This window comes from Carcharodon carcharias, chromosome 23 (genome assembly GCF_017639515.1).
Source record: "Carcharodon carcharias isolate sCarCar2 chromosome 23, sCarCar2.pri, whole genome shotgun sequence".
Lineage (NCBI taxonomy): Eukaryota > Metazoa > Chordata > Chondrichthyes > Lamniformes > Lamnidae > Carcharodon > Carcharodon carcharias.
The window spans coordinates 4,673,655-4,745,054 of record NC_054489.1 but is presented as its reverse complement, the minus strand read 5'-3'; the positions used below and the strand labels follow the sequence as shown (position 1 = coordinate 4,745,054).

The following is a 71,400-nucleotide window of genomic DNA, read 5'->3' as shown; positions in this document are numbered from 1 at the left end:
AAATTCATCTGGGACCTTGACGCAAAAGGGGGCGATATCAGATCGGCCGCTCGTTACTCTGTCAATGAAACTAAATATCAGGCGCTGCGTAGAACGGGCGATTAATCCGTCCGATATCGCCCGTTTTGTACCACCACCCGAGATAAAATTTTACCCCAAATGTCCATTATGGAAAGTATCAGAGCCATGTGTGATCCTGGCCTCTCTCTCTATACACTTTACAGCGAGTGACTTGCATCAAAACAAGGAGGGGAGCCCTGAAACTAAATATCGTGCCCATGAGATCGGGACCGACTGGGACCCAACCCCCCTTTTGTGATCTGAGTATTCGCGATGCCTGGGACATTGCAGGGAAATATCAGAATTTGTACGTCAGAATCTGCATCTTCACGGCACAAGATCCAAACTGAAGATTGGAAGTGAGAGATCCTCCCGAAAGCAAACTGGAGGTGATTCAGACCCAGAATCCTGACTTTGTGACAGTGCAGAATCCCTCTAAACTGGGAGCATGAAGGAAACGTCACCCTTGCAATGTCTTTGTAATGGAAGGGCGTTTAAACAACACATTTGTTCACCTTTGGCTAGTGCTTCAGATTAAATGGAATGGCAGAGTCGCCTGGGGTGATGAATTCCCACCCACTGCCTGGTCTGGGAGGGATTCTAACCAGAAGATACTGGGTTCAGTTAGCGGATCTCATTGGGAGCAAGACCTCCGTGCTCGTGGGTTAGAGAATGAAAAAGATCAGCCTGGATTCTGAAAGGTCGGGATTGGGAAAATCAGAAGGAATCCTGAGCCCCCATTTCAAATGAGCATCCCTCCCCGGGTTACCTTTCCGTGGAGGGTTGTGGCGCTGGCGTCGCTCCGCTGTTCGTGCATTGGCGCAATCAACGTCCACTGGTTTGTCTCAGGTTCGTACCTCTCGGCGGTATTCAGCCGGACGTAGCCGTCAAACCCCCCCATGGCGTAAATGAAGCTGTCTAGGACCGTCACGCTGACATAACAGCGCCGGGAATGCATGGGAGCCACTTGCTGCCACGTTTTCTTGACCGGGTCAAAGCGCTTGACGCTGTTGAAATAATCGACACTGTCGAAGCCGCCGATGATGTACACGAAGCCATTGAGGTAGGCGGCTCCATGGTAAGCCCTGGGGCTCTCTTCCTCACAGGTCACGTTGACCCATCGATCTGCTCGGGCGTCATAAGCCTCGATGGCGTTGGTCGGGCTGCCCCCGCTCCAGCCGCCGATTGCGAAGAGGATGGAGTAGGGGAGACGAGGTCTGGTCAAGGGGTTGCGGAAATCCGAGTTCGACGGTCCATTCATGTTGAGGTCGTACATGGCCTTGAGCGCGTTAATAATGATAGGTTTACAATCATCGTTGTCCTTCACATAGTCATTGTTCTTGACGTTGTTCATGAAATATTCAGCGTTCATTAAAGCCAGTCTCACCTGAAAGGGAGAAAAGTTAATAAACCATCAGTTCCAAGAGGACGACTAGAGCGCTTTGGGACGGTCCTTAAGGCACCATAAAAATGCGAGTATTTCTACCTATTGCCCAGTTTTGATATCTCTGACGTGAAAAGGAGTAAAAATGACACATGCACCGTCCAATAAGGAGGAAAGATCGGAAAGGGTTCAGTCCGGTTTCATCTCCGCTCTGTCAGTTTGAGGTCTCAGCCATGGAGGCAGTTTGGAAGGTAAAACTGTTCTCACTGACCCCCGGGCTACAGGCGGGGGGGGGGGGGGGGGGGGGGTAAAACCAGTCTGCTCAACGAGGCCTGTGAGAGAGCACACCTCAGCTTGGCTCATTTACCTCCTCCAGCACTCACCCACCTAGGCTCAGCCACAAGGAATGACCATCTGGGTGACGTACCATACCCCAGCCGGAGTCACACCTTGGCCACAGAAGGGGAGGAAAACAGGGGGGGAAATGGGTAGACAGATCAAAGATTATAGTGACTGGGTAAATGACGCATTGAGATGGTGACTGGCACATTCAAAGGTTTCGGCCTGGGTGATGAGGGAGCTTTCGGGCAGTGACCGTAAAAACTCATTGGGGAAAGGCCACCCACAATCTAACGTCCTCCCTCCACAATACACCAAGGGGCTGGAAACCGTACAAAACTCCTCAGGCTGTTTGCGCCAGAGAATATTTGACATGAAATGTAAACATAAATTGTAAACATAACCTCTAATTGTAAGAGTTTTGAATGCCACATACAGTACTGTATTGAAATAAATTGGTGTATTGCACTTTATATAATGTCAAACTTGAACTGTTATGTTACTATTGCAAACTTTTACAAAATGATGTAATAATAAAGATTCTTCCATCCATTTATTATCAATCTACAGAGCAAACGGAGTGCAGCTGACTAACTGAGTGAAGACTTGGAGGTTGGTGAGAGGAAAACTAAGTGTTAATCTTGTTCTTAAACTTTGCTTTTATGTGTATAGTACTGGTCTCCTTATTTAAAGAAAGATGTAAATGTGTTGGAAGCAGTTCAGAGAAGGTTTACTAGACTAATACCTGGAATGGGTGGACAGGCTGGACAGTTTAGGCTTGTATCCACTGGAATTTAGAAGAGTAAGATGTGACTTAGTTGAAACCTTTAATATCCTGAAGGGTCTTGACAGGTTGGCTGTGGAGAGGATATTTCCTCTTGTGGGAGAATCCAGAACTAGGGGTCACTGTTTAAAAATAAGGGGTTGTTCATTTAAGACAGAGATGAGGAGAATTTTTTTCTCTCAAAGTATTAAGTCTTTGTAACTCTCTTCCTCAAAAGGCAGCGGAAGCAAAGTCTTTGAACATTTTTAAGGCAGAGCCAGATAGATTCTTGATTAACATGGGGCTGAAAAGTTGTTGGGGGTAGGCAGGAATGTGGAGTTGAGGTTACAATCAGATCAGCCATGATCATCTTGTATGGCAGAGTAGCCTCGAGGGGCCAAGTGGCCTTACTCCTGATCCTAATTCATATGTTCATACTTTTATGTTCATAAAAGAGTCACAATAATATTAATAACATTAATTAAGTGGTTAATAGGCTCCTGCTCCAATATTCAGCACTCAAGGTTGGTTCCTCCAAGTGCTGAATTCCTCATCCTATCATTGCCAGGTACTTCCTCATGAGGAAGACAGCTATAGATCCTCGAGAAGAGGGACCCCTTCAACCCTCTTCACTGGGGAATGGCTTGTATTGTGGGTTGGTTGAGCAGGGGGGTTGGGAGAGTGATGGGGGGGGGCGGGTGGTGGGGGGGAGGGATTCCAAACAGGCCAAGATGGTGAATGTAAAATAACAACCTTTTTTTTTAAAGACCACAAAATCTCAAAGCTAAATGTGATATTTGTATTGTATATTATATTTGTATTGTATATTACCATCTAAATCAACCAACTTTCCCAATTATTGCCAGCTTTCTGCTGTGGACCACTGCTTAGCAACAATTGGATTGAAATCGCCCCATTGCAGGACTGACAGAGCCAGCAAGACAGAAAAGTAATTCTCCCAGTTTTGATAGGATTCAAACTCAGGTGTGAGATGAAGGGACAATATGTTAATCCATAGCTTCAGCCAGTCTCTCTTTTACAAGAAAAATATTTAATTGATACAAATGAAGATACATTTAGCTCCTAATGTACCTTGGGCAGCAGTATGACAATGCACTTTTTCCTGATGTCTGGGTCTTGGGCAATCCACTTGAGAATGGCATCAAATACTACATCTTCTTGTTTCACATTCAACTCATCCTTCTCAATGATGTCTCTGAGCTCAAAGGCTGACAGCTCTAGGAACTCCTCACTCACCTTCACTATCTCCTCAAAATGGTGCAGGATATACATGTAGGCTTTGTGTCGGAGCTCTGGGCAGAAGTAGTAGTCTGCAAATTTGCAGATCCCAATGCAGTTTTCCAGGCATAACTGAGATTCAAGGAATTCACAACAAGCTCTGACAATTCCCAGGACGTTGAACTGATCTGCAGCAGCCAGGAGTCTCTCAACATTCTCCACAGTGACTGGTACAGTCCGAGTGTATGCATATTCTATAATGAGCTTCATCATGTCGGGGGATACCCCTGGGATGTTGTACACCTTCTTCTCTATGCTGTTCCAGCCACTAGTAAATAGAGCCCTGCAAAGCAAAGGGTGGCGAAATCTTAGGATAAGTAAAAGTACAATTCCACCTAACCATTTCACCTCTCTTACTATGGAGCTGTTCTGTACTAATCCACCTGTGGGTACTTTGGCACAAGCGTGCTTAAAATAAGAAAGGCTAAAAACTAATCAATGCAAGAGGATTTAAATCCACAATAAATCTCCAATGATGTTCCTCCTGCTCAGGAATAATTTGGCTGTGATGCCTTCCTTGAATGAATAGCTTGTAGGCATTCTATTTTCTCCCACTTTCTAGCTGTTGCAAGGTTCTATTAGAACCAGCTACTCTTCATTACCCCACCAACAATTTGCATTTAGTAAAACATCCCAGGGTCCTTCACAAGAGCATTATCAAACAAAATGTGACACAGAGACACATACAGATATTGAGAGGTGACCAAAGGTAGGTTTTAAGGAGGATCATAAAGGAACAAAGGGTGGTTTTGAGAGGTAAATCCAAAACTTAGGACCTAGTGAGCAGAAGACATGGCCACCACTGGTGGGTTGAAGAAATAAAAACAAAAAAAATGTCAGAAATACTGAGCAGCTCAGGCAGTATCTGTGGGGAGAAAAATGGAATAATAGATCCGTCTGTGATAAAAGGTCACTGGCCTGAAACGTTAACTCTGTTTCTCGCTCCACAGATACTGCCTGACCTGCTGAGTATTTCCAGCATTTTATGTTTTTATTTCAGATTTCCAGCATCTACATTATTTTATTTTTTTATTAGTGGGTTGAAGGAAATTGATGATGTAAGAGAGGCCAGAATTGGAGAATGCAAAGTTCTCAGAAGGTTGTAGATTGGAAGAGGTTACAGAGATAAGAAGGGGCAAGGTCATGGAGGAGTTTGAACACAAAGATTAGAATTTCAAAATTGAGCACAGGGGTGATGGTTGAACAGGACTTAGTGCAAGTTAGGATACAGGCAGCAGAAGAGGGGGGATGGGTGGTGGTGGGGGGGGGAGGGGGTGGGGGGGATGATGGAAGGCCAGTTTGAACAACATGGGAATAGTTGAGTCTGGAAGTATTAGGAGTACGATGGGGGTTTCAACAACAGATAGGCTGAAGCAGGGACAATATGACGGAGTTGGGAATGGGTGGTCATGGCAATGGAGCGAATATGGGGGCAGGAAGCTCAGCTCAAGGTCAAGGCTGCAAACTAACCATGACTTTGGTCTTGCAAATGTTTAATTGGAGGGAATTTCTGCACAAACAACACTGGATGCTGGACAAGAGCAGTTGTGGTAAATCTAGGATCGAGAGGTGGATAGTGAGGTACAGCTGGGCGTTCACAGTGGAACCTGCTGTGCCTTTGGGGGTGATGTTGCTGATGGGAAGCATGTGAACAGCAGGGAGCTGAGGATAAATCCTTGAGGGATAACAGAGGGAAGGTGTAGGAGTTGGAGTGGAAGGAGAATCTCTGGCTGCGGCTGGATTGATAACAATCTTGCAGTGGGTTTTGTCAATATCCAACTCTTATTGTCTTGAAAGGGAATATTATGGTCTTGCTGTGAAATGTTATCAAGTTATGTATTCAGATTAACACCGTGTCAGATGGACCCTACTGCAATCCCGTTGCTTTAAAAAATGCATTTTATCATGTGGATGAATTCTGAATATCACTTTACAATTTGAATTAGTTGAGTTTGAGTTTATATTTTTGGGTGAATTACCTCGAAACGCTTCTTTTCAGCATCGTTACTTTCTGGGCTAAAGCACACACTAAGTGGAATGGGATAAGGAGGAAGCCTATTTGCTCCAGTTACTGACCGAAAGTAGGAGCTGCAGCTGCATAAGATGTTCTTGTGGGCGTTGAAGTCGATGCCGTTCACCCTGATAACCACGTCGCAAAGTTTCCCCTCAAGTCGAAGCTCATTGAAGATGGTACAAGCCATAGCGCTCATCTTCCTCTCCATGGTGCTCTGCCTTAACTGCCGGGTTGAGGTTGAGGGTTCCTCCATACTGAAGCCTTCACAGTAGAAGCGAAGAGAACTTTTCCCAATGAGTTTGGGTGGATGTGGTCAGTGTGTGAGCTGCGGTTGTCACGATTTATGTTTTTAGCGGCGCTGCTCAGGGTTCCAGAACACACCCAATTGTAACATCACTAAGGAGAAGGTCCCCAGCGGATCTGGTGGACTTCCATTTGGTGACATGGACAATCAAAGGCCCTTGCCTTAGTTTAATGAGTGATCATTCAGCATCTACCGGGCCGCGAGTCAGTACTGTAACCCGCTTACATTCTCCGACAGAGCCCGCCAACTAACCCTTTACTCCTATCAACTTACATGGTGGATTTATGGGCATCATTGGTCTGTGTGTAACCTTGTTATTGACTGTTCTCATAACGTAAACATTGAAAGTGTACGTTTTAAAATGACATAACAAAGACAATATTTGCAATTTACAGGCTGTCGGGTTAACTAACTTCAAATCGTGTAAAAAAGCAGAAAGGGAGAGGGAATCCGCCCATTCACAAATACCAAGAGGCAGAGAATTCTCCCCGAGATAAACTTTCTACCAGATTCTAACCGGACTGTAGATTTCTGGAACTCCACTCATCGACGTTTATTAACAGGGCGAATGGAATAAAGGGATCGGTGAAACATTGATAAAAGCTACCTTATCTGTCTAAATGACAGAAAACGTAGTGGTGGAGGCTTCTTTTTTGGACTGGAGGAGGATACACAATGGGGTTCCCCAGGGATTGGTACCAGAATTGCTGCTTTCTTTGATAAATGGACCTCGGTGTGCAGGGCACAATTTCAAAATTTGCAGATGTCACAAAACTTGGAACTATTGTGAACTGTGAGGAGGATAGTGAGAGATTTCAAGAGGACACGAACAGGCTGGTAACGGGCGGACAAGTACCATGAAATTTAATGCAGAGAAATGTGAAGTGATTCATTTAGGTCGAGAGTAGGAGGAAAGGGAATATTAAATAAAGGAATAAAATGAGTAGAGGGACTTAGAATATTAATCATAGCACGGTAGGCGGAGAGAGTGGTTAATGAAGCATAAGGGATGTTGGGCTTTATAAATAGAATACAAAAACAAGGAAGTTACAGTAAAATACTGGTTCTCATAGAGTTATATAGCACAGAAACAGGTCCTTCGGCCCATCGTGTCCATGCCGGCCATCAAGCACCTATCTATTCTAATCTCATTTTCCAGCACTTGGCCCGTAGCGCTGTGTGCTATGGCGTTTCAAGTACTTATCTAAATACTTCTTAACTATTGCGAGGGTTCCTGCCTCTACCATCCCCTCAGGCCGTGTGTTCAAGATTCCAACCACACTCTGGGTGAAATTTTTTTTTCTTAAATCCCCTCTAAATCTCCTGCCTCTTACCTTAAATCTATGGTCCCTGGTTATTGACACCTCCACTAAGGGGAAAAGTTTCTTCCTATCTACCCTATCTATGTTCCTCATAATTTTGTATACTTCTATCAGGTCCCCCCCTCAGCCTTCTCTGCTCTAAGGAAAACAACTCAAAGTCTATCCAGTCTCTCTTCATAGCTGAAATGCTCCAGCCCAGGCAACATCCTGGTGAATCTCCTCTGCACCCTCTCCAGTGCAATCACATCCTCCCTTTTGCGTGGTGACTAGAAATGCACACAGTGCTGCAGCTGTGACCTAACTAGTGTTTTATACAGCTTCAATATAACCTCAGTTCTGTTGAAGGGTCATGAGGACTCGAAACGTCAACTCTTTTCTTCTCCACCAATGCTGCCAGACCTGCTGAGTTTTTCCAGATAATTCTGTTTTTGTTTTGGATTTCCAGCATACGCAGTCTTTTGTTTTTATCCAGTATAACCTGGCAGTGTTAATCCTCCCAAAATGCATCACAGTTCTCAGGATTAAATTCCATTTACCACTGCTCTGCCCATCTTACCCACCCATCTATATAATCCTGTAATCTAAGGCTTTCCTCCTCACTATTTATGGCACCACCAACTTTTGTGTCATCTGCAAACTTACTGATCATACCTCCTATATTCATGGCTAAATCATTAATGTACACTACAAACAGCAAGGGTCCAGCACCGATCCCTGAGGTACATCACTCATCACAGGCTTCCAATCGCAAAACCAACCTTCAACCACCATCCAAATCTGGGCATCATGCTTTAAAAGGGATGTGAAGACATTGGAGAGGGTGCAGAAAATAACTTATGGGAATGGTTCTGGGGATGAGGGACTTCCATTATGTGGATAGTTTGGAGAAGCTGGGGCTGTTCTCTTTAGAGAAAAGAAGGTTGAAAAGAAATCTTATAGCAGTGTTCAAAATCATGAAGGGTCTGGCAGAGTAGATATGGAGAAATTGTTCCCTTTGGTGGAAGGATCGAGAACCAGTTTAAGGTGTCTGAGATGGAAGTGATCAGGAAGAAAGAGATATCTAGAATATTGTAGAAGAGCAGCTTAAAGTGAGAAGCATCAGTAGTGGAGAGTATGGTTTTGGCTGCCTCAATTATGCTCTGACTATATAAGGTGTCATATGCCCTACTCTGTACAACATGGCCTGGTTTAATACACACATACTACATTGTACTCAATTATGTTATGTATTGAGCAAGTTATATGAGAGTGTGGTGGAGGCAGGTTCAATTTTGGTTTTCAAAAGAGAATTGGATAATTCTTAGAAGAGAAAAAATTGCAGGGCTATGGGGAGAAACCAGATAAGTGGGACTAGCTGGGTACATATTACAGAGAACCAGCACAGACACCCAGGCCAAATGGCCTCCTTCTATGCTGTAACCAATCTATGATTCTATGAATGCCCTTCTTAAGGATCAGCAAAGGAATAAAAATGATAAATTTCAATCGGTCAATGTAATACATGGAATATATATAAAACATGTTTGTTCTCTATATACTAAATACGTTTAACTCCACAGTGTATCATGTGCGTAGTACACCATGGCGTTGTGCAGAGTATAGTATAAAATGATGTAAAGCATGAAGTCTAACTTAAGTCTGAGTAAAATTGAGGTAGCCATCACCATACTCTGATGCTCCTGACTTCAAGCTGCTCTTCTACAATATTCTTAGTATCTCCTTGCTCATAACTATTTCCTACCCTTAAATTTCATTTTTCAATGAACTCCAAATTTCATCTGTGGAGAGGAAGACAGACTTAACATTCTTCAGAGCTAAAGAGAAGTAGAAATGTGATGACATTTATACTGTTTAAGGGGGGTGGAGCAGGTGAAGCTGAGTTGTTGGAGCTTGCGTTCCTTAGCACTAGAGAGAAAGCGAAAACGTTTCTTGTTGAGGCATCCAACCCCAACATTGTCATCAAACCCGCTGACAAGGGTGGTGCTGTTGTTGTCTGGCGCACTGACCTCTACCTCGTGAAGGCTGAGCGTCAACTCGCAGACACTTCCTCCTACCTCTCCCTGGACCATGACCCCACCACTAAACATCAAGCCATTGTTTCCAGGACTGTCACTGACCTTATCTCCTCTGGAGATCTTCCTCCCACAGCTTCCAACTTGATAGTCGCCCAACCTTGGACAGCCCACTTCTACCTCCTACCCAAAATCCATAAACAGAACTGTCCCGGTAGACTGATCGTGTCAGCTTGCTCCTGCCCCATGGAACTCATTTCTCGTTATCTTGACTCCCTTCTCTCTCCCCTTGTCCAGTCCCTTCCCATCTACATCCGTGATTCCTCTGACACCTTACGTCACATCAACAATTTCCAGTTCCCTGGCCCCAACTGCTTCCTCTTCACGATGGATGCCCAATCCCTCTACATCTCCATCCCCCACCAGGATGGTCTGAGGGCCCTTAGCTTCTTCCTCGAACAGAGGCCCGAACAATCCCCATGCACCACTACTCTCCTCCATCTGGCTGAACTTGTTCTCACACTGAACAATTTCTCCTTCAACTCCTCTCACTTCCTCCAAATAAAAGGTGTGGCTATGGGTACCCACATGGGCCCCAGCTATGCCTGTCTCTTTATGGGGTATGTGGAACATTCCTTGTTCCAGTCCTACTCCGGCCCCCTTCCACAACTCTTTCTCCGGTACATCCGGTACTTTGGTGCTGCTTCAAGCTCTCGTCGGGACTTGGGAAAAATTTATTAATTTTGCTTCCAATCTCCATCCCTCCATCATTTTCACATGGTCCATCTCTGACACTTCCCTTCCCTTCCTTGACCTCTCTGTCTCAATCTCTGGTGATAGACTGTCCACCAATATCCATTACAAGCCTACCGACTCTCACAGCTACCTTGACTACAGCTCCTCACACCCCGCTTCCTGTAGGGAATCCATCCCATTCTCTCTGTTCCTTCGCCTCTGTCGCATCTGTTCTGATGATGCTACCTTCAAAAACAGTTCCTCTGACATGTCCTCCTTCTTCCTTAACCGAGGTTTTCCACCCAGGGTCGTTGACAGGGCCCTCAACTGTGTCCGGCCCATCTCCCGCGCATCCGCCCTCATGCCTTCTCCTCCCTCCCAGAAACATGATAGGGTCCCCCTTGTCCTCACTTATTACCCCACCAGCCTCCGCATTCAAAGGATCATCCTCCGCCATTTCCGCCAACTCCAGCATGATGCCACCACCAAACACATCTTCCCTTCACCCCCCGGTGGCATTCTGTAGGGATCATTCCCTCTGGCACACCTTGATCCACTCCTCCATCACCCCCTACTCCTCAAGCCCTACCTATGGCACCTCCCCATGCCCACACAAAAGATGCAACATCTGCCCCTTCACTTCCTCTCTCCTCACTGACGAAGAGCCCAAACAGTCCTTTCAAGTGAAGCAGCATTTCACTTGCATTTCCACCAACTTAGTCTACTGCATTCGTTGCTCCCAATGTGGTCTCCACTACATTGGAGAGACCAAACATAAACTGGGCGATCGCTTTGCAGAACACCTGCGGTCTGTCCGAAAGAATGACCCAAACCTCCCTGTCGCTTGCCATTTTAACACTCCACCCTGCTCTCTTGCCCACATGTCTGTCCTTGGCTTGCTGCATTGTTCCAGTGAAGCCCAATGCAAACTGGAGGAACAGCACCTCATCTTCCGACTAGGCACTTTACAGCCTTCCAGACTGAATATTGAATTCAACAACTTTAGATCTTGAACTCCCTCCTCCATCCCCACCCCCTTTCTGTTTCTTCCCCCTTCCTTTTGTTCTTTCCAATAATTTATATAGATTTTTCTTTTCCCACCTATTTCCATTATTTTTAAATCTTTTATGCCCCCCTCCAACCCCACTAGAGCTGTACCTTGAGTGCCGTACCATCCATTCTTAATTAGCACATTTGTTTAGATAATATCACCACCTTCAACACCTGTGTTCTTTTGTCTGTGACATCTTTTGATGATCTGCTCCTATCACTGCTTGCTTGTCCCTACAACCAGACCCCCCCTCCACTCCTCTCCCCCCACCCAACCCCCCACCGCCCGCCCCATAAACCAGCTTATATTTCACCCCTCTCCTTGGATTCACCTAGTTCTGTTGAAGGGTCATGAGGACTCGAAACGTCAACTCCTTTCTTCTCCGCCGATGCTATCAGACCTGCTGAGTTTTTCCAGGTAATTCTGTTTTTGTAAGAGGATAGGAATCGTGCGACGAGTAACCCACCTCCTGACTCCCCAACACCTGTCCATCATCTGTAAGGCACAAGTCTGGAGTGTGATGGTATACACCCCACTTGCCTGGATGAATACAGCTCCCACAACATTCAAGAAGCTTGACATCCTCCAGGACAAAGCAGCCCGCTTGATTGCCACCACATCCACAAACATTCACTCCCTCCTCCATCAACGCACAGTAGCAGTAGTGTATACCATCTACATGAAGCACTGCAGGAATTTACCAAGGCTCCTTCTGCAGCACCTTCCAAGCCCACAATCAATACCATCTAGGAGGACAAGGGCAGTGGGCACATGGGAACACCACCACCTGGAATCTCCCCTCCAAGTCACTGACCATCCTGACTTGGAAATATATCGCTGTTCCTTCACTGTCGCTGGGTCAAAATCCTGGAACTCCCTTCCTATCAGCGCTGTGGGTGTACCTACTTCACATGGACTGCAGTGGTTCAAGAAAGCGGCTCACCACTATATTCTCAAGGGCAATTAGGGATGGGCAATAAATGCCGGCCCAGCCAGCGAAGCCCACATCCCATGAATGAATAAAAAAAAGTCTGTCAGGAAATTTTGATGTGCAGCTGCGGATTCAAATATAGTGAAAATATTATCTATGTATCAGAAATATGCAAGGGGTAGGAGGTTAGGTGTCATTCCCTCATTGATCCCATCTAGACCCAACTCTCACAAACATCCTTGTCAATTGTTGTTCACTATATTTCATGCAAACTTACTTAATGCTGCCAGTTTCATCCTGAAAAGTGCCCAGTCTACCTCAGATTACACTGGAAGCATAAGGTGTCTCAAAAAATTGAGCAACAGGTGAAAGTAGTCATTGCACACTGTTACTATGGAGAAGCAACATAAATGGTATTCTCTACTAACAGGATGCTGCCCAAAAGACTTTCTGCCTATCACACAAATGAGTAATGTGGTATATGAATTTCAGTGTCGGTGTGATGCCAGGTTTGTAGGCCGTAGATCCCAATGACATGTGGATCGTATCAAACAACATGTCCCTTTGGCTGTTCACAACAGGCAAAGCACTGACCATACCCAACCAGCCGGTGCTTGTAACACTCAAAATAAAGTGTCCAACATTAGATGTTATTCTGCGATTGGACAATTGCTAAACCATCCTGATTGGTTTTCAGAGTGATTCTCAGCACAATTTAAGATTATCACTCAAGCTCGCAGTGTGGCTGGCCTGCACATCCCAGAAGCCACATATATTCACACACAGGGTCCTGTCCTTTGCAGACAGAAGGAGCATGTCCACGCATTGCGTCTTTTCCAACTAAACAAAAGCTTGAGGGACAGCCATTCCCTGGTTCATTCCCCATGGCAACACCTTGACCAATCAGAGTCAACCTGCCTTGTTTGAATTTGAAACAAAGCTTGGCAGCTAACCGTTCTCCATTTGCCATGACAACGCCTCCACCAATCAGAGTCCACTTGCCAGCCAATCAGCACTCTCTTCTCATGCAGTATAAACTGTTGTCCCTTTACTGTTAGCTTATTTTGCGTAACTGTCCTGAGCAGTGCAAGTTGAGAAGCTTTGATAGCATCTCTCTATTTTCAGCAGTATCCTAATGGTTTGACTACGCTGTTGGAGAATAAATGTCTTCCCATCACAACCTATCACTTTATGCAGGGACCTTTCCATTCTTTCTGTCCATCTCTTTATAGTATACTAACTCCCCAGAATTAATGTTTATTTCTGATGGTCTTATGCAATGCCATAAGGACCACCAAATGTTTTGAGACTTCTGCCTTGATGAATGCCCTTATTCCTGTATGTAGGAAATTCAAGTGTGCAGGAAAGGGGAACTAATTGTACTCCATTTCAAGGCCGGGGCATGATCACACATTACCAAAATTATTTTTGGATATTTCCCACAGACCAACTGTTATGAATTAGAACCCCCCCAACAATTTTAAGTGAATTCTTCACATGGACATGAGATCTATGCTCGGTCCCCTATTATTTGTCATTTATATAAATGACATAGATGACTATGTGGGGGGTAGGATTAGTAAGTTTGTGGATGACACAAAGATTGGCCGGGTGGTTAACAGTGAGGTTGAGTGTCTTGGGCTACAGGAAGATATAGACATGACGGTAAAATGGGCAGATAAGAGCAGATAGAATTTAACCCTGAAAAGTGTGAGGTGATACACTTTGGAAGGAGTAATTTGACAAGGAAGTATTCAATGAACGGCATGACACTAGGAAGTTCTGAGGAACAAAGGGACCTTGGCGTGTGTGTCCATAGATCTCTGAAGGCAGAGGGGCATGTTAGTGGGGTGGTGAAAAAGGCATATGGGACACTTGTCTTTATCAATCAAGGCATAGATTACAAAAGTAGGGAGGTCATGTTGGAGTTGTATAGAGCCTTGGTGAGGCCACAGCTGGAGTACTGAGTGTAGTTCTGATTGCCGCATTATAGGAAGTTTGTGATTGCACTGGAGGGGGTGCAGAGGAGATTCACCAGAATGTTGCCTGGGATGAAACATTTAAGTTATGAAGAGAGGTTGGATAGACTTGGGTTGTTTTCATTGGAGCAGAGAAGACTGAGGGGCGACCTGATCGAAGTGTACAAGATTATGAGGGGCATGGACAGGGTGGATAGGGAGCAGCTGTTCCCCTTAGTTGAAGGGTCAGTCACAAGGGGGCATAAGTTCAAGGTGAGGGGCAGGAGGTTTAGGGGGGATGTGAGGAAAAACAGTTTTACCCAGAGGGTGGTGACGGTCTGGAATGCACTGCCTGGGAGGGTGGTGGAGGCGGGTTGCCTCACATCCTTTAAAAAATACCTGGATGAGCACTTGGCACATCATAACATTCAAGGCTATGGGCCAAGTGCTGGTAAATGGGATTAGGTAGGTAGGTCAGGTGTTTCTCACGTGTCGGTGCAGACTCGATGGGCCGAAGGGCCTCTTCTGCACTGTGTGATTCTGTGACTGCCCATTGCCAGAGCAGATGTTAATTTACAATTTGGTTGGTCAACTAAGATCTTGTGAAGCGCCTAATCAATTAACGTGTGATTTCTTTCACAAATCCGAGCTGCAGTGTTCATCACGACAATGTTCATATTTTTGTACATGTCTCTAATTTTATTATTGGCAAATTCTGCCTGCTCCTCCATCCACATCCCTCCATTATCAGTTAGGAACTTAGCCAGTGCCCAGTCTGGTCCCTTTCCATTTTTCCATGATTTTATCCACAATCATTCTTTTGCCTTGACCATGTATTACCGTGGACAGACTGAATCTTGTTGCCATTTTCATAAAATGAAAATGTTTCTGTCCTTGTCCCACACCTTTAATGAAATAGTAGCTATGGATTTAAAATCTCGTGCTAATGGGAGGCTTACAATGAGCTGTTATGGTGTCCTCTGATACTTTATTCATATACCATATTTTTCATTATTTCTTCAATAAGCTTTGTGTACCCCTGCATCCTTTAGTAGGATTTTTTAACTGTGACAAAAGGAGTGAGCAAATTGTCAATGTAACTTTAAGACTATTTGCTTTTTGTTCCTCAAATTCTTATCCCCTGATGCTGTTAACACTTCTTTAACATTCTGATTAGAAATGCTAGGCTTTGTTAAAGGGATGCATTTCACCTGGGATCAGGAAAGCCAGGTAGCAAGAGCGCTGGGATTTGTCCAGATCTCAGGTTTCCCACTGGTGCAAGGTGCCATCGACTGCATTCATGTGATGCTCAGATCTCCAAGGCAACAAGCAGTTAACTATGTCAACTGCAACGGCTTCCATTCACTGAATGTTCAGCTGGTGGTGCAACCACCACAAACACACCCTGCAGACCTGCATATGATTCCCAGGGAATGTCCACAATTCTACATTCTCAGTTGGCGCAGATCCCTGACATCTTCCTGGGTCCACAGAGGCTGCAGGAATTGTTCCTCAGGGACAAGGGCTACCCGCAGAGGATGTGTCTGATGATGCCTGTGCAGTGGCCTCAGCCTGCAGCAGAGAGAAGGTACAATGAGGCTCATGCTACAACTCGCACCTTGGTAGAGCAAACCATCGGAATATTGAAAATGAGGCTCCAGTGCCTGGACCAGTCTGGTGGGGCCCTGCAATATAGTCCACAGTGGGTGTCATGCATTGTCATCGTCTATTACACCCTTTACAACCTGGTGCTGCAACAGGGAGAGCGGCTGGCTGACACGGAAGTGGAGGAGCTGCACGTCTCCTCTGATGAGGAGGACGTTGACAGGGATAAGGGCAAGGAGGTCCTCAAAGGCGAGAATGACAGGGACGAGGCCATTGCACTGGCCAGATGAGGCCACCACACTTAGAAGGCCCTCATAGCTGCTAGACTCGTGGAGGATGATAATGACATGCAGTGAGGAGACACCATAGATCCTCACATTGCATCTGTGAATGTTGGACTCCTGTCTGGCTGATTGCAGTGCACATACTCTCTGTGGTATGGCTCCTGTCATGGAGACGCAGTGGATGCCTATAGCCCCTACATTCCAGGAGGATGATGATGACATGCAGTGGAGACACTCCATAAATCCTCACATGGCTAATGTGAATGTCTGACTCCTATCTGTCTGATGGCAGCTCGCTTGTGTTCCGTGAACAGGGTCACATGATGGAGATGCAGCAGGGAAACCTTAACATCTCCTGATCCTATGGCACCCTCCAGGACTACGCTAATGAGATTGGGGGGGGCCAGCCACACCCCAGAAAGTGCTGAGAGCGAGAGAGAGAAAGGTGGAACTCTGTGCTGCCAGCCCAGGACATTCTGGCAGCAATGATAAGCCCCATCGAGATGCAGGCGTGACTGATGTGTCCAGTGACAGTGAATGTGCGCCATCAGTGTGCTGGGAAGGTTGCACAAAGCACAGGGAAGAGGCCCTGGACTGAGACACCTGCCTTTATCTTGTGCAGGACCAAGGTTTCACATCTGCGTGACACTGCTCATCATAACACGGAGCCATAGGCAGGGAGACATTCTTGGGAATTTATTAACAAAGTGAACATTATGTATTAGTGATTAACACCTGTGGCCAGGCTGTTCAATTACATCTTTTTAACCTTCCTAACCCTGCTGCTATGTCTTGGTGCTCGCCCCACATCCACAGCGGAGATGAAGGCAGCCTGCTGAGTGTTACACCCTGTCTGTGATGACCTTGACAGATGTCCTCTGGAAGGCTGGGACCTAGAGGGCTCTGGCCTGCTTTCAGGGGCCTGTTCTGTGGCACCTTCCACAGCCTGTGGAGCTGGGTTTGCTGGAGTCACAGGAAGAGGGGATTCAGATGGGCTGGACACTGCATGAATCACCTGGGTGGATGGTGCCGGAGGGTGCACCTGCTGATCCTCCTACCTATGGGTGCCCGAGGGCCCGTGGCTGACTCCTTGCGGAGAAGGGAAAGCTGGAGTGAGATTGAGCTGCCCTGCAGGCCTCTTGTGCTGATACTGTTGGAGGCCAACTCTGGCATCAGCAGAGTTCAGCCCGTGCAGCCTTGGTCCAGGACCAATGTCCTGGACCAAGGTCTCCATGGCTGCCGCCATCCTGCCAATGTTGACCTTGGTGCACTGGCACATTGGCACTATCACCTCAGACTGAAGATGGACGGACTTCTCCATCATGTCTGATGTTCCCAAGCTTGCCTTCACAACTCCAGCAACTTTAAAAAAATTTATTCGTTTATGGGATGTGAGTTTGATTCCATATTTTTATTGAATTCAAATTTCACCATCTGCCATGGTAGGATTTGAGCCCAGGTCCCCAGAGCATTATCCCGGGTTTCTGGAATACCAGCCCAATGACAATACCATTATATCACCTCCTCCCCCTATAACTGAGTCCAGAGGCTCATCATCTGACTCGGACTCAGCAAATTTCTGGCCTCCAGCAGTCCCCCAAGTGCCGGAAACCTGGGAAGTCTCTGCTGCCACCTGCTGTGGATCAGACAGTGTGATGTGCTCATCAGATTGTGATCCTGAGGCTACTGTAAAGCTAGGTCTCACCAAGGTGTGTGTCTCTGCTCTGGTGGAGGGTGTGGGTGAGCGCTGTGATGGATCTTGGCAGATTACTCTTCTGAGGTCTTCGGGACTTGAGTCAAGGACCTGGGTTGTGGACTCCCTTGGCTTTTTCCCAGATGTACCTGTGAAAGCAAGGGCAGATAATTAGTGCATGGCAGGGGCCTATGAAACATGATACATCACTCACAGCATGGTTGCCTGATGGATGTTGCACTGCTGGATCCTCACATGGTAGAGCAGCGCCGGCCTCACCGACAGCACAGGACTGGTCCAGATCCTCGCTGGCCAGCTGGATGGCTCTGTTTTCAAAGTCCGTGAGGACCTTGATTTCAGGCATTCCTCCACCTGTCTGCGACCTCCCCCTGTTGTGTGCCAGCTTGTCCTGCATGAATACAGATGGAGAGAATGTAAGCAGGAGGCCTTCCCAGCCAGATGACAGTGTGTGAGTTGAGAGTGATGAGAAGAGTGACTTACCCTGGCAGAACAGAATGGATCATTCATCCTCTTTTGGCACTGGTTGGCAGTCCACTTTTGCAAGGTGTTGGCACTGACCACTGCTTCCATGCTGGATATGTCACCTTACTTGCTGGCCTTCACCCAGAGTGGGGGTAGAGGACAGGTAGGGGGGCCTCCACAGTGTCCAAAAGGTGTTCAAGGGACGCATCACTGAATCAGGGGAGGCTGCAGTCTTCTTGCCTTTAGGGGCCATGTCTTCTGTGCAGCGACCCTGGCTGGCGGCACTGAGACTGTGCGCGTGGCTGCACTTTAAAGATGGTGCCCAGCGTGAGCAAGTGGCGAGGTGATGGTATGGCTGGGGGGGGGCGGGGGGGCGGGGGGGGTGGGGGGGGGGGGGGGTGGGGGTGGCGGGATCAGAAAATGGCAGGAATGAGGTGGTATTGAGACGCAATGGCGTGAAAATCTACCAATGCAGCCAACGAGTTAGATGTTCTTTCTCCCGCCCATTACCATACGATTCCAACCAGAGTTAATGTTTCAAATCCGTATGACTCTACTTCAGAGCTAAAGAGAAGTAGAAATGTGATGGATTTTATCCTGTTTAAGAGGGGCTGGAGCAGGTAGAGCAAAATGGAAGATCAGGGATAGGTGGGAGCTCAGCAGGGATTGACAAAGATGTCATGGACACAAGACAAAGGGAGTATTAATGGTAGTGGGTTTGGGTTATAGGATAAGGTTTGGGGGGTAGGGTGTGGAGTTTGCCTTATAGGGCAGGGTTTGGGTGGGTAGGGGGTAGTGTTTGGGGTGTAGGGTGTGGTTTTAGGTTACAGGGTAGTGTGGGGGTTATGAGGCAGGGTGTGGATTTGGGTTTTGGGGTAAGGTTTGAGTTATGGGCTGAGAGGTAGGGTTTAGAGTGGGAAAGGTTTGGGTTAGAATCATAGAGTTATACAGCACAGAAACAGGCCCTTCGGCCCATCGTGTCCGTGCCAGCCATCAAGCACCTATCTATTCTAATCCCACTTTCCAGCACTTGGCCCATAGTCCTGTATGCTCTGGTGTTTCAAGTGCTCATCTAAATACTTCTTAAATGTTGTGAGGGTTCCTGCCTCTACCACCTCCTCAGGCCGTGTGTTCCAGATTCCAACCACCCTCTGGGTGAAAAAACCCATCCTCAAATCCCCTCTAAACATTCTGCCCCTAACCTTAAATCGACGCCCCCTGGTTATTGACACCTCTGCTAAGGGGAAAAGTTTCTTCCTATCTACCCTATCTATGCTCCTCATAATTGTGTAAACCTCTATCAGGATCCCCCCTCAGCTTTCTCTGCTCTAAGGAAAATAACCCTAAGCCTATCCAGTCTCTCTTCACAACTGAAATGCTCCAGCCCAGGCAACATTCTCCTCTGCGCCCTCTCCAGTGCAATCACATCCTTCCTATAGTGAGGCGATCAGAACTGCACACAGTACTCCACAGAATCACAGAATCATACAGTGCAGAAGAGGCCCTTCGGCCCATCGAGTCTGCACCAACTCATGAGAAACACCTGACCTACCTACCTAATCCCATTTACCAGCACTTGGCCCATAGCCTTGAATGTTATGATGTGCCAAGTGCTCATCCAGGTACTTTTTAATGGATGTGAGGCAACCTGCCTCCACCACCCTCCCAGGCAGCGCATTCCAGACTGTCACCACCCTCTGGGTAAAAAAGTTTTTCCTCACATCCCCCCTAAACCTCCTGCCCCTCACCTTGAACTTATGTCCCCTTGTGACTGACCCTTCAACTAAGGGGAACAGCTACTCCCTATCCACCCTGTCCATGCCCCTCATAATCTTGTACACTTCGATCAGGTCGCCCCTCAGTCTTCTCTGCTCCAATGAAAACAACCTAAGTCTATCCAACCTGTCTTTATAACTTAAATGTTTCATCCCAGGCAACATCCTGGTGAATCTCCTCTGCATCCCCTCCAGTGCAATCACATCCTTCCTATAATGTGGTGACCAGAACTGCACACAGTACTCCAGCTGTGGCCTAACTAGCATTTTGTACAGCTCAAACATAACCTCCCTGCTCTTATATTCTATGCCTCGGCTAATAAAGGCAAGTATCCCATATGCCTTCTTAACTACCTTATCTAACTATGCTGCTGCCTTCAGGGATCTATGGACATGAATACCAAGGTCCCTCTGTTCGTCTGTACTTCCTGAGGTCCTACCATTCATTGTGTATTCCCTTGCCGTGTTAGTCCTCCCAAAATGCATCACCTCACACTTCTCAGGATTAAATTCCATTTGCCACTGCTCTGCCCATCTTACCCACCCATCTATATTGTCTTGTAATCTAAGGCTTTCTTCCTCACTATTTATGACACCACCAATTTTTGTGTCATCTGCGAATTTACTGATCATATCTCCTATATTCACATCTAAATCATTCATGTACACAACAAACAGCAAGGGTCCCAGCATCGATCCCTGTGGTACACCACTCATCACAGGCTTCCAATCACAAAAACAACCTTCGACCATCACCCTCTGTCTCCTGCCAATAAGCCAATTTTGGATCTAATTTGCCAAATTGCCCTGGAACCCATGAGCTCTGACCTTCTTAACCCGTCTCCTATGCGGGACTTTGTCAAAAGCCTTACTGAAGTTCATGTGGACTACGTCAACTGCACTACCCTCATCTACACAACTAGTCACCTCCTCGAAAAATTCAATCAAATTTGTTAGACTTGATCTCTACCTGACAAAGCCATGCTGACTATCCGTGATTAATCCCTGCCTCTCCAAGTGGAGGTTAATCCTGTCCTTCAGAACTTTTCCAATAATTTCCCTACCACTGATGTTAGACTCACTGGCCAGTAATTATCTGGTTTATCCCTACTACCCTTCTTGAAATTGGTACCACGTTTGCTCTGACACCTCTCCTGTGGCCAGAGAGGATTTGAAAATTAGTGCCAGAGCCCATGAAATCTCCTCCCTTGCCTCACATAGCAACCTGGGATACATCTCCTCTGGGCCTGGGGATTTACCGCTAAAACCATTAATATCTCCTTCCCTTTCAATGTTAATTTGTTCAAATATATCACAATCACCTCCCTGATTTCTACACCTACATCGTCATTCTCCATAGTCAACACAGATGGAAAGTAATCATTCAAAACCTCACCTACGCCCTCTGGCTGCATGCAGATTGTCACTTCGGTCACTAATGGGCCCTACTTCTTCCCTGGTTATTCTCCTGCCCATAATATATTTATAAAATGCCTTGGGATTTTCCTTTAATCTGCCCGCCAGTGTTTTTTCATGCCCCCTTTTCATTCTCCTAATTACTTCTTTAAGTACCCCCCCATACTTTCTATACTCCTCTAGGGCCTCTGTTGTTTTCAGCCTTCTGTATCTGCCATAAGCCTCCTTTTTCTTCCTTATCCAATCCTCTATATCCCTTGACATCCAGGGTTCCCTGGACCAGTTCTGTCGAAGGGTCATGAGGACTCGAAACGTCAACTCTTTTCTTCTCCGCCGATGCTGCCAGACCTGCTGAGTTTTTCCAGGTAATTCTGTTTTTGTTTCCCTGGACTTGTTGATCCTACCCTTCACCTTTATGGGAACATGTTAGCCCTGAACTCTCACTATTTCCTTTTTGAATTACTCCCACCAGTCAGATGTAGACTTTTCTACAAGTAGCTGCTCCCAGTCCACTTTGGCCAGATCCTGTCTTATCATATGGAAATTGGATCTTTACTTCCGGGTCCATCTTTGTCCTTTTCCATGACTACCTTAAATCTTACAGAGTTATGGTCATTATCCTCGAAGTGCTCCCCCACTGACACTTCTAACACTTGCTTGGCTTCGTTCCCCAAGATTAGGTCCAGTATTGGCCCTTCTCTTGTAGGTTCTAAGTGCTGGCTCAAAACGTTCTCCTGGATCCACTTTAAAAGTGATTATAGGATAGAGTTTGGGATTGTGGGTCTGGAGTTTGGGTTACTGGTGGGCTTTGGGTTATGGGGTACGGTGTAAGGTTTTGTTTGGATTATGGGGTAAATTTTGGGGAGGTGTGGGCTATGGGGTAGGATTTGGCGGGTTTGGATTATGGGGTAGGGATTGGGTTATGGGGTAGGGTTTGTGATGGGGGTAGGATTTGGGTTGGGGGTAGGATTTGGGGGGTTTGGGTTAGGGGGTACGATTTGGGGGGGTGTTGGGTTATGGAGAAAGGGTTTGGGTTATGGGGTAGGGTTTGAGTTATGGGGAAGGATTTGAGATATGGGGTAGGATTTGGGTTATGGGTTAGGGTTTGTGTTGGGGGTAGGATTTAGGTTAGGGGGTAGAATTTAGGGGGCTTGGGTTAGGGGAGAGGATTTGGGGGGGTGTTGGGTTATGGGGAAAGGGTTTGAGTTATGGGGCAGGGTTTGGGTTATGGGGTAGGATTTAGGGGGTGTAGGTATGGGGTTTGGGTTATGGGGTAGGGTTTAGGGGGTGTAGGTATGGGGTTTGGGTTATGGGGTAGGGTTTAGGGGGTGTAGGTATGGGGTTTGGGTTATGGGGTAGGGTTTAGGGGGTGTAGGTATGGGGTTTGGGTTATGGGGTAGGGTTTAGGGGGTGTAGGTATGGGGTTTGGGTTATGGGGTAGGGTTTAGGGGGTGTAGGTATGGGGTTTGGGTTATGGGGTAGGGTTTAGGGGGTGTAGGTATGGGGTTTGGGTTATGGGGTAGGGTTTAGGGGGTATAGGTATGGGGTTTGGGTTATGGGGTAGGGTTTAGGGGGTGTAGGTATGGGGTTTGGGTTATGGGGTAGGGTTTAGGGGGTGTAGGTATGGGGTTTGAGTTATGGGGCAGGGTTTGGGTTATGGGGTAGGGTTTAGGGGGTGTAGGTATGGGGTTTGGGTTATGGGGTAGGGTTTAGGGGGTGTAGGTATGGGGTTTGGGTTATGGGGTAGGGTTTAGGGGGTATAGGTATGGGGTTTGGGTTATGGGGTAGGGTTTAGGGGGTGTAGGTATGGGGTTTGGGTTATGGGGTAGGGTTTAGGGGGTGTAGGTATGGGGTTTGGGTTATGGGGTAGGGTTTAGGGGGTGTAGGTATGGGGTTTGGGTTATGGGGTAGGGTTTAGGGGGTGTAGGTATGGGGTTTGGGTTATGGGGTAGGGTTTAGGGGGTGTAGGTATGGGGTTTGGGTTATGGGGTAGGGTTTAGGGGGTGTAGGTATGGGGTTTGGGTTATGGGGTAGGGTTTAGGGGGTGTAGGTATGGGGTTTGAGTTATGGGGTAGGGTTTAGTTGGGTTATAGAGTAAAGTTTGATGGTTGTAGGTTGGGGGAGTGGGGTTTGCTTTGGGTTTGTGGGGTCAGTGTTGCCCCCGGTGGAGGTGGTGTTGTTGCTCTGTCGGGCGGCGCGGGCCAGGGGGGGGTGGGGGCGGGGCGGGGCGGGGGGGGCGGGCCAGAGGACGAGGCGGGGGCGGGTCAGGGGGCGGGCCCGGGGTCGGGGCGGGTCAGGGGGCGGGGCGGGGCTGGCCCTCCCCAATGATTGGACTGGAAATGGCTTTGGCAGCAACCGCTCCCCCGGAACCAGTGCCGGAAGGTCACCCCCGGGCACGACAGCTGATGAGCGACTCTCCCGGAGCCGCCCCCTCTCCAGCAAAGTCCCGCTGATCGGAGCCGGAGCGGGAGCCGGAGCGGGAGCCGGAGCCGGAGCGGGAGCGGGGACAAGATGGTGAGCGGAACAAACAGCCCAGGAGCAAAAATAATCACTCGGGTCAAACTAGAAAACTTCCCCCGGGGCCGGGGGCCGGGGGCCGGGGGCCGGGGGCCGGGGGCCGGGGGAGGGGGAGGGGGAGGGGGAGAGGGAGAGGGAGAGCCCCCCCCCCCCCCCCCCCCCCAGCGGGGAACGACCCCGGCCCGGGGTGGGGGCGGCGCCCGCAGCCGCTCCCTATCTCCCCCCCCCCCCCCGGGTACCGGGATCAGCCACCACGTGGCCTTTTCGGCCAAAGTTTAATTTCAGGTTTGCCTGCGATGCCCTTCCTGGTCAAATAGCCCATTTACTAGGTTCCAGCCGCGGGCAGCACAACCCACTCGGAATCTGAATATTGCCGGTTCATAATCCCATTGACACTGGCGTTGTGCACTGGCAGGAGCTGCTCATTCAGGAAAACCCGTGACCCTACCTGCCCTAACAGGTGGAGTTGACATTTGTTGGGTGTTTTTGCTGCATCCCAGTGTGGCTGATCATCGCAAGTTTGCAATATTTGCAATGCAAATGTATGTATCAAGTTGCCACCCCCCCTATCATCTTAACAAAGGGTATTCATTTTTTATACTCTGTTTAATTCCATTCCATTAACCATTCACAGCCCTGAGTGTTGTTAGCTGAATGCTGTGCCAGTCCTATGTGATGATGCTAGACTAGCAGACCCAGTCTCAGGATCAGGAGCAATCATTTAGGACTGAGATGAGGAGAAATTTCTTCACTCAAAAAGGTTTGTAAATCTGAAGCAGTCCATGACCAAGTGCAGCAAGACCTGGACAGTGTCCATGCTTGGGTTGACAAGCGGAAAGAAACATTCACCCCACACAAGCGTCAGGCAATGACCATCTCCAACAAGAGAGAGTCGTAACCGTCGTCCCTTGATGTTCAATGTCATTATCATCACTGAATCCCCCAATATCAGCATCCTGGGGATTACCATTGACCAGAAACTGAACTAGACTAGCCATTTAAAAACTGTGGCTACAAGAGCAGGTCAGAGGCTAGGAATCCTGTGATAAGTAACTCAGCTCCTGACTTCCCAAAGCCTGTCCACTGTCTTCAAGGTACAAGTCAGGAGTGTGATGGAATACTCTCCACTTGGCTGCTTGAGTGCAGTTCCCACAACACTCAATATGCTTGACATCGTCCAGGACAAAGCAGCCCACTTGACTGGCACACCATCCACAAACATTCACTCCCTCCATCACCGATGCACAGTAACAGCAGCGTGTACCATCTACAAGATGCACTGCAGGAATTCACCAAGGCTCCTTAGACAGCACCTTCCAAACCCACAACTACTATCATCTAGAAGGACAAGGGCAGCAGATGGTTGGGGACACCACCACCTGGAAGTTCCCCTCCAAGTCACTCACCATCCTGACTTAGAAATATATCGCTGTTCCTTCACTGTCGCTGGGTCAAAATCCTGGAACTCCCTCCCTAACAGCACTGTGGGTGTACCTACACCACAGGGACTGCAGTGGTTCAAGAAGGCAGCTCACCACCAAGGGCACTTAGGGATTGGCAATAAATGCTGCTCCAGCCAGCAAAGCCCACATCCCGTGAATTAATAAAAAAAAACTCCAGAGGGTTGTAGATGCAGAATTGCTGAGATTGAAAGATTTTTGGATTCTAAGGGTGGGCTATGGGGAGCAGGTGGGAAAGTTGAGGCTGAAGATCAACCATGATAATATTGAATGGATAAACAGGCTGAAGGGGCTGAATGGCCAACTCCTATTCCTTATGTTTTTAAATTCATAAATGAGTCAGTTCAATGGGCAGGATTCACTGATGTATATCTGTGGTGTTTCTTACTCCCTACTATGCTGGAAAAGGAGGCCATTTGGCCCATTGTGTCTGTGCTGATTCCCTGCAAGAGCAGCTCACCTATTCACTCTCACCCGCCTTTTCCCTGTAGCCTTGCAAATTTTTCTCTGCAGATGATTATCCAATTCTCTTTTGAAGGCCTTGGTTGAATCCATCTCCATCAGACTCACAGGCAGAGCATTCCTGATCCAGACCAGACACTGCGTAAAAAGTTTTTTCCTCATGTCATTGTTGCTTCTTTTTGACAATTTGCTGTATGAATTTGCGATCACATCATATTAACATTTTTTTATTCATTCATGGAATGTAGGAGTCGTTGGCTAGCCAGCATGTATTGTGTCACGAAAGCATAATTCTAATAATATTATTGTGATTTATTGTAAGAGTAGGTTAATGGTGGGGTTTGGATAGTTTGTGTGTGGGGGAGGTGGGTTGGGGCGCAGGTGGGGGTAACAGCCAGTGGGGGTTTGGGGGAGAAGGAATTGGTAACCAAAGGAGAGCGGAAATTGTTGAACTCTTGTTCAGTTGCCGGAATGGTTAGGGTCAAAAACCTGCATATTTGGGATGTGGTGTCGTGCCGAAGTCTTTCAGTTGGGGGGAGGGTGTGCATGAACAGGGCCACAAGCTTTCTCAGCAGCAGTGTGGTGTTGCGAGTGGAAGTCTCTGTGCTGGATCGATATAATGCTGATTGAGAGGATGTTTGACTTTTGACGTTTGGTGCGGGTGAACTTAGGCAAATATCTGCCTGGGGGAGGGGGATATTGAGCACTAGGCCATTGCTCAGCTCAAGGGTCAAAGATTTACTGGCATTGGGGGTGGCGGTGATGTTCGGGGCTGGTGACTATAGTTTCTCTTTTCTGGATTAGGGGCCTATTGCTTAACACAGGCCCAGTTCCGAAAAATAAAGGAAATGCTTATTTCACCAGACATATTGGCACACCATGACCTGCAAATGCCCACAATGGTTGCTGGGGATGCATCAGAAATTGGATGTGAAAGAGTACTCTTTCATCTCCAGAATCATGGAACATGCAGACAAATATGTTTTGCATCTCTGTCATTGACTGAAACGGAACAAAGATGTGCCTTAACCGAAAAAGAGGCATTAGCAGCCATATGGGGCCTGTGGGAAGTTCCCTGATTACATCTTAGGCCTGCAGTTTACCATCAAGACTGACCACAAGCCATCGGTCACCTTATTAAATACCAAATAACTAGCAAAGATGCCACCAAGACTCCAGAAATTTCAGCTGAGACTCATGAGATTTGATACGGTTACAATCCCCAGCTGAGATCACCACTGAACAAGCCTGATCCCATGGGCGGAACCCAGCTTGAGAGATCTTAACTTCTGTCTGTTTGTTTAGATATGTGGAGAGTGGCTACTGAACAGAGTTACCAAAGTCAGCTGATGAACTTTTAACAAATAAAAACATTTAGTCAACAAGAAAAGATGAACTATATTACAACACTCCTTCACCCACAACTATACATTTACAGATTTGTAAGGATAACACAAGTTACAAAAGCTATCTTATACTTCAATGTTCACAGTAAATACACAATCCATGTAAACCACTAGGCACCCTGTGGTCAGACATACCACACTCTGAAATCAAGCGACAGATGCAATGGATCTCTTCTCAACTTCCCCCCCAGACGCTTGTCACACTGTGAGCCAACCTGTCTCACTGCACTCCCGTCTTTCACATGAAGGTTGCCAATCTCCAAGATCTCACCTTGGAATCTTCTCCTAAACCGATACTTTTTCTCCGACGTCTTCCGCAAGGGTTCTCCTCCAGCATTCAAGCTGTCTTCCACGCATTCTCTCTCTCACCAACTCAGCCATCAACTGCTTCCATTGCTTCAAGTGCCCATAACAAAGATTTACAGACTTTCAGTTGTCTCTTTGGACCTTTTTGCCTCATGCAAGCTGTTCTCACTTTAAATCTGCTTTCTGCAGCTTTTGTCTCTTCAAATCTGAAGCTTGGAGCCTTTCTCTCTCTGTCCCTCACTCTTAACTTCACTTAACAGGACCTTTTCCAGGTTCCTGTCCTTCCTTTGATTAGAAAGTCTTCTTGGACTCTCTTCTTCCACTCCCCTGGATTTTGGGGTTTTTCTTTAGTTGGGACTGGCTATCTGTCCCTTCCAGGTGGCTTCTATTTGGCAGCTGTCTTCAAACCAGCTGAACTCCAACAGCTTCCAAAACAAACTGCTGTTCCTTTTCTTCTTTCTGTGTGAGGGACCTGCCTATCTGGCCTGCTGTTGCTAGGCAACAGTCCAATTCTTCTACCCTTGTGTGTTTAACTTAGCTGCAACAGTCATAAAAACCTTATTAGAAATGCAAACACCCTTTTAAAGTGAAACTAAAACTCCATTTGAACTTTAACAGACAGATACAGAAATACAAATCAAGCTTAAACTTTAAAGCTAAAACTCATCCCCAACACCTACAAATACCAATATAACTTACTTAAACTGTCTCTATTTCCTAACAATACCACAACTGAATATGTCCAAAACAAACAGCAACAGATGCATTCTCACATTTCTATTGAGAAGCTTGAACAGGAGGATATAAATCTTAGAGGATGGAGAGTCTTATACCTTTATTGACTACAAGATGCCTACCAGCAACAACAGAGGCTGAATGAAATCTTGACTAGCACAAAAAGCAGAGGAAGAATATGCTAAAATTAGAGAATACTGTAAAAGTAGATGGCCAGAATAGGTTCCAAACAATCTTATCCTGAAACAATGCGTTGAGCAACAAAGAGCTCTGTGTCATGAATGACTTGCCAAGTTATGGTGAGTCCTCCGATTTGAGATCCTGCAGAGACTACACCAAAGACACCTAGGCATTACAGAGTGTCATGCTAGTGCGCAACATTCAGTTTGGTGGCTAGTTATCTCAGTCGCTGGAGGAAATGATTTCAATCTGCATTGCCTATGCAATCCAGCGTCAGGAGCAAAAAGAATCGCTGACAGTATCAACATTCCCATCCAGACCCTGGGGACGTCTCAGAATGGATCTTTGAACTTTGAGGGAGAAGATATTCCTCATAGTTGTTGACTATTCTGCAGATGGATTGAGGCTAAATGTCTTCGAGGCCCCACCTCAGAATCAGATCTAGTCATTTCAGACAATGGTTCAGTTTGTGAATGAAGGGTTCAAGAAATTTACAGAAAACTATGGATTTGTCCAGACAACTAGTTCACCCAGGTACCCACAAGCAAATGGAGAGGCTGAGAGAGGAGTAAGAACAGCAAAAGCTTTGTTGAAGAAAAATTATGACATCAAGCACTGTTGAGATACCATTCCATACCACTTCAGAATGGATTGGCTCTATCAGAACCTCATAGGAGGATGACAACAATGGCCTCAACTTCCTGTTCTCCCACATACACTCATGCCATGTTGAAAAACAACTGATGTAGACAGAGTAAAGGAGAAGGAGGATGAGTATCATGCAAATCAAACCAGAAACTACAATCATCACAAAGTGCATGATTTACCAAAACTCCAACTAGATGAATCAGTTTGGATTAGAAACCAGAATCGAGAAGGCCAAATTCTGGAAAAGACACACAGTCCAAGGTTGTATCTTTTATAGACTGAGCGTGGAATAGTGAGAAAAAATAGAAGTGCACTTATATCTACAAGAAGACCATGAATTGAATGGACTAACTGCCCATATAAATCAGGAAGACAACCTGAACAGAGAACCAATAGTCTCTGATGATTCACATACTACTCTATTTGAATCATATACAACCTCTGAGGGAGCTGAGAACATGGTGGAATAGATGCTCATCTCTGAACCTGGAATGAAGACAGAGACTTTGGGGGAGATGTAGGATAAAGGGTTAATGTTAAATATGTAAATAAATAAATACATCATCAGTGACATAAGACAACAGAGTATGGAGAGAGAGAGTTCTATGTAGAGCCTACATAATGTTCAATAAAATAAAGTTTACTTGCTTCCAGGGATATGAGCCCAGATCATGAACAATACCCACCCCCCGCCACCTTTCCGACGCTCCCCAAAGACCCACGATAATATTAATGTCATGTGCTCCCAATGCCACCTACAATCCTAAATCTATTAGAATCTAGACAGCACTCAGTGTTTAATATAATACAGTAGTAAACTTTGTGTCCTTGAGTTCATCCCTCCCCCCCACCCCCACCCCTGAGGAGATGCTGGGTCTGTCTTTATTCAGTGTGTTTGACTTAATATTCTCTGGGTAACTGGCTTCTTTTTCCCACAGATACCAGAATTAGAAAAAAGCACAGTCCGTATCAGGGAACCAGATCGTGTCAAAGAAATCATCTCCTCCCTCCGTGATGGGGGAGCATCCAAACTTCAGGTTGATTTATAATGACGGACAGTTCTTTGTTACCCCAGCTGCATTTCAGTGATTCAAAAATCCTTAGTGTTTTAAAAATGAATTCAGTTTTGGAATGTAAGCATTGCTGCCAAGGCCAGCATTTATTGCCTGTTCCTAGTTACCTTGAAATGGTGGTGGTGACCCTTCATAAACTGCTGATTACTGTGTCCTTAATAGTTACCTCAATAGTTGGGGGTGCACTGTGGACAGCCTCTTGTTACCCTGAGTGATAAGTTTATGATGAACAGCAGTTAGGGAACCTACAAAGCCAATACTAAGACAGCGTTCAGCTTAGGCTGATAAGTGGCAGGTGACATTTGCACCATACAAATACCAGGCAGTGACAATTTCCATTAAGAAAAGTCTCAACAATCTCTTCCCCCCCCCCCCCCCCCCCCCCACACAAACAAAATTAGTGAAGCTCGACACGATCCAGGACAGAGCAGTTCTGTCTCCCATTCTGATGAAAGGTCACAGACATGAAACATCAACTGTTTCTTTCTCCACAGATGCTGCCTGACCTGTTGAGTATTTCTAGCATTTTCTGTTTTTATTTTAGAGCCTTTCACTCGATTGGTATCCCAGCCACCAGACTCAGTGTTCACTCCCTTCACCATTGGTTGCAGTGTGTACTGCAGCAACCTGCCAGGGCTTTTCAGCAGAACTTCCCAAAATGGTGACTTCTAACAACTAACAGGACAAGGTCAACTCGTTTGTGAGAACACCATCACCTCCAAGTCACACACCACCCTGACTTGGGACTTGTATTGATCGTTCAATCATCTTCACTGGGTCATAATCCTGGAGTTCCCTATCTAACAGGGTTGTGGGGCTTACCGTCACCACACATACTGCAGTGGTTCAAGAAGACTGCTCATCACCACCTCAAGGGAAACTAGGATGGCCAATAAATGCTGACCTTGCTAATGACACTCACATCCTGAGAATAAAATGGAAATAAGACATGACCCAGATCTTATTCATGTAGGGTCCAATGTGAATAATACTCATTGTCCAGAAGGTACCATTGTTTGTCCTGACCTTTGGGGTAATAAAGAGAATAATGTTTGTTATGAGTTAAACACAAGTCACATTATGTAGATCATTCATTGATGAATGAAAGGCTACAAGGATCAACTTAATGGATTTCTCCATGGGGAGCAGGCATGGGCTCGATGGGCCAAATGGCCTCCTTCTGTGCCATATATAACTATGACTATATCTCTGTATCCATCAAGTGGGGAGTGTTTGTCAGGGCTTGTCGAACGTCTTCTCTGTATAAAAGGCAGAAGCTGAACTCTTGTGTGGGGTCAGATTCATTCTGCAAGGTCCCAGATCTGTGTTTTTCGGTGTTTTAGGGAGCATTGGAGTGTGAGGCACTGGTGTAATCAGCTCCACTGATGGGCCACTTTTTCTGTTGCAGGTCATTACGGATTTCGATATGACTTTAACCCGATTCGCCAACAATGGCAAAAGAAGTCCAACCTGTCACAGTGAGTACTGTGTGCTCCTACTGTAGGGGTCATTTGAGTAGGGGCCGTGGGACGAAAGGTCACCTTGCAACAGATAGATGAGCCCCTAGAGTGGAGGAGGTGTTTGACGCGGACAGTGTAGAGGGAGCTTTTCTCTGTATCTAACCCTGTGCTGTACCTGTCCTGGGAGTGTTTGACGCGGACAGTGTAGAGGGAGCTTTTCTCTGTATCTAACCCTGTGCTGTACCTGTCCTGGGAGTGTTTGATGGGGACAGTGTAGAGGGAGCTTTTCTCTGTATCTAACCCTGTGCTGTACCTGTCCTGGGAGTGTTTGATGGGGACAGTGTAGAGGGAGCTTTACTCTGTATCTATCCCTGTGCTGTAGCTGCCCTGGGAGTGTGTGATGGGGACAGTGTAGAAGGTGCTTTACTCCTTATCTATCCCTGTGCTGTACCTGTCCTGGGAGTGTTTGGTGGGGACAGTGTAGAGGGAGCTTTAGTCTGTATCTAACCCCATGCTGTACCTGTCCTGGATGTATTTGATGGGGGGAATTGTGTAGAGGGAGCTTTACTCTGTATCTAACCCTGTGCTGTACCTTGCCTGGAAGTGTTTAATTCTAACACCAAGCAAAAAGGACAAGCTTCAGTTCCGGACATTGATATCACCTCTGAGCACCTAATTTTCCAGAAAATTTAAAGGAAACTGCACAAAGAATTGTGCAAATGAACTGAATTGTTTAATGTGCAGTAGAAGCTATTCGATCTGTAATAATACTGTTTATGTATTTTGGATTTTTGCAGATATTATTCATGACAGCAAGCTAGTTAGTGAGGAATGCAGGATAAAGGTAACTGGTGTCTCTGTTACTCACAATAAGGGGGTTGTATTGGAAGTATTAATCCAAGCTGTTCTTTTGGTTGAAGTTGTTTGTTTTCAAGGCAGTACTGACTTCAAAGTAGCTTCCAGCTGCATCTTTTTATTCTGTTTAGATGGGATAATCAATGCCTATCACCTGTTTAACTAACAATTGTCTTTAACAAGGTGATTGCCAGGCAGTGTGATTATTTATACGTTGACAGTCTCCACTTTACAGATATAAATAGACCACAGCTTTCTCCACAATTTGGAATTACAAAGGAGTTTCTCAGAGGAGGGAATTGCTACAATAATATTAACATGATACATGATGAATCCATCTTTCCACATGGTACATTGCCCAGAGCTCATGGACAGGCTTGTGGGTCCAGTATATCCCACCTAACTGTTGTCATTTTAATTCCAATTCCCTGCCTTCTCTCCATATCTTACTTCCCAAGCAAACATCATTCTGCCTTTTAAATATCCCAGTTTATTGTGGAACCACCTGAATTTCTGAATTTCACATCTCTTGGTGTGAAATTATTTTTCTAGGGTTCACCATTAACTGGTCCATGGCACTGGATTCCTCTTCCTGGGGAAGAATTGTTCCTTTTTCTCTGTCAACTCCTCTTCATATTTCAAACACTCGGATGAGGTCAACCTTAAACCTCCCAGGTGTGGAACCTAAGTTTACCCACTCTCACTCTCAGGCATGAGGTGGGAGGAGCATGTGTATGAACAGCTTAAATCGCAGAGTCTAACATGAGACCCTTTCCCCCTCCACCACCCACCTTCCCCCGGGGATCTGTGGAGGTGACAGCAGTAATTAAACAGGAGCAACTCCACATTATCACAATAACAGTTTTCCCCCTCTCATTACAGCTGAAGGACCTTCTTAACACTTACTATCCCATTGAGATCGACCCCTCTCGCAGCATCGAAGAGAAGCTCCCCCTGATGATTGAGTGGTGAGCCATGATCCTCAGACTTTCCTTCTACTCTTATTCTCTCTAATGCCATCCCCACACCATCCAACCACACAGCAGAATGGTCTTGGGTTCTACTCCTGCCTGATTGGGGCAGGATGCATCAGCTACCCTCGGTGGTGAGAACAGCATGGAGGAATGGTTGAGGTGGAAATCTCTGGTTCCCAAACCCCATCACTGGGGGTTTTCCTCACCTCATGCCTGGGCCTGTTGTGGAATCATTGATAGAGATTGATTGCTGTGATTGGTCAACAACTCCATTATCACTGGATCATGTGACTGCGAATGGTAGAAACCAAATTAGATGGACCCTGGTCCTTTTTAAATTTAGCAATTACTCCAGTTACTATTCTCAGGGCAAATGTGGGGTGCAGGAGCAGGAGATGTTGCATTTGGCCTCAGCACCCTGGGTTAGGAAGATTTTAAAACAGAATTGCTGTTGCTGATAGCTCCCCAATGACCTGGGACCCCACCTGCTCTGTGGAACTCAATACCATCTGAACAGCTGCATTGACTGAGCTCTGGGGGAGGAGGGGGAATTATTTCTGGTCTTTCCCCCATTCCCTCCTTCTAGGTTGATGTGTTGCACAGTTGCTAGTTTGGATTCTGTAGAGCAGGAGTTTAAATAAATCTGCAGAAAATCTTGCGATTTTCTTTTTATTTAATCATTCGTATTAACACAATTTAGATAAGGAACATTGATGTAGTTATAAGTCAGGATGGTGTGTGGCTTGGAGGGGAATTTGTAGGTGGTGGTGTTCCCATGTGTCTGCTGTCCTTGTCCTTCTAAGCGATAGAGGTCACGATTTGGAAGGTACTATCAAAGGTGCCTTGTAGATGGTATACACAGCTGCCACTGTATCGGCGGTGGAGGAGTGAACGTTGAGGGTAGTCGATCAGTTGGATGGTGGCAAGCCTCTCGAGTGTTGTTGCAAGTGTCGGGTAATTGGAAATGGTAAAATTCTGGTCCTGGACTGACCCCGGGATCTCTGTTCTCTCGGCAGGTGGACAAAAGTCCATGAGCTCCTTGTAGGGCAGAGGATCCAAAAGAGCAAGCTGGCCGAAATTGTGAAGGAATCAGAAGCTCAGCTGAGGTAGGAGTGATCCATTGTGTGTCATGTATTTTAGCTCCCAGCTGGGACTCAGTTGGTAGCACTCTCGCCTCTGAGTCAGAAGATCATCAACCCAGAGAGTTGAACAGAGTATTGAGACTGACAGAGTGCAGGACTGAGGGAGTGCTGCATTGTCAGAGCTGCTGTCTTTTGGGCTAGACAATAAACTGAGATCCTGTCTGTTCCCTGGGGTGAATGTAGAAGATCCCATGGTGCTATTTTGAGGAAGAACAAGAAAGTTCTCCCTGGTGTCCTGGCCAATATTTATCCCTCAAGCAACATCAGCAAATCACATGATCTGAGCCTTATCACATTGCTGTTTGGGAGCTTGCTGTGCGCAGATTGGCTGCCATGCTCCCTACATTATAACAGTGACTACACTTCAAAAGGCACTTCATTGCTAATAAAGTGCTTTGGGACATCTGGAGTCTGTGAAAGGCACTGTATAAATGCAAGTCAGTTAGTTTTCTGTTTTCCGTAAGCATGACCCAGACCTCCCTGTCACTTGCCATTTCAACACTCCACCCTGCTCTCATGCCCACATGTCCGTCCTTGGCCTGCTGCATTGTTCCAGTGAAGCTCAACGCAAACTGGAGGAACAGCATCTCATCTTCCGACTAGGCACTTTACAGCCTTCCGGACCGAATACTGAGTTCAACAATTTTAGATCATGAACTCTCTCCTCCATCCCCACCCCCTTTTCGAATTTCCCCCTCCTTTTTGTTTTTTCCAATAATTTATTTAGATTTTTCCCACCTATTTCCATTATTTTTAAATGTATTTCCATCCATTGTTTTATCTCTACCTTTTAGCCTTTTTCGATTCCGTCACCCCACCCCCACTAGAGCTATCTGTACCTTACTCGTCCTGCTTTCTACCCTTAATTAGCACATTCCTTTAGATAATATCCACCACCTTCAACACCTCTTTGTCCTTTTGTCTATGACATCTTTTGGTTATCTCCACCTATCACTGGCCCTCTATCCAGCTCTACTTGTCCCACCCCCTTAAAATCAGCTTATATTTCACCCCTTTTCTATTTTTCCTTAGTTCTGTTGAAGAGTCATATGGATTCGAAATGTTAGCTGTATTCCTCTCCGCAGATGCTGCCAGACATGCTGAGTTTTTCCAGCTATTTTTGTTTCAGTTTTCTTCCTCCTTGCATTTCATTCAGCTGTCATAATCCATTTGTTAACGTAGCTCTCCATTTAGCAAGCAGCCGTCCTGTGTGATGTGTCATTTTCTCTCCCAGGGATGGATACAGAGTTTTATTTGATAAACTTCACAAATGCAATGTTCCTGTCTTCATATTCTCGGCTGGTGTTGGCGACATTTTGGAGGAAATAATCCGACAAGTTGGCATCTATCACCAAAATGTCACGGTGGTGTCAAATTTCATGGACTTCGATGAGAATGTGAGTGAGTGACTGAGGTTTGGGAATGTGACTTCCTGTGTTAGGGCGGGGCATTTACCTGTGGGCGGGGCAGGGCAGGGGAGGGGAGGCGGCTCCGTGAGCTATTTCTGGGGCTGGTTTGAGCCGGGCATTTAGGAGTCGCTCTCACTGACTGTGGGCAATGGAGTTGTTGAGTTGTCAGTGTCTGCAATCGGAACATGGAAGGATCAGGACTTATTTCCACAGCAAGTGAGGTGGAAAAATTAACGATTGGGGAAAAGACTGTACAATTACTGACACTGGGTGAGGGGCACTTAAAAAATCCTTGTAGGTGGAACCCCAGTGTTAAGTTTAATAGTCAGAGTAAGAAACTTAAAACCAGAGAGAGGGCTGGTGTTTATCTTTTTCTTTTTGGTGATGGTTTCTGTGAACTAAACATTGGATGGTTGTTCTATTGGTTTCTGTGTAAAAAAAAAACTCAACATGTAGCGAAACTGCTCCCCAGGCCGAAGGAAATGGCAGAAAACTCAACATCCCATTGATTGGATCCGTTGATTGTGGGATCTTGCTGTGTACATATTGACTGCCATGTTTTGTACTTTACAACAGTGACTGCACTTCAAAAATACTGCGTTGGCTGTGAAATGCTCAGGAGTGTCCTGAGATTGTGAAAGATGCTATATAAATGCAAGTCTTAGTGTCAAACACAAGTGCCAGCACAGTTTTAGATCTGGGATGTTGTTTCAAGTTTATTGTGTGTTTGTGTTTTTTCCCCATTCAGGGGGTTCTGAAAGGATTTAAAGGTGAAATTATCCACATTTATAACAAGCGGGAAGGTGCCCTGCGGAACACTGAACACTTCCAGCAGCTGATGGGGCACAGTAACATTGTTCTCCTGGGAGACTCACTGGGAGATCTCAGCATGGCTGATGGAGTGCAGAATCAGGAGAACATCCTGAAGATTGGGTTTCTGAATGACAAGGTGAGGAGAGATCTGTGAGAGAGAGCAGTGCACTTTCCTGGCTTTCCCCTTGTCAGGGGGATTCGGTCAAAGTTATTTGCCATCCCAGAATCACAAGTGGTTAACACTGACACCAGATTAGGAACTGGAGGAAGTCATTCAGCTCCTGGAGCCTGTTGCAACATTCAGTATCATTGTTAATCTGTCTCTTAACCCTGTCTACAAAGTACGTCCTTTTTTACCCTCAGCTTGCAAAAAATCATTCTCAGATTTAAAATTATGAATTGAGCTAGCACTGATTGTTCCTCTTAAATGAGAGCGAGCTCCTCACATCACCTACCCTTTGCAACAAGTGTTTCCGAATTTCCCTCCTGAATAGCCTGCCCATTTTAAGGTTATGTGCCCTTGTTCTAGACTTCTCAATCAGCAAAAAAAATGTTTCTCTCTCTTTTACCTCTTAAATGTTGGGGTACAGCTACATCCCTGGGTGCTGAATCTTGCCATTTCTCATGTGCCCAGATAGGACATCTGTTTGACTTGGGTAGGCATCTGTCAACATCCAATCCTGTTCTCACCCCTAAATCAAGTGCTCACTCTGTGTGGGTCAAAAGGTGGAACGTGGGTTGATTTTCAACTGAACCTCCAGGGTCACTGAATCCAGGTCAAGGCTTGGTCAAGGTCATGACCTTGGCAGCAATTGGCTAATTCAGTACAGAGCTGGTTTTCATTGCCTGCGAGGCTCAGTACCAATATCAGGACACTTACCTGCTGAAGACAATTCATTGTAGATTTTCGTGTAAAACCCACATCTTTCCATTCTGTGCACTTCCCATATCCAGTATCTTTGTTTCTCCTGCAGGTCGATCAGCTGTTAGACAAATACCTGGCCTCGTATGACATTGTTCTCCTGAGTGACGAAACCTTGGATGTAGTCAATGGAATCTTGCAGCACATTCTCAATCCTGGTCAATAGTTAAATTGTTCTCAGGACAATTACTAATTCTGCAAACATCAATGTTGGCTCAAGCTTGGAGCGATAGCTGGAGATTTAATTAATGTGATTTGTGATGCACAAGGCACTCTTTACTAAGCAGGGTTAGAACAACTAGATTCACCCTGTTGATCGTACAGCATTTTAAAACGCGTGGAGACTCTACAGAGAATAGTGTCAAAATTAGCCTAAGAAAATCTACTTTCTTAATATTCTGTTATTTTGTATCGATAACTTGTGTTCTTAAAAACATTAATTTGACTGAAGAAGCATCATGTCTGGCAGAGGAAAAGGTGGAGCGAAGCTGCACCGCAAAGTGCTTCGTGATAACATCCAGGGCATCACTGAACCAGCCATCCATCACCTGGCTCGCTGTGGCAGTGAAAAGCGGATCTCGGGCCTGATCTCCAAGGAGACCCGTGGGGTGCTGAAGGTTTTCCCGGAGAATGTGATCAGGGATGCGGTCACCTACAGTGAGCACGCCAAGCGTAAGACGGTCATGGATGTGGTGTACGCTCTGAAACGCCAGGACCCCTCTCTCTCTCTATGGTTTTGGTGGCTGAACAAATTGACTCAATTCTAACAAAACCCACAATTGAAGGGCTTTTACCTTGCAGCCCCCTTCACCCTCCTGCTGGTCTCTCATTTCACAGTACTGATTTTAAATAAAAATTTTGCACTATAAGTGTTTAGTTGGTGTGATTAAATGTGGCTGGGTGATAAATGCCAGTGACAGGTGTTCTGTTCTTAATAAAACAATATAAATCAGACAAAATGAGAAAAATTACATTTATGTAAAAGAAAAAAATTTATTTACCCTTTCTTAAACAACATGGGAATTCTCTTCCACACTTAAACATCCTAAATATACAGCACCAAACATCAAGGCAAACCCCTCAAGCTCTCGCTCCAAACTAGAAGAGCTCAGGGAGACAGCTGCACTCAAGATACTCTGCACAAAATCCACTCAATGCAAAAAAACCCAATAGGAAAATGTATGTGAAATATCCTGAACACAAGAAACTCAAGCTGGAGCTTAATAAGAACTGAAGTCAAGAATGGGTATAAAACAAGACTGGCCTTGAGTAACCATCCCCATCCAATAAACACAGCTCTCAGAAGGTACTGAACTCAGCCAGGACAGGAGACTTCAGGCAGACTGTATGTCCTGGGCAGAGAGGGCAGTTCTCCCAAAGCGTTTAAATGCATCCTCCCCCATCCAATGTGGCTCATTCCCTGAACTTGAGCAGTTGTGTATTTGCTGAGGTAGCATTCAAGAGCCACAGCTGACCTCAGTAAATGGGAAGGCAGGGAAAGGAAAGACAAAAGTGAAATGAAAGGAGGAGAAATATTCAAGTCCCTCTGTTTCAGATTACACAAAAAACTCAAAAGTTCTCGGTGAAGAGTTTGTGGTACATTTCCAATTGGGAAACACATAGGTTTACATTGGGCTGCCAGATCTGTTCATTCAAAATTTTCCACTTCCTGAACTTATTCTCATGCCCAACTGGAAAAATTAACTGAGGTTTGAGTGTCAGTGAGCAATGGCCACAGTCCGAACACAGATAGCAGGAGAGTCGATCCTAGGATCATCCATCTCTATCCCACCATCTAGAAGGAACAACCCTGAAAGGGGAAAATCAGAACAAAAAGCAGGCAAGAGAGATGAGGAAAAATTCAATTGGGGTCATTAAAGTGAACTATTTAACAGAACAGAGTTGAAAATGTTTTCTTCCAATGCCATGTTTATAGGGTGCCTGCTTTGGGAACCTTTGGAAAGCTTTTTCTGTAAAATATTCAGAGCTCATCCTTCACAATTCGTTCATTGTCCTCATCGGTTTTCAGCTTGAGCTCATCTGGAGTGATTTTCCCATCGTGGTTCCGGTCTTGATTTCCAAACATGTCCTTTATCAGCTTGTCGGGATCATCGGCCGGTGAGAGACGGCCCTTGCCTTGATTGACCTGTGCCATGATGTAACTAGAAAACTGCCCAAACAAAAGGTATAAGGAAGAGTTAAAACCCAAGAGCCTTCTCACACAACAAACATAAAACCTGTGGTATTCATTCCATCAAGTCTGTGCAATTCCCCCACCTTCTTCTTGTAACTCTGCACATTTTTCCCCTCTTCAGATAATAATCCAATTCCCTCTTGAATGCCTTGATTGAACCTGCCTCCACCACACACTCAGCTAGTGCATTCCAAATCTTAACCACTCCTCCTTCATGTACCATACATACCCTAAGAGGGTGTGGCAACCATGGACTTCCATTGGATTGGTCCATGATTATGCTTGGCAAAGTACTGCAGTGGTTTGCCCTTGCCTTCTGCAGTATGGCTGACTAGGATAGTCCCCTGTTCTTCACCACCTGCCATCAGATGCATTGGAAGGAGTTACACACTGATAATCAACCTGTTTCACTATGTTATGAACATACCTGAAGTAGCCATCAAGTCCTGAAGTGGGACTTGAACCAGGGAGCTTCTGGTTCAGAGGCAGGGATGCTACTCACTGTGCCAGAAAACCTCTTAACCACTCTCTGTGTGGAAAAAGTTTTTCTCATCTTTCCATTGCTTCTTTTACCAATTAGCTTATATCTGTATCCCTCTGGTTCTTAATTCTTCCTTCAATGGGAACAGTTTCTCCCTATCTACTCTGTCCAGACCCCTCATGATTTTGAACACTCTATCAAATCTCCTCTCAACCTTCGCTTCTCCAAGGAAAGCAGTCCTAGCTTCTGAACCATTCTCATGAATCTTTTCTGCACTCATTCACCCTCACATCAACAAGCACTCTATGTTTGAGGGTGAGTGAGTGAGCATCCTGAGACTGGGAGTTAGCCGGACACACCCACTCTCACCCTTTCACACATTAATGATTGTCTTTATTCATTACTCATTTTTTAATTATCAACTTATTGTTTTTTTTGCTGAGCAAGTTGATTCTAATCAGATGTAAGCATTTTATTTTTTAAATTCATACTCATTGGCCCTCCCGAGTGTGAGAAAAATTGAAATGTGGCCCCCCCCACAAGAATAGGTTGGACAAGCCCTGCTCCAATGTCTTCATATCCTTCCCAAAGTGTGGCACACCTACTCCTGGGTGCACTGCTCCAGTTGTGGCCAAACCAGGTCTGATGAAAAGTCATCCAACTGAAATAACAACTCTGCTTCTCTCCACAGATGCTGCCTGATCTGCTGTGCATTTCCAGAATTTTCTTGTTTTATTTCAGATTTCCAGCATCTGCTGTATTTTGCTTTTGTATTAAGGCCAAAATGACGTTTTATACAGGTTTTAACATAACCTCCTTGCTTTTGTACTCTAGTCCCCTACTGACAAAGCCCAGGATGCCCATATGCTTTATTAACTGCACTCTCAGCCTGTCCTGCCACATTCAGTGACATATGCACATATACACCCTGGTCCCTCTGCTCCTGCACCCCTTTTGGAATTGCACCCTTTATTTTGTATTGTTTCTCCACATTCTTTGTACCAAAATGAATCATTTAACACTTCTCTGCATTAAATTTCATCTACCACTTGTCTGCCCATTCTGACCTACCTGTGTCCTTTTGAAGTTCTACGTTTTCCTCCTCACAGTTTGCAATAATTTCAAGTTTTGTATCATTCACAAATTTTGAAATTGTGCCTTGTAACCAAGGTCTATTATTTATTATATATCAAGAAACAGGGTCCTAATGGCTCCCCCCAACCCCAGGAAACTCCACTATAAACCTTCCACCAGTCCACAAAACAACCATTAACCACTGCTGTCTGTTTCCTGTCACTCAGCCAATTCTGTATCCATGTTGTTACTGTCCCTTTTATTCCATGGGTAGAATTTTACGCTGGTCAGGTGGGCACACGCCCGGCCCGGCCCGACCCAGTGTGAAATTGCAAGATGACGTTGGGCTAGTGTCCCGATGTCATCCCACGGTTGTGGGATATTTTGGTCAGGGGGCACACGCAGAAGTTGGAAGCGCGTCTGCCGACAATTATGAGGCTGATTAAGGTCATTGATGGTGAGATTGTCTTTAATTTCACTTTCCCCAGACAATCTTACGGTTAGCGGGTGGATGAATCAGCCAGGTGGCCTTTACATTTTTCATGAAATCTCATCCACGGGCGGGATGAAGTTTCCGTGATGAAATAAAATTAAAATTGTAGGACAGCATTTTCATCATATATATTTTCAGATGCTTGATTGGGATACTTGGACATTTCTATTTTTCAAAACTTTATTTGAAGATTTTTGGGTCTGCAGCTCTCTGCCTTTGGGGAGCTTCCTCTCAGCTCTGGTCCTCGCCCGCGTTGATGTCAGTGCCCACCCTCTTCCTGCCCCCACCCAGCAGCGTTGAGCTTCTCAGCGCATGTTTCATGCTGGCTGGCCGTTAATTGGCTAGCAGTTGGCGGTCCATTCCCCAGCTGATTCCAGGCCCGCCAATCGCACCCACCCACCAACCTAAAAATTCTGCCCCATGTGTTCTAGCTTTGCCCATAACTCTGTTGTGCAGCATTTTATCAAATGCCTTTTGGAAGTCCATGTACAGTACATCAACAGCATTACCCTCATCAATCTCTCTGTTACCTCATTGAAATACTGCAGCAAGTTAGTTAAACACAATTTGAGTGTTCCATATGAACAAGGAGCAGGAGTAGGCCATTCAGCGCCCTCCAGTCAGCTCCACCATTTAATAAGATCATGGCTGATCTGACAGTAACCTGAAATCTGCATCCCACTTACACTTGATAACCTATAACCCCATTGCTTACCAAGAATCTATCCACCTCTGCCTTAAAAATATTCAAAGACTCTGATTCCACCACCTTTTCAGGAAGAGTTCCAAAGACTCACGACACTGAGTGAAAAATATTTTCCTCATCTCTGTTTTAAATGGGCGACCCCTTATTTTTAAACAGTGACCCCTAGTTCTAGATTCTCCCACAAGAGGAAACATCCTCTTCACATCCGTCCTGTCAAGACCCCTCAGGATCTTATATGTTTCAATCCAGTTGCCTCTTACTCTTCTAAATGGATACAAGCCAAGTCTGTCCAACCTTTCCTCATAAGACAACCCACCCATTTCAGGTATTAATCTGATAAACCTTCTCTGAACTGCTTCCAATGCATTTACATCCTTCAATAAGTTGACCAATACTGTACACAGTACTCCAGATGTGGTCTCATTAATGCCCTGCACAACTGAAGCATAACCTCCCTACTTTTGTATTCAATTCCCCTCACAATAAATGATAACATTCTATTAGCTTTCCTAATTACTTGCGGTATTACCTGAATACTAGCCTTTTGTGATTCATGCACTAGGACACCTGAATCCCTCTGCACCTCAGAGCTCTGCAATCTCTCACCATTTAGACAATATGCTTCTCCTTTATTCTTCCTGCCAAAATGGACAATTTCACATTTTCCCACATTATACTCCAATAGCCAGATCTTTGCCCACTCACAACCTATCCATATCTTTTAGTAACCTCCTTATGTCCTCTTCACAAATTTCTTTCGTACTTATCTTCATGTCATCAGAAAATTTGGCAACCATCTCTTCATCCAAGTTATTTATATAAATTGTAAACAGTTGAAGTCCCAGCACTGACCCCTGTGGCGCACCGCTCGTTACATCTTGCCAACCTGAAAAAGCCCCACTTATGCCTACTCTCTGCTTCCTGTTAGCCAGCTAATCTGTTACGTTGTATACCATGAGCTTTTATTTTCTGCAATAAACTTTGATGGAGCACTTTATCAAATGCCTTTTGGAAATCTAAGTACAGTACATCCACCTTTATCCACAGCACATTAATTCTCAAAGAACTCCAATATGTTGGTTAAACACAATTTCCCTTTCACAAAACCATGTTGACTCTGCCTGATGACCTTGAGCTTATTCAAGTGTCCTGCTATAACTTCTTTAACAACAGCTTCTAACATTTTCCCTACGACAGATGTTAAGCTAACTGGCCTGTAGTTTCCTGCTTTCTGTCTCCCTCCTTTTTTGAATATTGGAGTTACATTTGCTATCTTCCAATCTAATGGGACCTTCCCCGAATCTAGGGAGTTTTGGAAAATTAAAATTAAAACCAACGCAACAACTATCTCACTAGACACTTCTTTTAAGACTCTAGGATGAAGTCCATCAAGACCCAGGCTCTTGTCAGCCCACAGCTCCAACAATTTACTCAGTATCACTTCTCTGGTGACTGTAATTTTCCTGAGTTCCTTCCCCATTTCCATTTCCTGGTTTATAGCTGCTTCTGGGATGTTACTTGTATCCTCTATAGTGAAAACTGATGCAAAATATCTGTTCAATTCATCTGCCATCTCCTTGTTTTCCATTATCAATTCTCCATACTCCCATTCTATAAGACCAACACTCGCTTTGTTAACTCGTTTCTTTTTAAAATATTTTTTAAAACTTTTACTATCTGTTTTTATATTTTGGCTAGCTTTCTCTCATTCTCTAATTTTTCCCTCCTTATTAGCCTTTCAGTCATCCTTTGCTGTTCCTTATATTCGGTCCAATCTTCTGACCTGCCACCTGTCTTTGCACAATTATATGCTTTTTCTTTAAGTCTGATACTATCTTTAACCTTTCTAGTTAACCATGGATATTATGTCTGTCCCTTGGACTTTTTCTTACTCGTTGGAATGTATCTATTCTGTGCATTCTGAAATTTCCCATAAGATGTTCATTGATTTATCCCTTAACCTAATTTGTCAATTCACTTTAGCCAGCTCAGCTTTCAGGCCCTCATAATTGCCCTTATGTAAGTTTAAAAAGAGTTTCGGACCCACTCCTCTCTCCCTCAAACTGAATGCAAAACTCAATCATATTATGGTCGCTGCTACCTAGGGGTACCTTCACTATGAGATCATTAATTAACCCCATCTTGTTGCACAATACCAGGTTTAGTATAGCCTGCTCTCTGGTTGGCTCCAGAGCAAGCTGTCCTGAGAAACTCTCTCAAAAACATTCAATGTACTCCTCATCTAGGCTATCTTTGCCCATCTGACTTTTCCAGTCTATATGTAAATTAAAATCTCCCATGATTATCGCTGTGCCTTTCTGACAAGCTCCCATTAATTCTTCCTTTATGCTCCACCCTACCATGTGGTTACTGTTAGGGGGCCTGTACACAACTCCCACAAATGACTTCTTGCCTTTACCATTTCTCATCTCTACCCAAACCGTTTCCACATCCTGGTTTCCTGAACTTAGGTCATCCCTCTATAGTGTGCTAATACCATCATTAACTAACAGAGCCACCCATCCACCCTTTCCTCATCACTGGCTCACAGTTGATGACACTACCTAATGGGACTGACAGGCAGAGAAAATCACAGCATTGACAGATTGAGAAACACGTGGCAAACACAGAGTTCAATCCCAGGATCTGTGTGCAATAACTGATTGCTGAGTCCCTCCTGCTATATTTCTGTAATGTTCGACTGAGGGGTTTGAGGAGGAGGATGTGCAGGAGGAGAAGGAAAGGTCAGTGTCAGTAAATCAAGTCGGATCATGGATTACAAACCAGAATAATTATTCTGACACTATCCCGGTCACTTTCAGCTAGCTTTGGAGGACTGAGTCCAGTTTTGTTACCCTACCTCAAAGTACAAAACATGCAAAAAGCCCCAGTGATATGGAATTCTTTCTCCCTTCTCTGTGAAACTATTTCAAGGTGAATCCAGTCAAAATGAGTTTAAACAGGTGATCTGATCTAGGTTCTTTAGAATATCGAAAGGGGCAGATCAGGGAGAGCCCAGTAGTCTGTTTCATTAAACAATGAGCACAGGACTTGAGCACAGTTAGAGTTTGGAACATTTTATCCCACAGAGATAGTGGATGTGGAACAAGCTCAGAGTACAGGGATTAATTCTGGGTCAATTAGTTCCCTTCATAAAAGAAGTCATACATCTCCCCTATGCTCGATGATTCCTGGTCCAGCAATGTCTTGATTTTAAAATTCTCCTCCTTGTTTTCAATTCCCTCCATGGCCTTGACTTTCCCTATCTCTGAAAACTCCTCCAGCCCCACAACCCGCCGAGAATTCCAATTCTGTTCTCTTGTGCATCCTCTTCCTTCATTCCACCATTATTGGCTGTGCCCTCACTGCCTGGACCCTAAGCTCTGGAATTTCCTCTCTAAATCTGTCTGCCCATCTATTTTCCTCCTCCTTTAAGATGATTCTTCAATCCCACCTCTTTAACCAAAGTTTGGCTCAGTGTCAAAAGTTTGCCCTTATTATGTTTTGAAGTACCCTGAGACATTATAACCATAGTAAACGTAATGCAAATGAAAATCTTCAATCCCCTTTAATCAGCAGGAATTGGTTGAGAGTTATGGGGAAACTAATAGATTTATTTGAATCACACCAGGGTTAGGAGAACAGCATAAGAATGTCACAGAGAAGGTGGAACTGAGGTAGATCGGAATGGAATTTGGCAGAGCTGGGCTTAGTGACATGTGAGCCCTGATTTCATTAGCAGGGAAGGAGCTGCTGGTGAGAGCACATTACCTCTTCAAATAAGATCTCCCCATCCTGGTTGCGGTCAAGCTCCTCATGAAGTTTGGCTGGCGCTTTATCATTCCAGATGAACAGGTAACCCTCTGGAACCCCTGGCTTCATGCTAAGCAGTTCAACATCAAACAGCAGCACAGCACTGCCTGGCACATCTCCAGCTGTGGGTAGGGCAGGAGGAAAAAAAAATCACTTCTAAAATCAGTCCTGTGGTTGACATTTGAGTAGGGAGAGAAATGTTGAAGCCTAAGAACACAGACTGAGAGGATCTTTATAAAGCTCTGGGCATTGGCTTAGCATCAAATGTTCAAAGAACATTACACTGGCTAGGGGTCAGGAAATTTGATGGGATTTTTGTTGGATAAGTAGATTAAAGGTTATGGAATCAAGATGGATAAATGGAGTTAAGACACAGATTAGCAAGGATCTAACTGAATGGTAGAATAGACTCTGGCAAGTGAATAACCTCCTGTCCCTTACGTTGAGCAGGTAGGGTGGGAGAAGAGAATTCTCAACATAGTCAAGCTTTGTGTCATCTGTAGTTATGCTGGATAGGGGTTCAATGGAAAGTAGTGAGTTGGGATCATCCCATGACTCCACTGATCAAGGCTCAATGTAGCATCAACAGACACCAGGCAAAATCGAGTTGGACATTCTCAATTTCAAGCAGGGGAATGTAGGGTGAAGAATGTGAAGGAAAGTATTCATTCAGGGGATGTGGGCACTGCTGGCATTTATTGCCCATTCCTAGTTGCCCTGAGGTGGTGCTAAGATGTCTTCTTGAGCCTTTGGTAGAAGGCAGTTAAGGTATTGGTGTGGGTTGGGAGTCAGGTGTAGGCCCAGGCCTGGTAAGGACACAGGAGGTTTCCTTTCTCTAAAGGACATTAATCATTTGGAGCTAGTCCAGCACTGAGGGGAAATTTGCCTTCGGATAGGGGAGTTTTATCCAATATGGAATTGGTGTGCGTACACGCAGTGCTGTTCATACAACCCCGTGCTGATGACACATCACTGCCCCAACCAGATTTAGCATGGCAACAGGTCAGGCTGAGTGTAACCAAGTCCCATAAAATCCAAGAATAAAATCTTCAGCTTCCCTCACCTCCCTTCTCTCCATGACCAAGATGTGGTGGGATTGTCAAAATCCGTTTCTCTCCAATGCACATTCCAAGCAAGCCTTGATTCAATCCTTCAATCGTTTTTGAGGAGCCCAGGACTAAAGTCGGAGGAGTGTCATAATCATGACTACAGGAATAAAAGAGAGGCGGGGGAGGGGGAAATTTGTTGCAGTTAAAACTTCAGCAATTCCTTCATTACTAAAAGCTGCTACCAGGAGCCAAGTATTGTAGACAACCAACCCCGTCCATGTTCCCCCCACCCCCCAGGGGCACTCGATCACTTCAGAACCAAAACATTCCTTTTCTTTTGTTAACCCTGATGTTTGCTACGGTATCCAGCTTGGGTACAGACTGCCCTCCTTACCCCAGTGATGAATGTGAATGCAGTGAGAGACAATAGGCTGTTTGACACCCCCACAATGGATCCTATTGCAGTCAAGTGCTAATCCTGCCCTTGCCTGAAATCCACATACATGCCCCTTCCCGTAGATTGCATCTAATAGGAAGGAGGAGCAAGAAGCCTGTCTGATGGTTACTCTCCCAAACCCAGTCAATGCTAAGCCTCAATTCTGGCATCTGGCACTGTCCCAGTCCCACTATAGAGATGTTGTTATTGAATCAATGGATCAGTGCTTTTATTTGTTAACTTGGAAAGTTTTTTTCTCCCCCTTCAAGTTTCCCAAAACAAAATTGGTTGTCAGGCTTCTGTTATTCGAAGTTGGGAAAGAGAAAGTGAATGTATTTGTTTAACAGCTTTCATGTCTTCAAGACATTGCAAGGCACTTCTCAACCAGTGAAGTTTTTTTTTTAAAAGTGAAACCACTAATGTTTTGTAGGGAAATGTAATAAACAAATCTGTACAAAGCAAGATCCCAGAAACGGTAATAAGATAAACGTTCAGTTAGTCTATTTTGATGATGCCGATTGAGGGATAAATGCTGACCAGGCCACCAGGGAAAGGGACACCCCTGCAGGACAGACAGGGCCTCAGTTTAACATCCTAACTGAAAGACAGCATCCCTGCCAGTGCAGCACTCCCTTAGTACTGCACTGAAGTGTCAATCTAGACAATGTGCCTCGGACAGTACTGGGGCTTGAGCCCATGACCCTCTTGCCTGCAGATCTCCCACTCTGGGCAAGGGCTCTCGAGCGATGATCTGATGTCTAAGGATTCCATAGCATTTTGCAGCAATACATATCAACTGTACTCTTTAATGTTCTGCCCTACATTAACATGTGTTGTCCCCTTTATCTCAGTGTTCGTCCCCATCTTGAATAATATCACAGACAATGAGAGCTACTTCAATAAAAAGCTGTATAACATACGAGGTGTAAAGCTGGGTACCATCCATGAGAGAAGCAGTGTAGTGATAGGTCACATAGTCATTTATCTGGGATGTCTCATTACAGGCATCTGGCTTGGAGTAGGTTTGGATTTGCACTTTGTCTTTTGGGTTGTGGAAGTCAATGATGTGAACATCAAAGACTAGGACAGCAGAGGCTGGAATCTTATCAGCTGCAGATCAAAATCCAGACAGAGTCAATCCATGGGACAGAAGAACTTTGTACAACATTATCAACTTTATTCAACAGGAGCAACAGATACATCCAAATATACCATTGAAACAAGAAGGGTTTCAGCAAGTGGGAAAGGGGGTTGGGAAGAAAGGAAGGTGAGAGACATCCCAAAGCACTTTACAGCCAATGAAGTGTAGTTACAGTTGTAATATAGGAAAAGCAGCAGCCAATTTGTGCACAGCAAGCTCCCAAAAACAGCAATAAGACAAATGATCCAATGATCTGCTATGGAGATGTTGAAGGACAAACTTTGGCCAGGCAGAGCTTCCTTGCTCTTTCGAAATACTTCTGAGTGAACTGTTACATCTAACTAAGATATACACCAATAACTTCTGGATTGCCTGTTTAGTCAGGCCCCACTCAATGAAATACCGAGCCATGTGGACCAGAAAGTGTTGGGATTGATCTCTGAGCTAGCTCATCCTGGAATTCATTTTTCCTGCAAACATCAGTTGGTTTTTCGATTATAAAAGCCCAACACACATGTAAGATTTCTGGACAGTTTTTAAGCCTCTTTATCCCACACTGAAGCCAATAGTATTCTCACTTTCAACTGCCTATGGCTCAACCCATTCAGCACAAACCAGGATGGAACCAGAGACATCTCCATTGTATTTGGCTTAGTACCACACCAGCAGTGGACTCAGTCACTAATCCCCTTAATAAGGATACGTTTGTCATATACTATCTGATGGGATTAGATGATGGGGAGAGAGTGTAAATTGGGCATGTTCTCACTGAAAGAGAGGTGGAGAGGTGATATGAATGCTGTTTTAGGATTCTAATAAAAGGACTAGATAATGTACAGCATGGCAAACTATTCGACCTTCTCCAGAACAGTAGATCCAGAGGATATGACCAACACGAGGGGAATTTAAAAAAAAAATCTATAGAAAGTATACACAGACTGTATTTGATTTTTTTTTCCTTCAGTTGTATCTGTGAGCGAGTGATCAACCTATGGAAGAGACTCACTAGTGAGACAGTTGATGTTGATATTAATTAATTCTAATGCAAGTTAGAGAATCCTGAATAAAATGTAACATTTTAGGATGGGGCATGAGTAATTTAGGGTACGATGTGTGGCAAGTGGATTGTGCTCAAGTGGGACTGGGCGAATCTCTGGTTTCCAAATCTCTCCAACTTTGGGGATTTTCCTCACCTCATGTCTGGGTCTGTTGTAGACTCAATGACAGAGATTGATTGCTGTGATTGGTCAATAACATCATTGTGACTGGGTCGTGTGACTACCTAATGGTGGACTGTGGTCTCTCTGTCTTTATTGTCCAGTACTTCCTGATCATCTATGGTATTGTGCCTGGTTATTTGGGGTTTGGTTCCAACACTTAGCTGTTAACTCTTGACCTTTAAGCACACTCGTGGGTAGATGAGGAAGTATCTAAATAAGTCCCGAAGTCAATCAGAAGCTAGTTATTGGTGGCTGTTGAAAATTCCTCGAAATGGACAGCTACTCTCTGTGGGGAAAACATACTGGTTTGACAATCAGAGGAAACAGCAACAAGTTATTTGCGTTTTCTCTTTCCCTGTAGTTTTGGTATGATAACAGCTTGCATTCACATAACACCTTTGATATAGCAAAATGTCCCACAGTACTTCACAGTAGCATTATCATTGACACTGAGCTACATAAAGAGATATTAGGACAGAAACCAAAAGCTTGGCCAAAGAGGTAGATTTTTAACGAATGTTTTAAAAAGAGGAAAGTGGGGTAGAGAGGCGGAAGGTTTGGGGAGGGAATTCCAGAGCTTATGGCTCAGGGAGCTGAAGGCACAGCCACCAATGGTGGTGTGAAGGAATTGGGGGGATGGACAAGAGTCCAGAGTTAGAGGAGTACAGATATCTTGGAGGGTTGTAGGGCTGAAGGAGATTACAAAGATAGGGAGCAGGAGTAGGGTTTTGAAAACAAGGATGAGTGTTTTTAACAAGTTCAGCACTTATGCATCAATGGATAGAATCGATTGAAATATTTCAATGGCATGTTTTATTGTTTGCAATATCTGCATCCAAATCTCAGTGCAACTGTACTGAAAATTTAAATTTCTTACCGATGCCATTCTCTCCGTAGGCCAGGTGTGGTGGAATAATAACACGCCGTTTCTCTCCCAAACATGCTCCCAGTAAACCTTGGTCTATCCCAGCAATGACGTAACCCATCCCGATATAAGTGTCATATGTATTATTCCGTGAGTAACTGGGTTAAAAACACAATTTAGAAACATATTGAACATCTTGTTCAATATAATGAGACTTCTGTGAGGTCGATCATCACCACCAGATGGTGAAGCCACATCAATTTCTGGAATGAGCAGGAAGTGAGCTACACTCTAACAGCATCTAGAGTAGGTCCCCTTCCCCCCCCGGTGGAACACGCAGCACCCACTCTGTTACTGACCAGGAAGGTTACAGTTGTGACCCCTAGTCCATGTCTCAATCAGCACAATGATAAGGCACAAAAAGGTGGAACAAGATCAGCTGTGTGCTTTGCTCTTGATCAGCAATTGGAGAGTCCTGTTGGAAAGCGTAAATGCCTAGACTCCAGGCAAGGACAGGTTCAGACGGTGAAGTCTACTTATGTCCAATAGCTGGATAATACACATTAATGTCCACATGAAGAGACAACACTACTGAACTCCTGGGGCTGACTGGCAGACCCTATATCCCAGCAAGAGCAAGTACCAGGGAATTGGATTCCAATACTCCTGGCCAAGTGACTGTTCTGACTATCCTTCATGGTACCATGTGGCCTGTGCTGCCTCTCGCCAAGATACCTTAGGAGGTTGGTACTGCCCGTTCATTTAGACCACGTGCACAGGGCAGAAGGGCAAAAACATCCCATTTTAGAAAGTTAGTACGGACACACGCACAAAATAAAATCTCCACATTGCCCTCCCCCACCCCACCCCTGCTCCAATTGTAATAAACCGACTCAAACCCAAACCACACTACCTGCTCCCGAGTGGCGTTACAAGCCAGACCGAAGGTCTCCAGCTCACTGCCTCGGAGGCCCGTGAACTCACTGCTCAGTGATAGACTGCACAAAAGCTCCTGGGAATGCAAAGGTGAAAGGTCAACGTTCCATCAGGGCCGGAATCTTCAGGAGACCTGCATGAACCGAAGTTTCTGCTATTAACCCTTTAACGCTGTTGTGTGTGTATACATTCACACACAAGCTACAGCAAAGTCACAATTAGTTTAACTAGAACCATATATGTATTTACAACTACAAGGTAGCTTACATCACCTGCTTATTCCCCAAATTCTGAATGTTAAAACTTCAGCAAGGTTTTGTCTTTTGTAGGAAATACTTGTAGGAGAGCTTGTTACTCAAAGGGTTAAAATCAGGATTTTAAGAAAGGTCACAGGGCCTCAGGTTACATTGGGCCTGTTCAGTCCTGCAAGAGGTAAATCATTGTCGGGGTGAAAAACATCAATTAAATTCCTGTTCAGTCACTAACTAATGGCTCAGTGTGGCCCCCCCGAGTCAAGTTCATGTTTGACAGTATTCAACCCTTCATTCCAATCCATGCTTTGCTCCTCTGTTGTGTTGGCTGACTGACTTGGAGGTGCTGGGGTGAAACTGAATGCTGTGATGTCATTAGTGGGCAGAGTCGGTCATGTTTCTCTCTCTTCCCACTCGATTGGGACATCTGTATTCCTGACCAGGTGCCCCTACAGAAGGTAAAGTAGAACCAGCAGGCTGGGCAAGGGAAACAGGGCACATCTGATATCCATGTGCGTTGGTTTTATTATATTTTAGAAAACTAAAGTATTTAGTGCTTCCATGACTTTTGTCTCTCCTCTCTGATTCCAACCCAGTAATTACTAAGATTCAATTATTCCCATGACTCTGCATTACTGCTTTATTTGAAAGATGTTCAGCAATACTGGGACCATCCCAAGATTTAGGATACAGCCTAAACTGTAGCTCATTGGGTCACAACTTTGCCTCCAAGTCAGAAGATTGGTCAGTTCTGGTCCCACTCTAGAGACTTGAGCATACGGTCCAGAATGATACTTCAGTATCAGCACTGAGTGAGTGCTGCACTGTCAGAGATACCATCTTTTGGAAGAAATGTTAAACTGAGGCCGGTCTACCCTCTCGGATGGATGTAAAAGATCCCAGGGCAATATTTGAACAGCAAGGGAGTCCTGTAAATATTTATCGCACAAACAACATCGCTAAATCAGATTATCGGATTATCTGTTTGTGGGAGCTTGCTGTGTGCAAATTGGCTGCTGCCTTTCCTACATTACAACAGTGACTACACTTCAAAAAGTACTTCATAGCTGTAGATCACTTTGGGACATCAGGAGGTCACGAAAGGCACATTGAAATGTAAATGTAAGAATTTATCAATATCTACATTTTGGAGCCAATTTTCTTTCTACTGCTCGAGAAACCATCGAATCATGTTGAGGTAGAATTATACAGATGGGAAATCCTGTTCTGATGTCCCACTGAATGAGCACCTATCGTGTGACACCAAATTCTCAGCCTCAAAACTACATGGGCTAGAGTTCTAGAAGGTAGCTCACTACCATGTAATCAAAGGTAATGTGTCTCCCTTCTTGGTGACACCATTTTCTGAAAATTAAACATATCCAACAACACCATAATTTTAAAATTCTCATCTTGTAACCTACTTCAGCCCTATCCTCAAGACTTCGTCATCCAATTCCCGCCTCTTGATCTTCCCCGATTTCTCTCTCCACCATTGGTGGCCATACCTTCAGCTGCCTGGGCCCTAAGCTCTGGAATTCCCTCGCTAAACCTCACCACCTCTGTCTCTCCTCCTTTTACATGCTTCTTAAAACGGAGCTCTTTGATTGGCTCGGTGCTGGATCTCTATTTGATTATGTTCATGCTTCTTAAAACGGAGCTGTTTGATTGGCTCGGTGCTGGGTCTCTATTTGATTATGTTGAAGCTTTAACCTAAGTTTTTAAAAATCTGCTATACAAATATATAAGGCAGCTCACCACCACCTTCTCAAGGGCAATTAGGGATGGGCAATGAATGCTGGCCCAGCCAGCGAAGCCCACATCTCATGAATAGAAAAATGCAAACTGTTATTGCTGAAAAGCCACCTTTAGGGGGGCAACACAGCATGTTAACAAATAGTCAACAGTTAAACTTTTCCCCCATTACCAAAAATATCCCTACAATCTGTGATTATCAATTCTCACAAGTGAGGTCTCTCCGGAAGTGGAGGTTTTACTGCTCAGTGAGATACTGCAGAATGTGCTGAATGTTTCAGAGAGGAGCTGTCAGGACAGGCCTGCTCCTTAGAGACAATATTCAGAAAAGAATCAAGTGCCTCTCAGGCAATTCTCTTTTCTTTACTCATGTAATTAAATCACTGGCAGCAAAATGTAGGCACATCTGCAGAGGGAGACTGATTGGAGGAAAGGGGCTGGCATGGAATTTGAGAGATCAGTTAATTCCCACAGCTTTGGAATACACTCTGTGTAGCTACATTCTAGAAAGCACTGCCAAGCCACAGTTCACACATTTTTTAAAAGGTATTTATTCTTAAGAAAAAGGCATCACTGGCTGGGCCAGCATTTATTGCCCATCCCTAATTGCCCTTGAGAAGGTGGTGGTGAGCTGCCTTCTTGAACCACTGCAGTCCATGTGGGGTAGGTACACCCACAGCGCTGTTAGGGAGGGAGTTCCAGGATTTTGACCCCGTGACAGTGAAGGAACAGTGATATATTTCCAAGTCAGGATGGTGAGTGACTTGGAGGGGAAATTCCAGGTGGTGTTGTTCCCATCTATCTGCTGCCCTTGTCCTTCTAGATGGTAGTGGTAATGGGTTTGGAAGATGCTGACAAAGGAGCCTTGGTGAACTCCTGCAGTGCATCTTGTAGATGGTACACACTGCTGCTACTGTGTGTCGATGGTGGAGGGAGTGTATGTTTGCGGATGGGGTTCCAATCAAGCGGGCTGCTTTGTCCTGATGGTCTCAAGCTTTTTTAGTGTTGTTGGAGCTGCACTCATCCAGGAAAGTGGGGAGTATTCCATTACACTCTTGACTTGTGCCTTGTAGATGGTGAAGAGGTTATGTTAGTCTGATGTAAAGTACTGAGCCACCCAGACTGTCCTCTTCCATTTCAGTGGAAGCTGGATTCCTTTAAACTCCAGAGAGAATTAAACTTCCTTAGACAACACCTGGCCAGAGTGATGTTCAGACAGAAATATGGTGGTAACTGATCATACACCAGATACTGAATTCCAGCTCTGAGAGCACACCACCAGACCTACAGCTTGTATATCTATAGCACCCTCAACATAATAACCCATCCCATGGCACTTCACATGAGCTGAGGTAAATGAAAACATTGGTCACTCCATGTAAGAGAGATGCTGACTCCTAATCGTGACCTTTCCATTAGCTGAAGCTCAGGATGGACAATCAATGTGAACTCACTCTCAACCAACCTGGTCTTGCTGCTGCCCAATGTAGTAGAGCATTGACCTCAACATTTGCAACAAGCTCCCCCATGAGGATTAATCCTCTAGTGTATTCCCTGCAGTATATCGCTGTTTCTCCAGTTCTTTGGGCTGAGGGGTTCAGGGTTATTGACCAGTAGAAAACCATAAAAGAAAGGCTTCCATTTCTACAGCACTCTTCATGATCTCAGGACCAACTAGAAGCACTTCACAACCAATGAAACACTTTTAAAAGTATAGTCACTGTTCTAATGAAGAAAAAGCTGCAGACAATTTGCACACAGCAAGATCCCACATCCCCAATACCAAAAAAACCATGTGATGTTGGTTGAGGGATTAGCATTGGCCACGGCACTGGGAATAACTCCCCTGCTCTTCTTCAAAGTAGTACCATGGGATCTTTAATACCCACTTAAAAAGGAAGACAAGGCTTTGTTTTAAGGTCTCATTGGAAAGACAACTCCTCTGACAGTGCTGCACTCCCTTAATTCTACATTGGATTGTCCGTGTCAATTAATTGCTTAAGTTTCTGCAATGAACTTTATCCCACAACTTTCTGACTCAGAGGTAAGTGTGAGCCACACTGATGCTTAACGGTTAATGGAACATCCTTAGTAATGGCCACCCAGAATTAGTTGGCTGAGGTATTTGGTAAGTAGAGAGGTTACTGTTCGGAAAGTTATAGTTCTCAAAGGAGGATTCTGTTGAGAAGTTGGTGGGGAGACAGGTGTGTGGTGGAAAAATCCTCTGTGCTGCATGGTTACCAGTTTTAACATGTAATGAAAATAAAGGTCATTATCAAAAATGAGTGTGTTGACGGAGAACCCACCTAGAGTCAAAGAAGGTTCCATCCAACAGGCTGCCATTGTAGTGATAGCGGATGAAGTCTCCAGACGCGATCTGTCGGGTGCAGTGCTCCGGGACAACCAGCTTCTCTATTGAGACTGTATCATTCTGGTTGTGCAGATCCAGCAGCAGCGTATCAAACACCAAGCTGGCCTGAGGGGGGATGTCACTACCTAATGGACAGAACGCCAGTGAAAGTTAAACTACAGAAAAATAGATTCAGATAGTTAAGTGTTCAGAGAGTATGCAAAATATCGTTACCTACTCAGGTGTACGCACTTCCTGCCAGGAGCCAGATAGAAACCCAAACACCCTGCTCCTAATTCAGTGAACGAGATCAATAATGTTGCACACCTAGGGATGCTCATCCTTCTCCTGGGCCAGCACCAGAGGAGAGTTTGGGTAAGCTAAAGTGTGTCTTTATTTCAATCTTATTATGGACTGGAACTCTTCTGAACCTCTTGTTCACCCAAAATCCCCATTCCCTAAACACATGACTCTCCCCACATCCTCGCTATGGTAAAATCATTTTACCATCTCCTACACCAAATCAGCCTTTCCCAGAACCTCAAACTGAAAAGCTTTTAATAGCCAAAGCTTCATGTCAGGTGACCACTGCTTGTACCATCCTCCTTTTTGCGACCTTGGTGTTGTCCTGCGCTGCAAGGCTTTGCTCTTCACCGAGTCCTCATCAATTTAGAAGCTATTTTCTTCTCTGTTCATTCATGTTTTGGGGGGGGAAGGTGTGTGATTGGTCTCAGCACCTTCCCAGTTACCAGCTTGTTGTAAACCTTGGAGGTGAATTTGCACATTTTGTCAAAAAAATATAGAAATTGTAGGGCAAATAAATGTCTTTGAGCCATGTATCAGGTTACAAAGAGACTTCAGGCCTCGGCTAATTGCAATAAAAACAAAAATAGCTGGAAAAGCTCAGCAAGTCTGACAGCATCTGTGGAGAGGAAGACAGGGTTAACGTTTTGAGTCCGTATGACTCTTCTTCAGAACAGATAACTGTACCTATTTTCGTACCAGGCTGTTACATAAGAACATAAGAAATAGGAACAGGAGTGGACCATTCGGCCCCTCGAGCCTGCTCCTCCATTGAATAAGATCATGGCTGATCATCTTGTGTTTTGGTCCCACATTCCCATCTACCCCCGATACTCTTTGATTCCCTTGCCTAACAAGAATCTATCTACCTCTGCCTTAAAAATATTCAATGACCCCACCTCCACCACCTTCTGAGGCAGAGAGTTCCAAAGTCACACAACCCTCAGAGAAAAAAATTATCCTCATCTCTGTCCTAAAAGGGCGACCCCTAATTTTAAAACACTGGCCCCTAGTTCTGGACTCAGCCACAAGAGGAAACATCCTTTCGACATCCACCTTGTCAAGGCTGTTCAGGATCTTGTATACTTCAGTCAAATCACCCCTCACTCTTCTAACCTCCAGTGGAAACAAGCCCAGTCTGTGCAACCTTTCCTCATAAGACAACCCACTCATTCCAGGTATCAATCTGGCAAACCTCCTCTGAACTGCCTCCAATGCATTTACATCCTTCCTTAAATAAAGGAGACCAAAACTGCACACAGTATTCGAGGAACCATTCTGGACTTGTACACCTGGGCGTCTCCTGCAAACATTCCAGATTCCACAGATTCGTTGCCTTAGATACAGGAGCTGTTTTAACAGGAGATGGAGGCAGATGGTAGAAATACTTATTACGTGGGTTTGTGTTTGGGAATGGGGGAGGGGGTAGTGGTGAGGGAAACCACATGAGAACAGGGAAATGACAGAGAGAGAGAGAGACTGAGAGACTGGTGCAGTCAGCACTCTTGTCTACTGTATCAGTGCTCACGGACTCAAAGTCCTGTAATGAGGAGAAGCATCACAATCTCAAACATTATTGACACTCCGTACCCAGGAAATTTTGGTGGGGGGAGAATGAAACCTTAGCTCTGGGGTTACCCCTTTTCCTTTGCATTACCCACCCAATCAACAGCCAAAATTGACAGACAGGGTAAACGATTTTGTTGGGCAAGATTATTAAGGATTATGAAACCAAGATGGACAGATGGAGTTAAGATACAGTTAACCATGATCAAAGTGAATGGGGAGACAGTTAAGGGGCTTTTCTTTTTATTATTCATTCACGAGATGTGGGTGTCGCTGGCTGGGCCAGCATTTATTGCCCATCCCTAGTTGCCCTTGAGGAGGTGGTGGTGAGCTGCCTTCTTGAACAGCTGCAGTCCACGTGGTGTAGGTACACCCACAGTGCTGTTAGGGACGGAGTTCCAGGGTTTTGACTCAGTGACCCTCCTCTGTTCCTAAGTCCTTCCCAGCTGTTAACAGTCAGATCCTTTGATATGATGTCTGTCATCTGTTCTCCCCTGTCCACCGACTTGACACTTCTGGGCAAGAGGCTATTAGGCTGTTACCCTCCTGGTCTGAAGGCACAGGCTCATGCTGGGCTTTTGTCACCTCAGTCATTCTTTGTCCATCGAACTTAGATGATGAATGATTATCAGCAGGCTATTTGATTGCCAGGGCATCACAGTTGAGCACAATCCTATCCTGACTCAGTGTACATATGTTCCAAAAGGAATCACTGGATCAGGAGCACTGGATAATTCCCAAAATTCTAGCTCAGCTACAATAAGACCTATTTTAAAAGCCCTGGCTACTGGGATAAGTATTGAACAGGAATCAAACTACGTCATCTTCCTAATCACACTAGACAGTAAACCAGCCCATCAAATGATCCCAGACTAGGGGGAGGGGTAATTTGCTTCTGCAGAGGAGAGGATGGTGGGGGGTGGGAGGTTAAACCCAGGACTCTTGTCTCAAGGCTCCAGTAACAAAAGCAACTCCCAGTGCAGATAGTTGGTCTTCAAGATTTCACTTACCATATCCAGTCTCTCCGTATGCCAGGAACGGAGGGATGATGATGATTCTCCTCTCTCCTACACACATCCCTAGGAGACCTTCATCCATCCCTTTGATTAACCAGCCGATGCCCACATAGGTGTCATAAGTCCTCATGCGATTATGGCTGTGGGAGGAGAGGGAGGAAGAGAGACTAAAGAATGAGAATCTGAAGGAGCTGAGGAATCACTCACCTGCCACTCCTGAGGCTGGGGTGGGGAAAGAGGGTATGGAGGGTGGAGAAAAAAAATGGAATTCAGCAGTGGGTCAAAATGCAAAAGGGACACCGACACTGGATTTTGGCTTCACCTTGGCAATACAGAAACAAGCCATTCAGCCCAGCAGGCCAGTGCTGGTGTTTATCCCCACACGAGCCTGCTCCCACTCCTCTTCATCTCACCCTATCAACATTTCCTTCTACTCCTTTCTCCCTCATGCGTTGAGCCAGCTTCCCATTAAATCCTTCTATACTATTCACCTCAGCCATTCCCTGTGGTACCAATTTCCACATTGTTACTGAAAATAGTAAAAATGCTTCTCCTGAACTCTCGATAAACGTTTTTAAACATTAACTTTTTTGGTCGTTGACACAGATGTTGGTTATCCTGCTGAGGGCTTCCGACATTTCCGGATTTAGTTGAAAGTTTTTAAATCAGTCATTTGTAATCATAATATCTAACCTGAAAGATAGCCAGCCACTAACTAATAAGAGTACCATGTTACACTGTGACAGAACTTCCCAAGATCCCCCTATTCCCAAATATGGACAAAAAGCAAGGGTTTGGGATTAGGTATGACCACTCTTTCAAACATCCAGCATAGACACAATGGGCCGAAAGTCATCCTCCTCGTAGACTCAGACATTTACAGCACAATAGGAGGCCATTCGGCCCATCATGTCCATGCCAGTCAAAAAGATCTGGCTGCACCAATCACATTTTCCAGTGCTTGGCCAATAGCCCTGGAGGCTATGGCAATGCAAATGAATATCTAAATACTTCTTAAGTGTTATGAAAGTTTCTGACTCAACCACCCTTTCAGGCACTGAGTTCCAGACTCCTACCACCCTTTGGGAGAAAAACCTCTCAACTCCCCTCTTAGCCTTCTACCTCTTATGCCCCCTGGTTATTGACCCCATTACTAATGGAAAAAGTGCCTTCCAATCCACCCTATCTGTGCCCCTCATAATCTTATACACCTCTATCAGGTCCCCTCTCAACCTTCACTGCTCCAAGGAAAACAACCCCAGCCTATCCAATCTTGCTTCATAGCTCAGACCCTCCAGCCAGGCAACATAGAAACTTACAGCTTCTGTGCTATAAGTTTCTATGATTCTGCTCTACACTGATTGAACTCAAGCTTGAGCCTTAGCTTCCCCACATGGTGAATTCCTGATACAGTTCTCCTATTGTCAGCTGTTGCCAAGAGGCAGCTCAGGGATATGAACACAGGAAGAGAAAGAAAAACACAGAATGAATGTACAGTAGTTCCAATAAATACTTTTATTTAATGGGCTCTTTCATTTAGTGTCTAGGAGCTAGAATAATAACCCTGCCTCAACAGCAATTAAAAACAACAACTCTGAACCAAACTTGGTCACATTCTACGGCTGGGCTGACTCAGTGGAGGTCGAGAGACACCTGGAAGAGAAAGGCTGTCAGAGGGAGAAGGGGATCAGGAACTCTTGCACACATTCCCCCCTACAAAAGGCTACAGGTCCAAAAGGCACTCAATCACTCCAAATGGGCTGGGATTGCTGCAAACATGCTTAAATAGAATCTTAAACTATGTTTAAAAAAGTCATAAAGGGAGGATTTTAAATTACAGGCCAAATTACAGGGACAAGCTGTGAGAGAGATACAAAGAATTGGTTTTGTGAAGTGAGTTTGTGCCTGTCTGGTTCTAGGGACTGGGACTTCTATTTGACACAGCTCAATGATGTCATCACTAATTACAGTATAGGCAGAACCAATGGGGAGATGATTGGAGGATTTATCTGTTCTAATGAAAGGGAGGGAGGGTTCAAAATATCAATAAAGGAGCAACAGAAGAAAAACGACCAACATTGAAAATCTGAAACAAAAACAGGGAAAACCTTGAAATAAGCAGTTTAATTAGTATATTGAGAGATGGACAGGGGATGGGGAAAGTTCCAGGTGCACCCCTCCTTGAAAGCACTTGGAATATTTACATTGGAATAAAAGTGGCCCAGAGACAATCCTAAAAGGAACAGGTGAACTAGACGCCAGAGAAACACTCGATCTTACCACCAGCTCCAGGGCAAGGAGACACAGGTTCAAAGTTAGACAAGGAAAGCTGAAAATTGGTGAATATGTGGCATGGTTCACCCAGGGAAGCAGTGGCATTTCAGGAGGGGAAGAATACATGTTTTGGTGGCCAAGTATTGAATGGCGTGAGAAGCAAAGTCTAAAATCTTTGAGCCTAACCTGAGGATGTGAGTGTAAGTAATGGATTAGAAGGAATTGGAGAAAGTCTTTCCCACCCCTCTATTGTCTTCGATACTGAAGGGTTTTCAGAAATTTGGGGGATGCGTGGCGAGGGTAGGAAATGGGGGTTTGTTGCATATATTGAGTGATGCAGCATGGGTAACCACAGTCACCTTGGTTTCCTCGGGGATAGGGAAGAATTTCCCAAAGCTTTTCCTCAGATTTTTTCCCCTTTCCTCCTAAGGAGTCAGCATTTAGAACTTGCATTTATATAGCATCTTTATACCACCTCAAGAAGTGCAAAAGTGCTTCACGGCCAATGAAGTACTTTGGGGAATTTATGTAAAAGCTGTGGCCAATTTACACGCATCAAGAGCGCACAAACAGCAACGAGATATACCATCAAATATTCCATTAAAGTGAAATGTTGGCTAGAACACTATCAATCAGGGAGGTAGCAGCATCCCATGCAGAGGGTAACCTTCTTCCTCTCCCTTTCCTGTTTGTACATTTCTTTGCCCCCCACCCCCTACATCAAACACTAGGTTACAGCAACTGCTACTGAGGACTTGATCCACATGGGAAATTACAACACATAAGAGCACTGATCCTGCCCCACCCCACCCCACACTCCTCCTTCACCTGGAATCGAAGAGTGTCCCGTTGAGCAGAGTGCCATTGTAGTGATATCGGATGTAGTCAGTGTTCTGCACTGCACGGTTACAAGCCACCGGTCTGTACACAGTCTTTGTTTGCACCTTGTCATTATGGTTCCAGATATCATGAAGAATAACATCAAAGTAGAGCGTAGTATCAGGGGGGATGACATTGTCTGTGAATCAAAGAGGAGTGAAGAAAACTGTGGAAAAGGCAAGCACAGATACATTATATCATAGATTAACCCCCTCCAGTTTTCCCCATCCTCTCCCAAGTTAGATTACCATTTTATGTCATTGGTTGCCTCTGGTACCATTCCCAATTTGCAAATAAAGATGGTGAGTTACGGAGGCCTCTCATTATCTTGCCCGGTCTGGCCTATGTGTGACTCCAGGCCCACAGAAATGCAGTTGACTCTTAAATGCCCTCTGAAATGGCCTAGCAAGCCATTCAGTTCAATCCAATGAGGCAATAAATGCTGGCCTAGCCAGCAACACCCAAATCCAATGAATGAATAAAAAAACAGCCATTTGGGGGAGTAGGGAAAGGCAGGAATGTTCTTACCGACTCCCTGGCTGCCATAGCCAAGATGAGGGGGAATGACAATACGACGCCTTTCATTCACACACATTCCTAGAAGTGCTTTATCCATTCCTGGGATCAGGCGACCCTTTCCCACTTGGACATTGAAGGTGTTACTGTGGTCATAGCTGAAAGAGTGAGAGAGAAGAATGAGGGAGAAAAGGAAAAAAATCAGAATTAAATCTCAAATTACACAGTTAGATACACAGGAACCCCACTTCCCCATTTCCCTCCACACCCCCCCTCATATTTCCACCCACTCAAAAATAAAATTAAGAATGGTCCCTGGGTTCAATCTTTGTCCCCATGGTGTGCATAACCCAGACACACAGCCCTGCCAGGCATCGTTGCTGCCAAAATGGGCAGGACTTGCCTCACTCTGCGGGTTATCTGGCTTCATTCCATTATGTTGCATCCCTCCCATTGCTGCAGTGTAAATAACCCCAGATCCTTTCCACTGCTAACATTGCTCCTCATTGGGTGTTAACTGCATACTAATGGGTATGTAATTGTATTCAGACGGTAGGCACTGACTGGGGACTCATAGGTGATCCTATATATAGCAGACTTGAAACCATGGTAGTTGGATTGAAGGTGCATGTCTGCAATGTGTGTCACTGTCAATGAAATTGTGTACAAAGATGTGGTTCTGTTTCTATCTGCGCCATCCAGCTATCTGAACTGCAACAAGGGCAAAACAAAACAGAATTACCTGGAAAAACTCAGCGGGTCTGGCAGCATCGGCGGAGAAGAAAAGAGTTGACGTTTTGAGTCCTCATGACCCTTCAACAGATGCTGCCAGACCTGCTGAGTTTTTCCAGGTAATTCTGTTTTTGTTTTGGATTTCCAGCATCCGCAGTTTTTTGCTTTTATCTCTGCAACAAGGGCAATGTCACTTCAGTCTGCAATACAGATGGAAGGGGTTGGAGGAAACAGGTTCAAACACAACCAATGGGATCAAAGTCTGAGCTTATTGTGTTGGCATAGCAACAGGAGACAGGCTGCGTTACCACACTGCAAGGTCCAGCCAATTAAGGGCCAGAAGGGACATGCAGAGCTGCACAGCTCCCTAACCCCCAACCTGTAGGTGTTTATGAGAGAAGCGCAACCATTGTATATTATATAATGTATTCATATTTTTTGCTTTCAGCCTTTGGCTCAGTGGTTTCACTCTACCCTCCTGGGCTCAAGTCCCCATTCCAGAGATGTGTTCACAGAATCTAGGCTGACACTCCAGTGCAGTACTGAGGGAGTGCTGCACAGTTGGAGGTGTCCGCTTTGGGATGAAGTGTTAAACTGAGGCTCTGCCCTCTAGGGTGCCAAAGCACTATATTGAAGAGTAGAGATGTTCTCCCCAGTGTCCAGGCCAATATTTATCGCTCAACCCACGTCAATTTAAAATATTTGATCACATTGTGTTTGTGGGAGCTTGATGTGCGCAAATTGGCTGCAGTCTTTCCCAAATTATAGCAGTGGCTGCACTTCAAAAAGCAATGCATGGACGTTTGGAAAGTCGTGGCATGGTGCAGATTTGGGAGTGGATGATGTGGCAATTGACAGGAAGTTCGGCAAAAGTGTTTCCTCTCTTTGTGAGGGGAGGGGAGGTTATGGAGAAAAATGTTTAGATTTGACAGTGCGTATCGGGATCGCAGGATTATATTAACATCCTCCAAGACTGGAGAGTAAATAAAGTTAGAAATTCTTCCTCTACGTTACATTGTAAAAAAAACCCACATTTTCCCAGCGCCTACAGCGAGTCACAATCACAAAAAGAATACTTTAAAAAAAAATCATGAAAAGGTTCCGGGGTTATAAATGGATAATTGAAAGGGGAAAGAGGCTTCTTAAAAAGCTCAGTAAAACGATGTTGTAAAGCGACATGCTGTAGTTGAACAGTGAGCATTTACAATTAGCAATGAAACACGCTACCGCGGCGGCTGCCGTGACCTCGGAGTGAAGTTTGATAAAAGTGAACCAGAACTGGTGTTCCAGGAGGAACTTATCAATTTTAAACAGTTTTTATTCCATACTCGTTATTTTTACCTGGAGTCGAACTTCTTCCCATCTGCGAAGGTGCCATTGTAATGATAACGGATGAAATCGCCGCTCTGTACCTCCCGGGAACACTCCGAGGGGATGAAGTATCTGTCAACGAGGACATCAGACAGGGGTCCAGGCTCACAGACAACCAGCGCGAACAAGAGGCACACACCGGGGAGCATCGGCTTACTCATTGTGAAAGCGACCTGGAAAAGTTACAAAGTTACGGAAACCGACTTGGAAAAGTTACAAAGTTACGGAAACCGACTTGGAAAAGTTACAAAGTTACGGAAACCGACTTGGAAATGTTACAAAGTTACTGAAATGGGAACATTACCAAGCTGGGGCTGATGTAGATTTTAAGGGATGTCTTCTCTGTGACGAACTGAGCTTCGTCTAATTCGCCTCATACATCTCCAGCCCCCTCCCTTAGATTTTTTTTCTCTGGAATGTTGTAAACGTGTAAGGCGGTCTTCCCGGGATATAGCTGTCCATGGATGGCAGCTCCGCCTATCGCACAGGAATACCGGCTCTGACCAATGTTTCCTGAGTTAAATCCGGATCAGAAGCAACAGCCCCCAGTATTGTCCCCTCTTTTGCAGCCGGACTCTCCGTGATGGAAAAGTCAGCGAATAGTTTGTAAATGTTACCGATGGGAATCAGGGAAAACAGCTTCTCACTCGATAAAAGCAGCGAGATCCAGAGAATCAGGACCTCTTTCTGTGGGGATTCCTTCGGGTCCTAAAGCCCATTGACCTTGCTTTTTGGTTCTGAGTGGTCGGCGTCCCTTCTTATTCTGAGCCCCTTTACCGTTTGCAGGAACATCACCTTTAGGTATTAAGCATTGAACAAAGTAGAAAATGCCTCTTTTGTCCTGAAGGTGGAGTACAGTCTTCATGGGCTGCAGCCAAGCCGTGTCTAGGGTAAAGATGGGCAGGATTTTCCATTGTAAGGGCATCACAGCCACCCCCACACCCCCTCTTTACCTGGCACCCATCCATTTCCCAGTAGATAATGATGAGCAGAAACAAAACCATTCCAGACGAGGAACACTGACTCAATGAGAGATTGTGGAAGTAACACAAATCTGAAAAGAAATAGGAGATGAGAATAAAGGTCAGACCAAGCTAACAAACGAGAAAGATAGACGGTCAGGGGATAAATACAGTTACATATAAAACACACAAATATAAAAGGACTGTTAAACATAAAGTAAAAGGTAACTATTAAAGACAAATTAAACTGCCTATAGAGCAATGTGTAGAAACATACGAATTAGGAGCAGGGGTAGGCCATTCAGCTCCTTGAGCCTGCTGCGCCATTGAATAAGACCCTATCTGATCTAACAGTGGCCTCAACTTCATATTCCACCTACCCCCGACATACATCACCCTGAAAAGTTGAAACCCATGGAATAAAAGGTCCAGGGACAGCATGCATATGGAATTGGCTGAGAGATTGGAAACAGAAAGGATTGGTGAGGGGTTGCTTTCAGGCTGGAGGAAGGTGTACCCAGGAGTTGGTACTTAGGATCACTGCTTTCCCTGATATATATTAATGACTTTGATTTGGGAATAATTTCAAAAGTTGCAGATAGTACCAAACCTGGAAGTATAAGGAACTGTGAGGCAGATAATGATAGAATTCAAAAGAATATAAACTGACTGGTGGGATGGGCAACATGTGGCAGATGAAATTTAATGCAAAGAAGTGTGATACATTTTGATAGGAAGAATGAGGAGAGGTAGTATAAAACAAATTATACAAGCCTAAGAGAGGTGCAGGAACAGAGAAACCTGGGGTATATGTGCACAAATCATTGAAGATGGCAGGGCAGGTTTAGAAAGGGGTTAAAAAGGCATATGTGATCCTGTGCTTTATAAATTCTCTGTATCCCTGCAATTTTTTTCTTTTCAGACAGTTATCTAATTCCCTTCTGAAAACCACATTTGAACCTGCCTTCACCACACCCTCAGACAGTCAATTCCAAATCCTAACAACTCGTTGTGTAAGAAAGATTTTTGTCCTCTCACCTTTGGTCCTTTAGCCAATCAATCTACTGGTTCTTGATCCTTTTGCCAATGGGAACAGTTTCTCACTCTCTACTCTTGTCTAAACCCTTCATGCTTTTCAACACCTCCAAGAAATCTCCTCTCAACTTTCTCTTCTCTAAGAAGAACAACCCCGGCTTATCCAATCTATCTACATAACTAAAGTCCCTAACCCCTAGAAACATTCTTGTAAATGTTTTCTGCAAGCACTCATTCTCAAATCTTCACATCCTTCCTAAAGTGTAGTGCCATGAATTGGACACAATACTCCAGTTGAGGCTGAACTACTTATAATTATGGGGTTTCTAAAATTATTTTATTTTTGGACAGTAGCTTTAAATTTAGGGTATATGAAGGGGGTCATGTGACCTGTTCTGAAGTCTGCCTGACAGTAATCCTGAGTGGTTTGATTGTTAGAGATAGAAGGGAGGTTTAGATTGTTTTGCTGCAAAGAAGATGCAAAGTATTTATTCTCAGAGACAATGGCAGCAGTTTTCTGTGTTTAAAGTGACCTGTCCGAGTCTCCCAAAGTCCCAGAAAGATGTTGAAGGTATTGGGTTGTAAATAGTTGTGCTGCAAATTGTCCATTTACTTCTAACATGAAAGTAAGTTGGGATCAAGAATGGCTAATCAACATTTCTACCTGGGTACAAAGTTGGTGTGTTTCACATTGCCATGGGGAAGAGGGCAGAGGAAGTCATTTTTGAGATCAGATCACAGGCTTCCCTACAAATCAGCAAACATCAGAGACAGAGAGCAGAGATTCTCTGTGGACAGCAGAGAGAAAAGACTGTTTGACTTTGTGAGCTACCATGAGCAGATGTGGGAGGGAAACTGTCTCTAGTGGAAGAGGTGAATTCCACAGCCATCTGCAGACTGTAGATCTGTTCTGGTGTGGCCAGAGGAAAGAAGAGTAATCAGAACTGGCTTTACTGCTGGTGGTGGATCAAAGGAATTCTCCAAAAACCTTGAAGTTATTATTCAGCAAAATGGGAACTTGGGAACCCATTAGAAGCTGGGAGCAACTGTGGACTGCTTGCATTAAGGACAGTAACACCATGCAGAGTGCAAGGGGAATGTTCCTCTCTATGGTTTAAAGTATAAGTTTCCTTTAAAAAAGAAAATAGTGTTCAGTCAATAGTGTTTTTAGTCATTTGTTGCAGTAAAAGTCTTAAAACATGAAATCTTGACATGTCATTCTTTCAGCTATTAACTGGAAGTTTTCATTTCTTTTTAAATGTTCTTGGCCTCTCCAGAGATCATATCATGGTGTTTTATAAAGGTTCATCATAAGTTCCTTGATTTTGTATTCAATACTTCTATTTATAAAGTCAATGAGCTCCTTCTCATCATATCATGCAAATTTTTATACAGGCCAATTATCCTACTTATTTTAATTCTTTTCTTAATCCATTTAAGGGCCACATTTGTTTAGTTAGTTTTGGGGATGTATTTATCTTGCATGCTCAGCTTTCTAGCTTTTAAAATGACCCACTTGTCTTCTACTAAAGTGTCGCTGGACAACCTTTCCCAATTTATCTGTTTTTATTATTCCTTTATTTCATCAAGGTTAACACTCTGAAAGTTATATACCTGGCTCCTGGCAGGTATTATTTTGCACCCTGGCTGACTTTTCCCACTCCCTTGCACAGCCCTGCTGAGCTCTATATCTTTGAGTTGCCATTTCAGCTGAAAGCAGTTCATCCAGAAGTTAAAAGCAAAATACTGCGGATGCTGGAAATCTGAAACAAAAACAGAAAATGCTGGAAAAACTCATCAGATGCGGCTGAACCCAGAAGTTAACTTTTTAAAAAGATACAAATTCTTCCTTCCTTTAAATAACTTAAATTATTTAAATAAAATGTTATCTCATATACTCCTGAAAGTTACGAATCTATTAAAAGACCAAATTTTGATTAAAATATATGATTTCATTATGTCCAATATTGCGCTGTTAAATATTTTTGAAAGTTTACATTATTCACAAAACATGCAGAGCGAGATTTACGTTTCCTGTTTAGATCCTGACTCAGAATTATATTTTGTGTTTCGTTTGTTTTGGGGGAATGGGACAGATTGTTTATCTCACCCTGTTGCACAGTTACCCTGAAAATCAGTTTTTCAATTTGTTTCCAACGTGGACTATTTGAGATAACTTATTTCAGAGGCTTGTGTCTGCAGTCAGTTTTTCTACCCTCTGCATCTATTCAACATCATCTCCGCTTTACCAATTGGATATTAGAATGAGAAAGCGAGTGACCGCGCATGTGCAAAGAAGGTATACTCAAACACACACTATCCCCAACGCAGGAAAATGCAACAATTTGGTATACCGGATAGCAAGTTTTAATGGAATTTGCTGCTCCCTGGTGCTAAACCCCCGAATAGAAGCGATGGGCTGTTCGTGCAGAATAAAAACAAGCAACAATCGGGCAGTTACTGTGCAAAGTGGGCTGCAACAAAACAGTTTCACTGTTGCAGCATTATGGGTGGGGTGGCTACATTGGATATTGGGGACTTTTCCGCAACTGCCTTGTGAATGAGTTGAAAGATCGTCGACCTGAAACATTCAGGCTGTATTTCCGTACAGCTGCTGTCTGAGAGCTGCTGAGTGTGGCTCTGGTCGGTAGACAGGATGACCTGTTTCCCCTAGCTGAGGGGTCAATTACCAGGGGGCATAGATTTAAGGTGTAAAAACAAAAAACTGCGGATGCTGGAAATCCAAAACAAAAACAGAATTACCTGGAAAAACTCAGCAGGTCTGGCAGCATCGGCGGAGAAGAAAAGAGTTGACGTTTCGAGACCTCATGACCCTTCGACAGAACTTGAGTGAGTCCAAGAAAGGGGTGAAATATAAGCTGGTTTAAGGTGTGTGTTGGGGGGGAGAGAGCGAAAACCACCCAAAACCACCCCTCCCCCCCCCCCCACACACACCTTAAACCAGCTTATATTTCACCCCTTTCTTGGACTCACTCAAGTTCTGTCGAAGGGTCATGAGGACTCAAAACGTCAACTCTTTTCTTCTCCGCCGATGCTGCCAGACCTGCTGAGTTTTTCCAGGTAATTCTGTTTTTGTTATAGATTTAAGGTGATTGGTAGAAGGATTAGGGGGGACACGAGGAAAAACTTTCTCACCCAGAGGGTGGTGGGTGTCTGGAATTCACTGCCTAAGGTAGTGATTGAGGCTGAAATGCTCAACTCATTTATAAGGTACCTGGATCTGCATCTGAAGCGCTGTAAGCTGCAAGGCTACAGACCAGGTGCTAGAAATGAGCAGCTAGTTTCTTTTTTCTCTTTATGGTTGGCGCAGACATGATGGGCTGAATGGCCTCTTTCTGCACCATCACTTTTCTATGGTTCTATCGTAAAGGGACCACATCATTGCAGTTTGATCTACTCCCCACCTTTTATTCCCAAACTTGACAGGATCTCTGACCCTCCTCCTTTCTGGTGATTGGCCAGTTGCATTTTGCAATTTGACTGGCTTCACCTCCGCCCCTCCCACCCCAGAGTTGGGGTTCTTTGAAATGAGCTCCTCCTGAGAACGGTCCACAGGGAGGCCGAAATTATTTTCATAATCCAAGCTAGAATTGGTATGTGAGATGCGTCATTTCACAAAGATGCTTGTCCACCTTACACATCCGCTGGAACTTCCCTCAAGGATTCAGAGTAGTTTGAGGCAGGGATGAAGACAATGGCTTTGGTCTGGAAAAAATTACAGTTCAACTATAACTGGATGTTAGGCGTACAGTTGGACAGCACTGAAACAGGGGGCAGGCCGAGGGAGGTGAGCCGGGTGCACATCATGGAAGCTGGCCCCATGTTTTGAGGATGATATCACCAAGGAGTTGGAGGTAGGCTAAGAAGAGGAGGAGACTGTAGATGGACCCTTGGAGTTGAGGATGCAGGCACTGGAAGAGAAGTCATATTGCAGACACAATTTGTTCGGTGAGAGCGGAACCAAGCGAGTGCAGTCCCACCCACTGAGCTGGATAAACGAAGAGAGGAAAATGGTGGGGTTGACCGGACTGAGGAATGGTGGAAGAAGATGAGAAGGGATAAAAACAGAAAATGCTGGAAAAACTCAGCAGGTCTAGCAGCACCTGTGGAGAGAGAAACAGAGTTTAGAAGAAGACATCTGACTTGGAAATATATCAGCCGTTCCTTCACT

The 71,400-nt window shown here is 45.0% G+C and overlaps 3 protein-coding genes, 1 long non-coding RNA gene and 1 pseudogene across 4 annotated transcripts in view; 3 read left to right on the top strand and 2 right to left on the bottom strand.

Annotated features, from left to right (window-relative positions):
- The window catches only part of LOC121294013 (kelch-like protein 10), a 19,728-nt gene extending 15,655 nt beyond the window's left edge, over nt 1-4,073 (bottom strand). The window contains exons 1-2 of the mRNA XM_041217496.1: nt 3,639-4,073; nt 830-1,447 (exon numbers count right to left, since the gene is read on the bottom strand). Of these exons, the coding sequence (XP_041073430.1) occupies nt 830-1,447; nt 3,639-4,058 (1,038 nt within the window). The 5' untranslated portion in view covers nt 4,059-4,073. The remainder of the gene's footprint in view (nt 1-829; nt 1,448-3,638) is intronic.
- On the top strand, nt 1,612-5,922 carry LOC121294017. The gene is made up of 3 exons (XR_005946677.1): nt 1,612-1,695; nt 2,354-2,395; nt 5,845-5,922. It is a non-coding gene; the product is annotated as an uncharacterized LOC121294017 (long non-coding RNA).
- Nucleotides 5,923-23,756: 17,834 nt separating this feature from the next.
- LOC121294015 (cytosolic 5'-nucleotidase 3-like) lies at nt 23,757-38,659 on the top strand. The gene is made up of 10 exons (XM_041217499.1): nt 23,757-23,882; nt 23,913-23,942; nt 30,081-30,179; nt 31,624-31,693; nt 32,473-32,519; nt 33,413-33,498; nt 34,521-34,610; nt 35,881-36,043; nt 36,804-37,004; nt 37,843-38,659. Exons 2-10 carry the CDS (start codon nt 23,940-23,942, stop codon nt 37,954-37,956), a joined length of 873 nt encoding a protein of 290 aa, XP_041073433.1. The 5' UTR covers nt 23,757-23,882; nt 23,913-23,939; the 3' UTR covers nt 37,957-38,659.
- On the top strand, nt 38,249-38,659 carry LOC121294016 (annotated as a pseudogene).
- Nucleotides 38,660-38,769: 110 nt separating this feature from the next.
- On the bottom strand, nt 38,770-65,767 carry LOC121294014 (peptidyl-prolyl cis-trans isomerase FKBP10-like). Its single transcript, XM_041217497.1, has 11 exons — nt 65,516-65,767; nt 65,182-65,384; nt 63,121-63,266; nt 62,542-62,731; nt 59,434-59,579; nt 56,511-56,700; nt 51,275-51,420; nt 48,957-49,146; nt 47,615-47,757; nt 46,510-46,673; nt 38,770-39,960 (listed from the first exon to the last, which is right to left on the bottom strand). The coding sequence occupies exons 2-11, from the start codon at nt 65,370-65,372 to the stop codon at nt 39,772-39,774; spliced, it is 1,695 nt and encodes a 564-aa protein (XP_041073431.1). The 5' UTR covers nt 65,373-65,384; nt 65,516-65,767; the 3' UTR covers nt 38,770-39,771.
- Nucleotides 65,768-71,400: the final 5,633 nt, after the last annotated feature.

What these genes read in the sequence shown, in the direction of transcription:
- LOC121294015 (XM_041217499.1), top strand. An exon ending in GAATCAGAAGCTCAGCTGAG is followed by an intron (nt 34,611 to 35,880) that starts GTAGGAGTGATC and finishes TTTCTCTCCCAG; the next exon opens with GGATGGATACAGAGTTTTAT. An exon ending in TCATGGACTTCGATGAGAAT is followed by an intron (nt 36,044 to 36,803) that starts GTGAGTGAGTGA and finishes TTCCCCATTCAG; the next exon opens with GGGGTTCTGAAAGGATTTAA.
- LOC121294014 (XM_041217497.1), bottom strand. Translation starts at nt 65,372, where the DNA reads ATGAGTAAGCCGATGCTCCCCGGTGTGTGCCTCTTGTTCGCGCTGGTT. An exon ending in CTATGGCAGCCAGGGAGTCG is followed by an intron (nt 62,732 to 63,120) that starts GTAAGAACATTC and finishes TTTGATTCACAG; the next exon opens with ACAATGTCATCCCCCCTGAT. An exon ending in TGGTCATGGAGAGAAGGGAG is followed by an intron (nt 46,674 to 47,614) that starts GTGAGGGAAGCT and finishes CCCTACCCACAG; the next exon opens with CTGGAGATGTGCCAGGCAGT.